The sequence below is a fragment of the Liolophura sinensis genome, chromosome 6 (genome assembly GCF_032854445.1).
Source record: "Liolophura sinensis isolate JHLJ2023 chromosome 6, CUHK_Ljap_v2, whole genome shotgun sequence".
NCBI lineage: Eukaryota > Metazoa > Mollusca > Polyplacophora > Chitonida > Chitonidae > Liolophura > Liolophura sinensis.
The window spans coordinates 41,563,107-41,624,054 of NC_088300.1; the positions used below are offsets into that span (position 1 = coordinate 41,563,107).

Genomic DNA, 60,948 nt, shown 5'->3' on the forward strand with positions numbered 1-60,948 from the left:
CATCTTTTGACACTTGTTCAATTCGCCACGTAACCGAAAAAATATGTCTGCATCAATACAAAAGTATTTTTTTTTTTACTTTTATCAACTATATATGGCCCTGTGGATACCATAATTAATTGGCCTGCGTGTGGAACCTTCATTACAGATAGGGCTAAAGTACGCGCAGCAATGCATACCAGAATTATGCGCTTCCTGAAGATAATCTAACGGAACCACTCAGCTTATATAGTTCCCACCTTCCAAGATACTTATAGACGATTTTTTTCCAGCTTCTGTAAGATGTACAACGGGTGCAAACGTACATAAGCCTATATTTATATATTATCCATGTAGCGCCTCCCACCTCGCGCGCGCACCACCCCCCCCCCCCCCACCCCCAACTATGCCGACAGCACCACGTCTAGTTGAAATAACTTAGATAACATTTTTCTACTTGTTTGTGCTTTACCGCATTCGTGAGATCGTTTAAGAAACGTGAAGAAACTAACCATTAGAGAATATTTGTCTATAATTCCCAACACCGACTACCAACCCCCGGCGCCGACTTATGAACTTCCTTTCCAATGCATGACAAATATGTTCTTAGCAATTGGTGTAGCTCATCACATGAGATGAGTGCCCACGAAGCATGAGGCAGGCCTCCACAGACACGCCCGGGGAGAGGGCTGACTGATAATACTACACTAACGTCTATTTTTAACCCGGGATGAGGATACACGGCGTCTAAGACACACTACAAGCCATCTCTCCGGAAAGATGGCTTCCCAACAACAAAAAGTTGTTCGCTTGAACACTGGGGCTTCTATGCCAATCGTAGGACTGGGAACATTTCAGGTATGTTAAACAATGCTTGTTCCACTGATTCTAATTTAATATGCCTTCGGTATTTCCACAAATCGGGTCCACATCTACGAATTTACGATGCGAAAGTCCACTGGAACTTTGTAACTTTAGACTCGACTACGTTAAGATGCACCATATAAAGTCATGGGATCAGATAAGGGGAGACAACTTTAAGCACTTGAAATTTAATTTTTCTCCTTTAAATCACATTTTTTTTCATTGATTTCCATCTTCGTTGAACTGATTTAATGCCAAATTAGCAATCTATAAGGTGCTGTGGCACCATGCAAATACTGTTTTTGAATTTGTAAATGGAACGGAAAGTTGAAATAATCCCATATTTGATTGGAATTTGGATTAAAGTAAGCTCACATCCTTAATTACCCCCCCTTGAGTGTGCCTGATTTGTGGAATTTGGCAACTTTTGTCTGTTCTGGTGTTTACTTCGTTCGTTTGAAATTCAAGACCTGAGAATGTTTGTAAAATGACTCAAGAGTTTATTGTTTAATGAACAATAATCCTTCTCAACATAATCAGGGCCCGTACCTATCAAGTAACTCAAGACTTATGTTATAATGTACATTATTACGTACATTGTTCTACAGTCAAGAATCAGTGTGCAAATTTTAACCTTTCAAGAACAAAAACATTTTATTTGTAGTTGTGTTTGATTTAAGTCTTAATATGTTTGACAAATATGGACTCAGGTTTGTAATCAACTACCTAACTAAAGATAGGCGAACTGACGTATTCCTAGGCCACAACAAACGTTTGTCAACATTACGCCAGTCTCTCTACCGATATAAAAGTGCCTCACCATCTTTATAATCAGTAGTAAAGAATATAACAATATCTCATTTTCTAGGTGAAGGGTGAAAATGCGTGTAAATTGATAGAGGCTGCCATTGATGCAGGTTACCGTCACATCGACACAGCCCAGACGTACGAGAATGAGAAGAAAATAGGCGAAGCAATCCAGAAGAAAATAGACAAGGGTGTTGTGAAGAGAGAGGATTTGTTTATCTCAACTAAAGTATGTACACTAAATATCACTGCATGTATGTCAGTTATACATGTGGTTCTGTGTGTAAATGATTGATTGTACAGGCACCTGAGCAGACCCATTACTGGCCTTGTTCCATTATTCGCTCGTACACAAAGATGAATGTGGGCAGTAGCAGTTAGTGTTCTGGGTGTGGTTATTATAAAGAGAGTATAGTTTTGTTGTTTTTATGACAACAGAGAGAAATCAAGGAATGTAGACATGACAGTTTCTTCAAAGTAGCCCTATCATTACCTGGTAATATGAAACCATTCATGCCACATCTTTAATACTACAAGATAGAAAGGTTATACATGTACCCTAGTTCTTCTAAAATTTGGGACAGGTATTAGTAGTGATGAAAGTAGAATATTACATTTACAAGCCTTTTGAAAAGTAAAGATATGAGTATGTTGTTCATTAGATGGTCTAACCGTGTGAGAAAAAAGAAACTCAGTATTCCTGCTAGAAGTACATATATATTGACTAAAATGAGGAGGCCAGGTGTCCCAAATTTTAGAAGATGTAGGATATGTATGTCTTTTGGTGTGAGTTATTTTAATGCATAGACAGATGGCGGTATAATTTATGCCTGTTGACATGTGACAAGATCAGAATTTTCAGTCATTTCTTTTGAAGAATGATCAATCAACAATTAAGTGTCCTGTTTGCCTTTCAGCTACCAGCAGCCTGCCTGGGTAAAGATGCAGTCAAACCCTGCCTGCTCAAATCTCTCAAGGAACTCAACTTGAAATATGTAGACCTATACCTCATTCACATGCCTTTTGGTTTAAAGGTAAATGACTTCATTTTTAAAACTTGATTCTTCTAGTGTTCAGTACATCATTACCTACAATGTTTATTATCTGGATGAAATAAGTAAAATAATATTTCTAACAAAAATTTTTTCAGACACCATTAGTGAGTTCATACTGGCTTCCTCTTTGGTTGAACCTGAGGAGGTCAGCCAACTACCTGCAGATGGGCTTGGGTTTCCGGCGGGCTCTGCCCACTTTCCTTCCAACACAATGCTGGTCGCCATCAAATAAAAGTGAAATATTCTTGAATATGGCCTGAAGCACCAATCATATGAATAAATAAGTTTGAGCAGTAATGTATGTAATCTATTTATGTTTGTTGTAATGCAACAACTTACGCTCAGTGAACATGTTGTTTGTCTTTATATTCTCAGAACAAAGGGGATGGTACACTTTTCCCGACAACAATGGATGGAAAGTTGCTTCTTCAGATTTATGACATCACTGAAACGTGGAAGGTGTGTGTATGGATAAATAGAGGATATTGCACAGTGAAGGTTGAATGCCATAAATATTTTTAGAGTGAGAGGTGAAAATGGAAACCCACAAGACCTTCACTGTGCAATATTCTATTTATTATTTATATTTTGACAAATATCATGATTTTGTGTATTTGAACAAGTTTAAGCAATGTTTTTAGCTGTAGGCCATTGCAGACTTGTGTATATAGCATGACGTCGCACATGACATCTTGTATGATGTCGTGTTTTGTTGCATGATGTAAGAAATGTTAAAGTTGACTGAACTTGTATTATGACATCATTCTGCTTTATGGAACCTCATAAAACAAAATGTTTCACCTTTATATAAATAATAATCAAATTAATTAAATAAGTCTTAGGACCATTTTTTAAAGCTTATGGCTAATAAGTTTTGGTTTTAAGTATTTTTGACACAATTTTTGAAAGAATCAACAAGATTAGGCATGTTGAGTTTTTGCTGTGGGTTTTGATGTAATGACTTATTCATGCTCTATCCATATACAGTATTTATCTATATATTTGTAGGCCATGGAACAGTTAGTTGACCAAGGTCTCACAAAGGCAATAGGAGTCTGTAATTTCAGTCGATATCAAGTCTCCTCTCTCCTCATGATTCCTGATATCAAACACAAGCCTGCTGTCCTTCAGGTGAGTTTCATTCTGATATCCTCTCACATAATGTCTGATATCAAACAGGGAAAGGTCTCCTTCAGCTAGGTGAGTGTCATTCTGATATCCCTAAACAGTATCAGATATCAAAAACAAACTTTCTGTGTTTCAGGTGAGTTTCATACTGATGAAATGAATCATCTCATACATGATTTCTGATATCAAACACAATGCTTCTATCCTCAAATGAGTTTCATTCTGATATCCTCTTGCCTGATGTCTGAAATCAAACATAATCTTATGTACTTCAGGTCAGTTTCATTGTGATATCACCCATCAGCAACAAACAACAAAATCATCTGATACAATATTTGATATCAAGCATAACCCCACTGTTTTGGAGGCGAGTTTCATTCTAATATCCTCTCACATGAAATCTGAAGACTTTATGGTTTTGAAGTCTATTTTCAACACATGTGAAAATGTTAACATTACAATGAAATTATATTTTTTTATAATTTTTTTTTTGCCTTATTAAACTCTCCTTTTCATTTACTTGATTCGTAAGGCATCAGATATTCAGTAATCTATGATACTTTTGGAATGTTTTAAAATTGTTTCTGAATGTTTACCTCCAAGGTTGAAATGCACCCTTACTTGCCCCAGGAGAGGCTTGTCGAGTACTGTGGTGAGAATGGCATAGTGGTCACAGCTTACAGTCCTCTGGGATCCCCCAAACCCAAGTAGGTCGCCTTCAAGGTTCATGCGTCTCATCCAACCAACCCATTATTCTAATGATATGTATGCTAAATATTTTCTTAGAAAATTAGGTAAAATATTTTTGGGGGGATTTTGACTGACAAAAGATGACTAGATGTATTTATGAAATATTTGCCACTCTCATTTAAAGATTATGACCATTATTCAAACTCCATTTTCAATATGAATTTGCAACATCAACACCAAGATGTGTAGAAAGGTAAACTAACCAAGTGACTCTGCATTTTATTGGACGACCTAAAGTTTTAACAACAGTGTGTTAAATCTGCAGTCTATGTGAAATGCACCCACTTTTCTCAGCCCTCAGTGTAATCCACCAGTATTAATTTTTCCCTCTTATATTTGATACAGAAATGCAAGATCTGTAAAAGTACATTGTTTTTCCTTTTTCCACACTAATCACATTAATTATGTATGAGGTACAATTGTTAACATCTGGCTGTTTTCTGTTGATTAGTGGAAATCGTCCCATGTTAATAGAAGAAGCTCTGGTCAAAGGTATTGCTCACAAGTACAAGAAAACTGCAGCTCAGGTGAATATTTGGTGTTAAATAAATATCAGATCTCTTTCACAGTTGCTCAGTTGGTTAGCGCGCTAGCGCAGCGTAATGACCCAGGAGTCTCTCACCAATTCGGTCGCTGTGAGTTCAAGTCCAGCTCATGCTGGCTTTCTCTCCGGCCGTATCTGGGAAGGCCTGTCAGCTACCTGCGGATGGTCGTGGGTTTCCCCCGGGTTCTGCCCGGTTTCCACCCACCATAATGCTGGTTGCCGTCGTATAAGTGAAATATTCTTGAGTACGGCGTAAAACACCAATCAAAAAAAAAAAAAAAAAAAAAAAATCTTTCACAGTTTGCTTGAAGTTTATTTTTGAAAAGGTAAGAAAAGTGAAAGGGTTGAAATACAGTCATTTTCAGTAACTGTAGACCAGTCATGTCAAATATATTGCAGTTAACATCACTATATCAACACCACACTATATCTTCTATTACCTAAATCTGGGTAAGCCATGGGGCTAAGGGGCATATCATTTGGCACAATTTAAGCATCTACATGAACAGTTAGAATAAAACACTAACTGAGGTAAATTGAAAAAAAGGCTGAAATTCACCAATTACTTGTGACCATTTGTCAACTGTATGTATCACACTGTTTTTGGTTTTACTCTTTATGCTGGAGTTGTTTCTATTTAATACACTGGTGTATGGAGATCCACAGCAGGAAATCATAGGGTGGATTTAAGAGAGTTGGGGACAAATATACTTGTATGTGAGCTCGCTTTTAAAATATTCGTCCCCTGATTATTATTTGTTGTATTTTGTAGGTGGTCTTAAGGTGGAACATTCAGAGAGGGGTAACAGTAATACCCAAAACTGTACAGCCCGAGAGGATGAAGCAGAATATAGATGTATGTAGGATACATACACATAGTATGTAGGACACATGTAGTATGTAGGACACACATAGTATGTAGGACACACATAGTATGTAGGATACATACACATAGTATGTAGGACACACATAGTATGTAGGATACCCATAGTATGTAGAACACACATAGTATGTAGGATACATGTAGGATACATGTAGGATACACATAGTATGTAGAACACACGTAGTATGTAGGACACACGTAGTATGTAGGACACACGTAGTATGTAGGACACACGTAGTATGTAGGACACACGTAGTATGTAGGACACGTAGTATGTAGGATACATGCAGTGCAGTATAGTACCATGCAATTTAACTGTAAACAATAACTGATTTGTTGGAAGCAACAACATGTACCTTGGAAATGCATAAAAGCATAAATCTACCTTCAAGAAAAAGACCTCTAAAAATCAAAGCAGGCATCACTAAACAAACCTCTTAAAACTATGCACAAATATACTTTCATTTATTTTCTTACATTTTTATGAAAAGAGTTAAGTGCTCACGCTTAAAGAGGTGCTCAAACATTTGAATTCTAAGGTTGGCTTTATGGACCATACAGTGAGAGGTTAGCATCTCTGACATCACAGGAAATTTATCCCACTCTAATCACGACACTGAATGTTGGAATAACTCTGTTTATCTATGAGTAAAAGATTACTGAAATAATGTTCCCAAAAATTCCTTCCTTCCAGTGAACATCAGGAAAACAAGGTCAGAATTCCTAGATACCATTAGTATGGCTCACAAAGCCCACTACAGTATTCAAATATTTGAATGCCTTTCAACACTCTAAAAAATCTAAAAAAATAAATGAATGTATTTTCATGCATAGTTTATAGTTTTCTGTATGTTGAACCTTACTTCATATTTTAGCTTTCTTTTACTTTTATATATTATTTACACTTTAATTATAAGCCTAATGATGTGGTTTATGCAGTAAACGAATCCCCAAAGTCAAAGCTACGCTATTGTTACCTCAGTGTTATACTGTTGCTGTTCCAGGGTGACATTTTGTTTATAAGTATTGCATTCCATTATTGCATTCATTGTTTAAGCACTTTTGCTATTATCATGTCCACTATACAACCACCCCCATTATCACACCTACAATACACCAACCGCATTATCACTCCCAGAATACACCAACCGCATTATCACATACACAATACAGCCACCCCATTTTTCACATTCACAGTATAGCCACCACATTATTAGATCTACCCCATTACGATGTCCACAATACAACCTATCTATTATCTCTTCAGCAGTATTGCCAACCCTGTATCTCATCCACAATAGATCCATTTTAGTATCAAATCCACAATACATCCTCTCTGATATCTCATGCACATCCCTGGCACAGTCACCCCAATATCACATCCACAATAAAGCCACACCAATATCACATCCACAATACAGTCACACCAATATCACATCCCCAGCAGAGCCATCCCAATATCACATACACAATACAGTCACCCCAATATCACATCCATAATACAGTCACTCCAATATCACATCCATAGCACAATCACCCCAATATCACATCCACAATACAGCCACCTCAATATCATATCCATAGCACAGCCACCCCAATATTGCATCCAAAATACAGCCACACGGATATCATGTCCACAATACAGCAATCCCAATATCACATCCACAATACAGACATCTCAATACCACATTCATAGCACAACCATCCCAATATCACCTCTGCAATACAGCCACACCAATATCACATCCCTAGCAAAGCCATCCCAATATCACATACATAATACAACCACCCCAATATCATTCACAATACAGTCACACCAATATCACATCCCCAGCACAGCCATCCCAATATCACATACACAATAGTCACCCCAAATATCACATCCATAATAGTCACTCCAATACCACATCCATAGCACAATCACCCCAATATCACAGACCACAATACAGCCACCTCAATATCATATCCATAGCACAGCCACCCCAATATCGCATCCAAAATACAGCCACACGAATATCACATCCACAATACAGCAATCCCAATATCACATCCACAATACAGCCATCTCAGTACCACATTCATAGCACAACCATCCCAATATCACCTCTGCAATACAGCCACACCAATATCACATCCCTAGCACAGCCATCCCAATATCACATACATAATACAGCCACCCCAATATCACATCCACAATACAACCACCTCAGTACCACATTCAAAGCACAACCACCCCAATATCACATCAGCAATACAGCCAAACTAATATCACTTCCCTAGCACAGCCATCCCACTATCACATACACAGTACAACCACACCAATATCACATCCACAATACAGCCACCCCAATATCACATCCACAATACAGCCACCTCAATACCACATCCACAATACAACCACTCCAATATCATATCCACAATACAGCAACCCCAAAATCACATACACAATACAGCCACCTCAATATCACATCCTTAGCACAGCCAACCAAATATCATATCCACAATACAACCACTACAATATTACATCCACAATACAGCCACCTCAGTGTCACATTCACAATACAACTTCTCCAGTATCACAACCACAATACAGCAACCCCAATGTCACATCCACAATACAGGCACCTCAATATCATACCAATAGCATAGCCACCCAGATACCATATCCTCAATACAACTACTCCAATATTTCACAATACAGCCACCTCAATATCACATCCTTAGCACAGCCAACCAAATATCACATCCACAATACAACCACTCCAATATTACATCTACAATACAGCCACCTCAGTATCACATTCACAATACAACTTCTCCAGTATCACATACACAATATAGCAACCCCAATGTCACATCCATAATACAGCCACAGCAATATGACATCCATAGCAAACCACCCCAATATGACACAATATATCCAAAAATACAACAGAAATGTTTAGTTTATTAGTGGTTAGTATTCAAGGGCAGAATTAACACTCATGCCCTTATTGTTCAAGGACTCACAGTGGCGTAAGCCAATGTCCACCTGAAAATTTAGATGGACTTGTTGTGGGATTAGTGAAATTATACCTTAAATTCACCCTTACTGCACTATTATTACCTACTTTGTACATTTTCATGATATTCATCCAGACAAACTCTTACTCACCAGCTGAAGGGGTTACCCAGGTAACAGTTGCTCGTTTAGTCTGACCACATCATGTATTCCCCCAGACAAAGCCCATAAACTCCTGGATGACCCATCCTACAGCATTGTTCAACACATCCAGAAAGACTGATTGACGCTTTGAAATTATCCCATGCATTCTCAATTTGAGCGAGGTTCATGACAATATTAATCAAGACAACAAAAGACCAATGCAGGCAAATACATGTACAATATCTTTTGAGGCAATGGGATGAATGAAAGTATGAAGGAAAGGATGAATGAATGAATGAATGACCCCACTGGCAAATTCAACCATATTTTCTTTATGAAGACATCAGAAGCAGACATATATCTGGACAAGGATTCTCTCTGATAACATTATGACATTATTATAAGATGTCTCAAGATGACACTAGGGTTTACGTTGTTTAAATAATACAAGGGTTCTGTATTACAACATTAGTGTGCCAAGACAACACCAGGACCCATCCTGATACATGTAACACAAAGATCCATCCAAACACATGCACTGCAAGGATCCACTGAGACAACACTTAGGTCCTCCTTTCCAATCACTGTATCCAGAAAACACAAGTGACAACAAATCTCCAGGTAATTTATCCATTGCGGATCTCACACAGCCACACCAATGTTTCCTAATAAGTACTTTCTTATTCAGGTATTTGACTTCACCCTGGCACCTGAAGATGTGGATGCCATCACAGAAACCTTAGGAAAAAAGAAAGTGCGATTTTACGAGTTCAGTTGGTAAGTGACTTAAAGGGATTCAGAAAAGACGCTGATTGACTGACAGTGGAGATAGGGTTTCATGGGATAAGCCTTACAGCTGTGGTCAGGCTGGAATAAGTCTGTCACACCTACAATTCAGCTGAGACTAGGCACACTCTAGACTTGCCTACATGTATCTCTCACACCAGTCAATCCCAAACGATTCTGTAACCCTTTAATGTAAGTATTTATACATCTCAAATTTATATCTGAAGCCAGTAACATGTAACACACTTATGTTTGTTTGATATAAAATGTGCTTTACATGAATGTTTGATACAAAATGTGCTTCACATGAATATTTGATACAAAATGTGCTTCACATGAACATTTGATACAAAATGTGCTTTACATGACCATTTGATACAAAATGTGCTTTACATGAATGTTTGTTACAAAATGTGCTTAGAAATACACAGGACAACCATCAAGTTTCTGATGAAAAGTTAATTATTTTCTGTTATTATTTACAGGGCCAAAAACCACCCAGAATATCAGCTGGAGTAACATTTCAAACCTCACTGGAAGTTGATACAAATTTTAATTTGAAATATGAATACATTGTCATCATTAAATCTGTCAGTCTGTATCTTTCCAAGATGTCAAGACATATGTCTTGTACATGTAATTTGTTCTCTTTTCTTAATTTACAATTTTATTTATTAAGACATTTAGTGCCTTTTGAGCACTCTTTTTAAAATATGTCTTATGGATAAAACTCAGTTTCCATTATTCATAATTTACCTGCTACTAGACAGTGTTGGTAAATAGTTACATTTGTATTTGCGCATTTACAACTCCACATGAGTGAGAACTGTGAAACATGAAAAATCTGTTAGGAAACAATCAATAAAAAAAAAAAAAACAGGCATGATTTTGAAAATTTCAGTGGAAACCAGGATTTGACCAGTTGAATCCCAACTGGCACAAGATAACACAGCAGCTGCAGCACGTGTGCACATGGCCAAATTGTTACCATGGGAACTCTGTTTATTTAACAGTCAGACAATAATAAACGGCATTCACAATTTAGACTTCTTCCACAGCACCACCAAGCAATATTGGACGGGAGGCAATGCTTACCTTACGTGTAGCTGATATATGTAGAACTATTCTGGTATGGTATGAATCATGTTACACTTGAAAACTGATTTCAGCTAAAGTTTCACTTGTAACAATAGTTTCAGAAGCACATCAAACCCTTAAAATGATAGCTTTGGTGCCAACACTAACATTTTCTGATAATTATTTATTTGATTGGTGTTTTAACCTGCACTCAAGAATATTTTACTTATACGAAGGCACCAGCCAGCATTTTGGCGGGAGGAAACCAGACAGAGCCTGGGGGAAACCCACCACCATTGCAGGTTTGCTGGCAAACCTTCCCGCGTACGGCTGGAGAGGAAGCCAGCATGAGCTGCACTTAAACTCGCAGTGACTACACTGGTGAAAGGCTCCTGGGTTGAGCCTACCAGCTTGGCCTCAGAGGCCCCAATTTTATGGTAAGAAAGAGCACAATTTTCACAAAAACTCTCAAATAGCCCTTTAAGGTGTACGAATCATTCAGAATAAATATCACGTGAAACTCAGTATCCCAGTTCTGATGTATATTAAGTTGGATTCCTAGAAATGTATGTACTTGTGTAAATATGTTGCAGTGATCCTGCACAGCATTGTACGGTATCCTTTGGTTTATTCCTGTACAAATTTTATGATCTATTTGTTGCTAACAAAGCTTTCGCCAGCTATCAATTGCTTTACTGTAAATATTGTTTATCGATGTTGTGAGAGTCTTTGTATTTTTACATTCAGTTTTAAAGGTAATCCAATTTGCATGCACATATGATGTACTGATTACATAAGCCATTCAGACAACTGGTTGCGCATTAAATTGAATATCAATTCCATTTTTATGAAAATGTCAGATCTCCTCTTTCACATTGGAAAAGATTTGTAAAAAGATGCTTGTGCTCAAAGTAAAAATTTTTTAACTGTGCACTATTTTTGTTGTTGCCTGAGGTACATATACATGTGTTTTTATTACTGCATCCATGTGAGCAATGGGCTTAGAACACCCCCAAAATGCTGCATGGTTCAAGCACTACGTTTGAAGATAAAAATTTGTCAAAATTTTCAACATTACTGTGTTTGATTCTTCTTTGAAAGACGACAGTGTGGTGTGGTTGGTGAGGTATTACTATAAGCATGCGTTTTGAAGACAGTGTGGTGTGGTTGGTAAGGTTTTACTACAATCATGCGGTTTGAAGACGACAGTTTGGTGTGGTTGGTAAGGTTTTACCATAATCATGCGTTTTGAAGACAGTGTGGTGTGGTTGGTATGGTTTTACCACAATCACGCGGTTTGAAGACGACAGTGTGGTGTGTTTGGTAAGGTTTTACCATAATCATGCGGTTTGAACGACGACAGTGTGGTGTGGTTGGTGAGGTTTTACCACAATCATGCATTTTGAACCTCTTCTTGTAATCTCTTTCATTACATGTAATATTTTACTCAAGCCTTTTTTACTTTAGTTAATACAACATCCATATCTGTTCTTTACAGAAAATTAAGAACCATTACTTGTACATGTGTAGTACACTCTTTCTGATGTCCCGTTCACATGTGCTGAGCTGCGACACTCCAGCATTTCCAGCAGATTCACATTGGTCCATAATAATCATTGTAATTATCATTCATTCAGCACGGAATTTGTAGGTTCCATTGTTCTCACTGTTCCCGGGGCCTTGGTGAGTTGAGCGTCTGTTAAAGATCACGCATGTTCATCGATAACTTCCTAGGTTTCAATGGTTTACTCTGGTTTTCTCCTCCCATACAACTGACAACCATTGTATGTTAAAAAATCTTGGTGGCATTAAACATCAATCAAATGATATCACACACTGTAAGAGACAAACACAAATGTCTTTTGCATAAAACTTGAACATGTGGTAATGACATTTTTAATGACTTTTATATAAATGATCTTGGAAGTTTGTGATCTGGTAGAGTTTACTTTCAGAAAAGGACTGATTTGAAAACGACATGATAAAAATGCCTCTTGCCACACTTTACACACACACTTTAATCATAAAGAGGGATTTCCTTAAAATTCATCACAGTCATAAATTCATACGAACATACACCATGAATTACCATGTAACAGTATTGGTATAATCTCCTATATCATTTATAGTGAATATCTTTTTTCAGGCAATATACAGAATAAATAAAATCTGTTTAACTTGCTCCAGGGAATAGAAAATTGTGTGAATGACTAGGCTGTAGAAAACATCATCACCCTTTTTTTGGAGGTTTGGTTAAAAGGCAAGGAATAAAATTTCTTCTCTCAAAAGTATTGTTCATGGATACATTCAAAGTCGAATATATATGGTGTAGTGAAATAATGGACATAATGGATAAGAAAAAGCCAGAAACAATGTATATTATTAAAACCATAACCCATAATACATAGTGTGGTAACTACCAGATATATACAGATTACAAATATAGAACTCTCAAAATTTATAATTTATGAATAACAGCAGATTTCCTTACGTACTGATTTGGTGTATTATTTATGGAATGTGACAGACACTAAGTTTTGGGGTCAGGGGCAGAAAACTCTCCGCCAGCAGCCAGCCCACTACTGTGGGTATCGGACCGGAGGGAGGGAGGGTCTCTTCCTCACTTTGCAGGTGGGCTGGGCTTGTCTCCTACGCCCCCTGCTAGCTCGTAAACCTTGACGCTAACTTCATACCCCAGCATATCAGCATCAGCCTGAAAGAGAAAGTGAGAGAGAGTAAAACAAAGTAAGTGAACACTCATAAAACCACGGTGTTTCCCTGGGGTTTTCCCTGGGACAAGAATAAAAGTAAAACACATGGCGGTTATCAGATTGAGAAATTAAGGCAATGTTTATTTGGCTCTGTAGTTCAAAATGCTTAGGTATATGTGAATGAAGGAAACATATAGTTCAGCACACATACTGGGTAAAGGAATGAACACTTTTCTTTTCTAAGGTACATGTATCTCTTCCTGCAGACAAGTCCTTGACCACAAAAACTGGCTTAATCAGCCAAATCTATTTGAAGAAAATGTCTGTACCTGTGTCTCAGCCTCAGCATACACTCGGACCACATCCTCTGTTCCTGACGGTCTGATACAGTGAAAGAGAAACATAAAATAAGGTAAATACATCTGGTGTTCACTGGAACAAGCACCAGAGAGAGAGAGAGAGAGAGAGAGATGACCTAATACACATGACCTTATATACATGACCTTATATACATGTCAGCAATAGGTGCTGTACTATGTTTTATTTTCTCGTGGTAACTTTAACAAAGTTAGGATTTTTTTTCAGTGAATTAATGATTAGGGTTTTATGTTGCATTGTTCATATAAATCCATGCCATGAACGACGAATATCGCCTGCTTATGGATTCCTGCCTTGATTCAATGCTTACCTGACAAAGGAGCGCCCAGAGGGGTACTTCTCTACCAGACTGTCCACTGCCTCCTGTAGTCCGGGAGGCGAGTCTGCCTTCCTCTCAGCGTCACTCGTCTTTATCACAGTACGGTCCTTCACCTAGAGCACAGGAGGAATGCCAGGCATTTATCTGCGTCCCACATCGCCGAATATGTGACTCCCACACACATGTACGTGTTATAAATTTCACAAATAACAACAAAACATTTGTCTCACACACACACGTACCTCACATAATATCAAACCTCACAATCACATAAGCCCTTTTGGTCAAACATATCCTTCACACAAACCTCACAAAATGTTAGACATCCCATTAATCAAATATTTCACTCAAATATATCATATGACTAAACTTACATTCATGAAATAATATAAAACACCTTGATGTGAACTAGATCAGTGATGTCATGACTGCAGCTTTAACTTGCATTCATTACAGAGAAGATACTAGCTACCTAACTAGACGTAGGTTTTGAGATTTTAAACTGTAGCCACAAAATATAAACAACAGGGCTGACTTACCTTCACTTTGAGCTGTCTGTTTGGTAAGTCTGTGTAAGCTTTATCCCAATCCTCTAGGCTCCAATCTCTTACACATAAAACAATCTCCACTAGCAACAGATCTGATATCGCATCCCCTACTGTCTGAAAAAGTGCAAACAGCTAATTGTGTGAATCCACTGAGATCTTCTTTTCACAGTCAAAAAACTTCACTGTTTCTGACCATAAGAAAATCAAGGGTTCAAAAATTTTGAATGGCATCTAAAATAGTCATGTGTATGAATGAGATCACAATGACCAACAACTTTATACAGCCCTGTCTTGCACACATACAAGTCATTTATTTATTTGATTGGTGTTTTACACCATACTCAAGAATATTTCACTTATATGGCAGCGACCAGCAATATGGTGGGAGGAAACCAGGCGGAGCCCGAAGACAACCCACAACCATCCGCAGGTTGCTGACAGACCTTCCCATGTACAGCCTTAAGTCATTGAGTATACATGCAAGCATCAGCAGAAATACCTACCTGGTTGATGACGTCTATCACAGTGCTGAGATTCCGAGCACCTTTTCTCTCACTCTCTGGTCGACTAAACAGAAAATTACGCACCACCTGTATATATCAGTAAAATGTACATGCCCAAAAAAAAAAAAAAATGTCACAAGCTGAAAGCTGAAAGTGAACATAAAGCCTGCCATTAAAGCTGAATTAATTAATACAGTGGTGTTTCAGAGATGTTCTAAAAATATTTAAGAAGTTCTACACTACTTATCAACAAAATACATAGCAAACAATCGCCTTTCCCTAGCCACTCATTTGGAGATGCCATTTTGCCATGTTAAAATCATCTAGAATGATGCCACAAAACCAAGGAGCTCTCCCGTAATATCGGTATTGAATAATGTGACAATGAGAAAATACAAACAAAAACGCCTGATATCCAACCAAAGAGTATCAGCTCTGTTCCGTAATCAGAGGGCTGATGTTTCTTTTAGTTTGGCGCTCAGTTAGGGCGATGTTTATGGACACAACCATTGTGTTTTAGCCATCCTACTCGCCCTCGTCTTGAATGGGTGTAAGATTTTGGCTTAGCTGGTTGTACCGACTTCAGGGAGCTTACCGAACGCAGCAGTACCTTCCAATTGATAACAGACTCCTTCATTCAGATTTTGGGAAGATATTTTTGTAAAAAATCTGACTTTGCTAACAAAATAATGAGATATTTTTCTACAAGCAATAACTCTCCAGAGGGGGTTTTCTTACCAGCTCACCCTGACAAGTTACTGCAGTATCCTGCCCAACATATAGTCATTGTGGCCTGGGCAGCAGTTCCCAGTTCCCTTCTCATAAAATGCATCAGTTTAACACTTACACTAACCGAAAAAATACAATATGAGAAACCACACTGACAATCGAGAGCTAATAGGTTTTTTGGCGAGACAGCCAATTATCACGTGACGGTTTCAGCACAAGAGATTGGCCAAGTTCATAAGGGCTTCTACAACATGGCTACCCGCAGTGAATTGTCCCTCAGTGTCATATCCCAATGCTGAACTTCATTTTCTCTGCTTTCGAAACTTCATAGAATTTTTTTACATATTTTTCTGTGATAACTGTGTCCTATATAATTTTTTTCTATGCATATACAGTGGCAGACTTTTTGTTCACCTAATCTTTACAGTATTTGTTTCAGGAATGAACTATACAAGACATAAAATTCTTCAACAGATCTAATAATCTAATTATCTAATCTAATAATCTACTTATATTTTTAATTGGTGTGCTCATGAATTGTTCACTGATATAACATGAATTGTTCACTGATATATCATGAATTGTTCACTGATATAACATGAATTGTTCACTGATATAACAGCGGTCTGGTTTATGAATAGCCTGTTTAGAAAAATTCTTCACCAGCGTACCTTTCATCAGAAGCAGCCTTTTTCACCTGATTCATGGCGTCATCACTAAACACTACCTGAAAATGAGAAATGTAAGCTTGATAGACACACAAGATTTCACTACACCTACAGAATATGCCCAGTATCACCAAAATTTACCAACATAATGCATTCATTTTACATCATCATACACACTACGGAAACTACAAGTTATCCAGGGTGACATGTTCAGTATTAATCTTACCATGCCATGTCCGTTTGCCTCGAAATACAACCAACATCATACTCTAAAGCTTTGCAGTGCAAATGTTTGACTCCTGTAGGAACACAGGCAACAGGAATTTTAATCTTACCGTGCCATGTCCGTTTGCCTCGAAATACACCCCAACATCGTACTCTAAAGCTTTGTGGTGTAAATGTTTGACTCCTGTAGGAACACAGGCAACAGGAATTTTCTGAAACATCAACACAGATACTTGTCTTTGGAATGATTTTAAAGCTAGAACACATGGGGAATTTTTATCTTATTGACATTTATGCTATTTCATTATTTATTTATAGTTAACGGGTTTTGTTTTACATTCCACAGTGAGGAATATTCCACTATGTAAGAGCGGTCAGATGTATGAGTGCAGGAAAACCACCACCCTTTGGCAGGTACCTTATTAACCTCCTTACATGACGAATCTATATTAAGATATTAAGTCAGACTTTCAACAGTCTGCTTTACAAGGCTCAAAACATGACCACATGCCCTGGTCATGTGGAAATTAGAAAGTGGTCCTATTTCACTTATTTTAAAAAGTCAGGGATACGTTTATCCTATAAACCATGCTTGAAACCTTGTTAACAGCTTCATCCAAGAATCAAGGAAGGTTTGTGACATGAAATCTTTCTCTGCTGACAATTCTTTATGTGGATGAACTATCACAAGCCAGATTTGTGATTTTTCAGACACAGGCCCCAATGTGACTGCAGCTTCAAATCAAACTCCAGCTAGTCTTCAAATTGGGAGGTTTGTCAAGTACACAGCAAGATGCGGTGTTTGTTTCTAATAAATGTCACAATTTATTTATTTATTTATTTGATTGGTGTTTTACACCGTACTCAAGCATATTTCACTTATACGACGGCGGCCAGCATTATGGCGGCAGGAAACCAGGCAGAGCCCCGGGGGAAACCCACGACCCATCCGCAGGTTGCAGACCTTCCCATGTACGGCCGGAGAGGAAGCCAGCATGAGCTCGACTTAAACTCACAGCGACCGCATTGGTGAGAGACTCCTGGGTCATTACGCTGAGCTAGCGCGCTAACCAACTGAGCCACGGAGGCCCCTTAAATGTTACAAGGATAAAGACGTAAATCCATGACAACAAAACAATGCAGGTCTAATGAGCTTACCAGCTGTTGTCTGATGTACTTGGTTGAGCTGCCATTAGCGTAGGCAGTTTGAACCAGGCCCAGTTTCAGCTTGAGGCCACTCTGTGTTACCAGGTTTGTCAAATACCCAGCCACCTGAGGGGAAAGAACAAGATTATTTGGTTTACATATATACATGTATATATGACAGAATATGCCTAGGTATTTAAGGCAGTACCAACCTTACATCTACACATGAAGCAATTTAAATCACAGCATATTTATTCCAATAAAAAGGAGTTTTACCATGACTGAATCCTAAATTATCACCAGTGTAAATATTTAAATAAAACTTACCAATGTTGCTATTTTATCACCATCAAGGAGATGAAATTTTCCATCTGTATAGAAAAAAGTTGCAAACAATGAATAATAATTAAGAACGTTTAATACAGTTAATAACAACTCTGAAAAGAAATATGTATTGGAAGAAAAAATGTGAAGTCACCTTGAAGTACTATTCATGTATTTTTAAGACGTGTTTATTGCTTTTTTGTGACACTTATGAATATTCTGGTTTCATGCAGAAGTTGTGGCTCATTCAAATAAACGTTCATCATTTCATAATCAGACACTCCAGCCTGCACATGTAGCCTTTATTCAAACTAAGCCACAGAAAAACATTTAAATTACTTGTTTGTACTGAAAAATTACGCAAATATAATATATTTAAGTTAAATGAAGTCAAGAGAAGATGCTTATGATCAGTTACCTTTGTCAAAGAAGTAGAAGACAATTCTATCAGCATCTCCATCAAAAGACACCAGTTTTACCCCAGCATCTGCGTTACAGCCTGTTACAGAGAAAACATGGCCTGTGTTAGCATGCCTAATCACTCTCACATCAATCACATGCCTTTGATGGTCAGTGGATACATGTATGTAACTAGGCAAAGATGGATAAAGTCCCGATTTATTAAACATTTATTAAGAAATAAGACAAAATTATGACCAAATATGGTATTTCTTACCAATTGGCCCCTTCTGTTGAACTTTAACATAGTCTGCTCCACACTGATTAGAAAAAAAGAAGTATGGGAAACACATTAATTGAATCGTCATAGTTCAGTAGCAATAAGAAGTAACTGATCTTCTATCTTGCTTTCCTTGGCAAAATATTGTACAAGAAGTTTTCTTACATATATTAAATTAGAATAATTATGTCCTCTTCACCTGCTAGTGAGTTGAAAACTGATTTTAAAAAGCCAGCCTCAATGCTGAAATATCTATAGTGCCGCCTCAATGAAATGCAATGCTGAGGACACCAGAAATGACACCACACAGTACACTGACACCGTCTCATGACTTCTAAAGCATGCTCAGTGCAAAGTGAAGTACTAAGAATTACAAAAACTGACACTTTAAAGCCTTAGGCTGCACCAGGGCCTTGATCTCATGCTTACGAGGAAAACATCCTAAGAACATGTTCAAGAGCATTTTTCTAGATACATGAGAGTTAATATACCTGTAGATTTAGCTTGCCACTTGATCCATCGTTGTATACTGTTATCTTTAATGTCTCCCCAATGTATTTCTGCATCTCTTTAAGCTTCACAGCCCCCACACCATTGGCAGCATCCACTACAGTGACAGGGGAGTACTTGGTCCCTAGAGGAAGCCTGTATACAAAATGTAACCCACAACAGCTCAGGACTACAGGCATGGAGAATTTTCTGGAGGATCTCTTCTAGCCCCAACGGAATTAAAAAGCAGCAACTAGTCTTAATAAAAGTAGTTCATATTATATATAAAACCCATATATCAAGACCTGAAGTGCAAAACATTACCTTCTAGTTGTTTACTAGGAATATCACGAAAAAAAAAAAAAATGAAGACAAAACCAGGCGTCATAACCAGGTTATTGTAACTATTTACAACAACTTTTGGTCAGCAGGCTGGGGATATGCACATCTTTATACTTGAGGAATGAAGGCTAGTGGACTAGCTGTTAAAATACTATGAGATTGTCCTTAACCCTTCATTATATCAGTTTCAAACCTACACATACATGTACTAAGAGACTGTTAAGAGTCAAATATAGTACTGTACACGAAATATTGCTTTGTAGGCACAAATTACGAATGTAGTCACAAAAAGTGATGCATATCTCATGAGGATGAAATATGCACAAACTACAATGGCAGTCTATTTTCAAACATCTGGTGATCCTATTATCAAAATAAACTCATTAACACTTGAAGTCACAGCAGCTCTTGATACAACTCACGTTTTTATGGAGCAGTTTAAATGCTGAGGAGAGTTTCTGGTAATAGCCTTCCTCTGTATCAGTTCCGTATGAGCCTTCGGTGTTTTTACATGTAACCATGTAATGCAGCTGTGGTGTTGTCAAAAGGCCTGCAACATGATTAGTTTGTTCATCTACTGTGTTTGCTACCAGGTCTTAGTTATAGGTTATAGAAAGAATGCAAGATGACGTGGACGAGTTCTATTTTTGTGTGGCGGACAAATATTCCACATCAGCCTGTATTCATTCTATATTATTTATTATACACTGAACATCGATCAATTCAACCAGGGAGCAATATTTGGTAGCTAAAAATGAAATTTTCACACAAAAAATGAAGGCAGCAAAACTTGTAATATTTTTATGAATGGCACAAAAATTTGTACAGGACAGAAAAGATATGGTGTCACTGTATGACGCCATGGTGACATCACTTTTGTCATGACCATGTGTAATAGGAGTTACATGGGGCATGTTTGCCACAATCTTGAATGATAGGCAAATGTGGAAGGTGTGTAATAATGTAAATTTTTTTTTTCCACATAACTATTGGCACTTGTTGGTTACAAATGGTATCACTTATGACATTTGGCAAGTGATAAACACCACCATATCTGCATATAAGGCAAAATTATTATTCAAATTTTATAAAACGTTGTGTACGTTAGAGTCTTGTAGTATTTATTAGCAGGTTGCAGATCCATATCAAGTCATGTCCTCAACAAGACGTAAATTTTATGCATAATGTTTAAAAGCAAGAAAAAAAAAACAGAAAAGTTAAAATACAATTTCCCTTAATTTCTTCAATGTACACTTCCTCAATAAACAAATTACCATAGTCCTTTGCATTTGTCTTCAGAGCTGAAACACCATCCATGACAGCCTGAGATAATGATGAGCTACTAGGTCTGAAACAGGGTGGGGTGAAAATGATTAACTCTACATGTAATTGTGTGAACAATGTGACGCCATTTTGGCTATAATGGCAGCTTAAAGGCTAGAGTGAGCAGATCTCTTCCTTTGTATTTCAATATTGTTTTCTTCTGGTATACAAATAGTATCAAAGGAATTATTTTTGTGGTATCTTTCAGTAAGTTACAGCGGAATTCTATTCTAAGTCTAAAGTCGTGATAATCAATACTAACAATCAGGATATATTCAGACAATAAACAAACATTATAAACACTTACCGGGTATCCTTTGCCACATATATATATCCTTCCACAGACATGTCAATGTTTTCCTTTTGTATAAGAGTCCGTAGAGACTCTGCCAAGCCATCATCCCTGTTATAATACATCATATAAAACATATATATAACACATCACAGACATCTTATGTACTACCAGTATAACTATCTGACTTTATAAAGTCAATGAATTAGACATGAATGTTTCAGGTTATTATTACAAATATGTTTGCTGGGGAAAACCAGATCAACCCTCCAAAAAACAGCCCTACATTGAAATCTTTATTGGGTTTTGATAATTTTAAAAATTTATCTCTCAATGTTAATTTCTTTAAAATCTCAACCTTTTCCATCAACAAGAATAATACAAGCAAGAATTCCTTACCATACAAATGATATTGTTCCAGATAGGGTTGGGTTATGCAAAACACAGAATGTTTAAAGGATGGACTCAGCAAGCATTTCAAATTAATCTATTCAAGAAGATCTCAAAAAATCTGCCTATTTAACAGCAAAAGATTCCACTCAGCATAAAATTATGCTACAATTCCTATCAAGGAATGAGAAAACCAATCATGGACCAAACTTACGGTACATTAGCAATGTGAGTGGCATGTACTTCCCAAGAGGCCTCTAACATTTCCCCATGGGGGTCTATCAGTTTGACTCCATTATCTTCCTCTGGGTTGTGAGAAGCTGTGATCATCACACCAATGGTGGCTGAAGAAAACAAATACACCAAGACTGAGTTTAACTTAATTCATGTGTTTTAATAATGTTTTTACTTTTAATCACATTTCAAATTGGACATACAATCTTTTGTGTTCCATACAGGTAAAATACCATCAATAATAAATTACATTATGTATTTGTTGTCAGTATGCGCTCAACCGAAATATACATATATCACACATATGTAAATGTGTATCCAGGGTTCAACATCAGAATACTGGTACTTTAATGGGCTACAGAATCCATTCTGATTGGTTGGTGTGAGAGATAGGCATTTCCAGGCTGTATAATAATAATATCTTTATTTATCAAAGGTAGCTCGGTCAAGCTATAATGAAACTGTTCTTCACCAAGGCCTTCACAGACAAAACAATATATAGGAAGCATGTACTTCAGAGTCCCAGCAAAATATACATCAATATACATAAAACAATATAAAGCATCGTGTAGGTTGAAAAGCGACGGTTCATACATTCATACATACAAAAACCAACAACACAACCAATAGTGCTGTCCCCACAACTGTCCCAACCAGCAAGAGAATTAGGGTAGTGGGAGACGGCCCACTGTTTGGTCTGAATAATGCACATGTGTGCAAGAGTGTTACAGGGACTGAGCCTTACGAAAAGGTTTTCTATCATAACACATCTAAGTATAAAACATAAAAAAATAAAAAACATAAAAAAATAGAAAAACAAGAACATATCTCTTTAGGTTTTGACATATCAAATTTAGATTCCGAACAAGTAAAGTTAAGAGAGATGGGATATTATCTAGATGGTTGATACAGTGAAAGCATACATGCATACATGTACATTTCAGTTGTTGTCTGAAGATAACTAATTTTAAGCAGCATGACTGAAAGCTTGATATGGAAGGGGTTTCTTTTACGTGTATTGGGAGGCAGTTCCATAGTTTGATGCCGACATGTAAGACTTCCTGTCATGCCTAAGCTGTGCCTATATGTGTAAAATTTTCTGTCATGCCTAAGCTGACATTTAGGTACTGGTATGGCAGATTTATTAAAGCATGACCAAGGCAGCAGAATTTGACCCATGAAATCAGTCAGCCAGTCAGCATGGATTCTGTATCCCTTTACTGTGTCAAGCTGGCGTGTTTAGTGACCACAGCGTGACACGTCTTTCAATGGCCAAAGCTTTACATGCCAAGAGACCAGTTACATGTATCACCTCACCTTTCCTTTCTTTTGACCGCAGGACTGCCAGCAATCCCATTCTGTACATAACATGGTCAAGATTCTCAGCTCTGCAATGAAGCAAAACAAACAGTTGTAAACAGAGTGAAAGATTGACGCCAGGCACAAAGCATTCTGTACATGACTGTGTCCATAGGTTTGACCTAAACATCACAGTTACACAGCCTAGCGTCACTATTATCCAAATTCCTCAATCTTTTTGCCTATAAAACAAAGCGTTAATTTCAGTGAGATTTACACACCTTTTTAATTTGTTTTCAGAGACAAAACTACATTGTACAGGTTAACAAATTTCAGGATTTCACAAAAAGTATAATTTTATCAATCTACACCCAATAATGTTCTCAGAATATGCAGGAATGAACACCATGCAAACATGCAAAAAGGTTGAAGAGTTTCAGAAATTATTACACACTCTCTAAAGAGCTTTTTGCCCCTGCAATACTGGTGAAGTATATAACTATTCTCGTATTCATTCATTCATTCTCTGAACAGCTTCAGTCAAAAAACTAACCTATCATCCCCCTCCCGTCTCTAACTGTATCACGACCCCTAGATCAAAACTTACTCAAGAATCAACCTGCCAGTCAAAACTCACGATAAGCTTAAGTAAATATTAGACTCTGGTTTGTTATTTACACTTCCTGCTCAATATTGATGCATGGAGGTCCTTATCTGACATCAGCATGTACATGTACATCCTCCGATAGGTGGGCAGGTATAACACAGACGTCAGACATGTGAACACAGGCCAGATACAGGTTGATCATACATGTAAGAGTAACAGAAGTATATATATTTAACACATATTTATACAATACTGTAATTCTTCAACCTTTTAGCATGTTTGCAAGGTGTTTATTCAAGCATATTCTGCAGGCATTATTCCACTCAGACTAATAAAATTATACTTTTGACGAAGCCCTGAGGCTGGCAACTCAATTTATGTAGTTTTATTTCCAAAATCACATTAAAAAGGTGCATGAATCACACTGACAGTTCCTCTTTCACATGTGAAAAGGTATCTTCTGACTGCTTAAACTGGACTAAGTACAAAAAAACTACAATTTCACTTTATACACAGGTGTACCAGTATAAGAAAAAATGTTTCTTTTGGGACATTTTGTAATTCAATTATTTTCGTATTTACATGTTCTCATTTAATCAAACGGGCATCACTCTCTATGTTAAATTAACCAGACAAACCATGTCATTTCGAAAAATATATTCAATTAAAGTTCATTACCTCTACCAATGGAGGTTTTCATAATCTTTTCTCAGTGCAGTGTGGATTTACACCTAGCCATAGATGTGTGGCCAGATGACTTATACAATTATACCATAACCTTCCAAGGCCACAATTAAGGACTTGTGGGATATATTAGACAGGTAAAGCAGTGTTACTATAGGTATAGTCAGTGATTAAACAGTAAAAAGAGAAAAGCGGTAACATCTCATAAACAATGTCACAAATAATAAACACAAATGGGGCTGTTGGAATGCTGTGAATTTTCTGAAAATTTACATATCAAGTCTTGCATATTCCATAACACACAGTAGTTATGACGGGGTATATATTCTGAACCCAAAGTACCTTGTTTCATTGTAGAAATGTATGCAGCTGACTGGTTCATTGGCAATTCTAAGAGGTTAACCCCACATGGCTATTTCAACTCTTCTCTTTATACTGGGCTGGTGGGGTATCATAGTCTCAGTGGCAGCATGGTATATTCTCTCAATAAAGGCACACCAGCCCCATATTCACATACGCATGCACCACCCAGACCCTTAACTGTGGTGAAGACGAAATGACTGCTGCTTTAGCAAAGAGTGTAAGGTGAATTTGGTCTCCTATGGCTTAGCCCCGAAAGACTCCTAAGCGATGTTGAGCAGCTAGGCGCATGTCCTGCTTCAAAGTGGGGCAGTGGAAGCCTTCGTAGCTATAATAAATCTATTAAATGGTGGCGGTGCAGTGGGTGCAGAAAGCAGACCTTTAGGTTGGTGTCTTTCATTTGTGCGAGACTTGTTCTATAACAAAGATAATCAGTCTGGACCTTCATTGTACAAAATTAACATTGTGTGCGTCGAGACTCCAATGACGCTGGGCCAGTATAAATAAAAGAGATGCAGTCTTTCAGACTTGTCGCTATGTTACGCCAACCCAGTATAACACAGAGGAGTTCATATAGCTTAAATATATTTAAATGAAAATAGCCCAAAATCATTATTTTTCAGATTTCTTTCTTGCTCCATTTTACTGAACACTGTTAAAGCTAAATTTATTATTCGATTAAGGTGGACATTGCGTGTGGATACCCGACAAGCCACATCAGACGTCTGGTGCATAAGACAACTTTCTTTTTCCAATACTGGCACAAGCCGACGTGGACAGGCGAGTCTTGGCCTTTCATACAAGCATTCATTTACGAACTATACCTCATCGCAGATAATACTACCTGGTTCGAAATCCTGCTGTTCCATACTGGATAACTTTGTCCACTTTTCGTGGATGTTTCTCTTGGGCAATCTTTTGAGCAAGATCCGTGATCGACTCCATGCCGCTGTGGTGCAAACCAACCTCCGCGCACTTTACCACACTAAATACGACTTCTTACGCAGAAGAGTTCTCAGCAGCAGACGACGCAGCCCTCTTCCGTGTTCAGTCAGTATTGATCCTGTATTCAATTGTCGCCTGAATTCGTAACTCCAGCTTGACAGATTTCGGCTTGCTTTCAGCATTATTTCGGTTACTTCACAGCGCCTACTTTTAGCTCTACGGTTTCAATATTTTTTAATCATAATGTAATCCGTGCATTCCTACAATACTCCTCCAATTTTTGGGACACCTATTCTGCTCTTCCCAGCAAAAGCACGCGTCATTGCCACAGAAAGAGTTCTCTTTTCTCACTCAGTCACAGCATCTAAACATGTACATACCTTTACTTGAAAAAACAAACAAAAAGAGTAAGAAATGTCATTTTTCGATCAGCACTACAAATACCCGTCCTAAAATTAGAATTGCGGTACGTCTCTCACCTACTACCATTGTGCACAAATACCCTGGACTGAAAGGTCCACTCGTCTGTCATGGATCTTAAAAATATGTATCCTGCATCAGCTGTCAATGAGTGTACTGGGAAGCACTGTATAGAAGACCATCTTTATGCTTTTCACTATGCCCTTCATACTTGGTAAGTTAATCAAGCCTTTAATGACTTATCTCTTGTTGAGATCATATTCATCGAACGTCTAAAGACTTATGTCCGAAATTCAATCACAGCTTTAATTAAAATATTTTGTTATACGAGGTTTGAAACTTGTGCAATGATTTTTGAATACAGAAAAATGCACCAATCACTATTTTGAGTTCTTTTCGGTGCCAAGTTTTGTCTTACAATGCATTTGCAGTTTTTTACTTCAGTTCATGATAAGTATAAGCCTGGATCTATCACTCAGGTGTAAAATTACGAAGACCAAGCACATCCCATTTGCGTCACGAGGTTTGATGCATTTAAAGATGAGGAAAGACAAACAAAACATCCTGTATGAGTGTGGCAAAACATGCTATAATCCTGTATGTTTATTTCACAAATTATATACATGACCTAGGCTTAATAGCCTTTTACTCCATATAACATGGGTAAAATGTCCCATAACACGTAACAAATTATCATCAGTTTTCAGTTTACGTAATTTCGACAGAAATTTACTACCAAAACATGCAAAACAATTATTATTTTAGAAGACATAGTTAACATTTACATTCCATAAAAATTAAATGATGTGACTTCTAAATGGATGCTATTTCAGTCCTAGCATACATGATCACCATGAAACTGGATCCACTGGGTCACTGTTGTGACATGCTCAGGCATAGAGACAAAACAGATCACTTAACAAAAAAACACAGTTGGTAAAATTATGCCACTGCTTCCATTATGATTGTCCATAAATTCAGTAGTACATGAAGTTTTTCAAATTTTCTCTCCACAAATTAGGATGACATTGGTTCTGTTATGACAGGTAGTAGAAGGTTAAAGGTTTCCTTCAATCTTCTCTTTCCATCATCGTCACAAATCTCTCAGCATATCAACCGAAGACAGTCCAAAACTTGACATGCCCTATAATGAATATATTTCCATTAAGTAAGTGTCTGTTACAGGCCAATCATTTTAGATTTCACAATGAAAACTCCTACCATGCAATAGAGCTCTGCATGATGGAACAGTGAATTTTGCTAGGAACTGATACACATGTATTTTTCTAAAAATGTCTCAGACTTTCTTCTGGATGACCTCTCTACGATGTACATGTAGTCTGAAATCACCATACAACTGTCCCAGGTTCTCTCTTCTATGATGATCGTTGCTGTGCACCCGCTGTTGTGGGTAATTGTGCCACCCGCTGTTTTCTTATCACTTCCATGGCCTTTGCTTTGTTCCACATCTCCATGTTAGCACTACTTAATCCAAAACTCAGAGACAACAACCTGAAAAATACATGACAAAATAGGTAACTCTGTCCAACTTTCCATCCACCATATCTGATAATAAAATAAAAACTAGCAGAGAAATAATACAAAGCAATGTTATGCAATAATGAACTGGTGAGCCTGATTAAATTAGAAACAGATCAGATGACCTGAGCAATTCATTCCCTTTCCAGTCTGCATGTTTCCAAGAATATAAGGATACAATACGACACTTCGAAAGTGCAACAAATCTGTTAATGATTCAGTAATTCTGGAGATATCACACAGTCATTAACTAATGCAATGCCAAAATACCAACAAACCAATGGACCAAAAAAACAGGTCTTAAGTGCAAAGCCTACAAGCTTGAAAACAAATTGGTAACAATGGACCTCATAGTTCTAGCAGAAGTACAGTTTGCACTTTCCAGCACAGTTGAGCAAAGACATGATGCAGTTCCTTACCTGACCAAGTTCAGCAACGCGTGAAAATCATCAACTGTCATACTCTTAGGGTCATCTTTTCTGATGTCTACAAAGTCATCCTGGATTTTCTGTACAATATAAAATACAATTATCTAAATTATTAGTTAAATTAGTTAAATTTCAAAAAATATGACGGCAATGAAGTTGTGTTTTCAACATATATATGCAATGAACTGGCATGCACTTAGGTGACACATAACATGTCAGCCAATATAACAGTTAATATCTCTGGGTAATACCTTTTGTATATCCTCGCCCATGTTATAATCTGTATATTTCATAACAGTGATGTACACTCGTAGCTTGTGCAGGTTCTCTGGTGTCAGAACACTGTCCAGCTCTGTGTAGTATGTCCTCATATCCTCTGGTAAAGTCATAGGGCACAAGGGAATATGACAGTCACTCTGCGAATCAAATGCACACTGTATGAACAGAAAGGCTGTGAGATCTCTTGAAACATGTTTAGAGTCCTTCATTTTCAATTCTGTATTTTCTGTAACAGGCTGCTGAGGTAACAGTAAATGTGAGAAATCAACTGTGATGAATGCCAAATGAATGACGGCTGTCATTTGAATGAGTGAGTGAGTGCTTGGGGTTTAACGTCGTACTCAACAATTTTTCAGTCATATGACGACGAAGGAATCATTAGGGTGCATGCACGTGTAATGTGCCTCCTTGTTGCAGGACGGATTTCCACCGCTCTTTTATTTAGTGCTGCATCACTGAGACGACTTACCGAAGGCAAGTAAGCCGCCCCGCCCGAGCCATTATACTGATACGGGTCAACCAGTCGTTGCACTATCCCCTTCATGCTGAACGCCAAGCGAGGAAGTTACAACTTCCTCTTTTAAAGTCTTAGGTGTGACTCGACCAAGGATTGATCCTGGATCTACCGGTCCCGAAGCGGACGCTCTACCAACTGTGCTATCCGGGCCGGTCGGCTGTCATTTGAAGTCAGTTGTTCACATTGGTATACTGTATTTAATACTCAGGAAACAGTTGTATGAAGACACAATATCAACGAAGTGCATGTAACATCAACAATCTGGCAAATACATTTTTTAAAAAAGTCTAGTTCTTTAAATTAGGATGCAAGCATAACTCACAGGTAGTAACGATTTCCCCTCAGACAAGGTAAGCACAGGTACACTGGCGGGGAAGTCCTGTTTGTGATAACAGAAATCATACTCTACTTTCTGCCACACAATCAGGTTACCAAGGGCTGTGACGTTCTGTACACCTGGAAATAGAATCAATTTACAGATGAATAAGTGTAAATAAAGCATTTAATTCCAGCCTATGAATGTCTTTTTTTTTTTTAACAAAACCTATGGTGATGAAGTCAATTTCTCCTGTGTCGAATAATCCTGAATATATATATATATATATATATACTATAGAAGAGACATGACAAACTCAACTTGTTGATTTAGCTCACTAGTTTCATAGTATCGTGAAGGATCTTCAGAGCTTTTTTTATTTCAACGTATCTTGCAACAGCTATATATACATGCAGGTTCTTTTATTTCTCTGGTTTGAGCTTTATTCACCAAAAATTTATATGTATATGTATATATATATATATATATATATATATATATATATATCTTATTTGATCAAGGGTTTAACACTGTTCTCGCGGAAATCTTTCTTTATTCAAGGTTCGTAAACACGTTACTATACAGCATCAGAGCTTGTTTTGCTTAGACAATCAAGTATATACCAGGCCTAGCTAATTGGCCTGCAGAGAATCCAGGTCTCGATGATTTGGCCCAGGTATTAGGTCAGGAGGTTTGACAGGTCAAACCCGCTGCCCTACACTATGATATATAAGTGGAGATTTGGATACTGTAGAACAAAGCATTGATTATACCCGGCCGGAGAGGAAGCCAACATGAGCTGGACTTGAACTCCCAGCGACCGCATGATGGTATTTGAGGTGACAAAAGCACTAGGATCGCCTGTCGTAATTAGTTATTTGCCTGTAAAGATTTGGCCATTTAAGACACAGAATACCTGTACTTACCTGTGTTGTCTAGATGTCCTGCTTCCAGACAAGTTTCATCCACCATCAGGTGTGTGTCGGCACTCAGCTGTAGCATGCCACTCTTCACACGGTTAGCAGAGTAATCCTTCTCCGGGGAGAACTTGGCCTGGTTCATGACGGACAGGGTCATAGGTAACTGATGAGACTGAAAAACAACATGAACAAGTGTTCACTTCCATGGATGAGTATTACAATACATCATTCATTTTATTCATTTCATTTGTGTTTAAAGGGATACAGAATCAAAGCTGACTGGTTGACAGTGGACTCTGGGTTTCCTGGGTTCAACAATGCAGCCTTGGTTCACTTTAACGCGCCATGCTTAAAATTCAGCACTGCGTGGTGGTGGTGTGTGTTACCCACACACGAAAATCAAATCTATTTATATGATATATATAAGGAAAATGGCTATCTAGTTACCATGACAACTGCAAAAATGGACAAATGTGAGTTGTGACACATCGTTATCTGTGTATCTACCAAAAATTAAAACTGTAGAAAACTGTTGGAGTTATAACACATCGTCATCTGTGTATGTATCCACCAAAAATAGCTAAAACAATACGCTCCGCCTAATGGCGGATGCGTATGAAAAAGGGGCTAAGGTACCCCAGAGGGAAACTAAGGACATGTTTGGTGTGTTAGTTTGGGTAATTAAGAGGAAAATTTTGCATGTTCTACACCAAGATAATGAGCTAATTAAGGGTATAGCATGTTTAGCTGGTGTATAATCTTTGATGAGTTCTGTATATTTACTGTGACGGTTTGCTTATTGCAGACTTGAACAAATGTCACATATATGTATACCGATGCCCTAAAATATTCGTGACAGGAGCAATCTTGAATTCATCGCGTTCGACAGCTGTTCTAGACCTGCAGGGATCATGAGATGATGCAGATTTTCAAGTTGTCATGCTGTAATTTTAATAAAGGGGTGCTTGTTCACGAATTTCTCACTGTAAGTGGTCTTGGGATTCCACATCCGCTTTCTTCGTTCACACCACCACCAGGCATTTCATGGCCAGCCACTTTGCCATGCAAAAGCATGCTGACAATGGTTGACACAGAAAGACAGAATAAACAGGTCACCATTTGGAAACCCTTTGCGTGCGACACTTAAGCTATATTAACTCTCAACTTGGGGGTTTCCTACTAAATCCTCGCTGTAATGTGAATGCTAAAATAGTGGATAGGTATTTTCTACATGTTTGGCATACAAAATATGTCAAAATTGTACAAGTAGGCAGGTCTGGGCTATGTATGGGCAGGACTTAAACAAAAACTGAGGTGATCCAATATGATATAAAAGACTGAAATGTTCATTGTAAAGCAATACAGAAGTAAAGATGATGTAAGAAACAATCATTTATGTGTATGAAATTATAAACATTTACATGGTACAAGATCATCTTTGTGATCACCTGAGCTCAATTTGATTTGATTTATTTATTTGATTGGTGTTTTACACCGTACTCAAGAGTATTTCACTTATACGACAGCGGCCAGCATTATGGTGGGAGGAAACCGGGCACAGCCCCGGGGAATCCCACGACCATCCGCAGGTTGCTGGCAGACCTTCCCTCGTACGGCCGGAGAGGAAGCCAGCATGAGCTGGTCTTGAACTCACAGCGACTGCATTGGTGAGAGACTCCATTGCGCTGCGCTAGCACGCTAACCGACTGAGTCACGGAGGCCCTGAGCTCAATTTGAGGTCATGTTTATTTTGAGAATGAATGTCTGAATATTTTGACCCCTTGATCTAACCACAATTTGACATCTGTGACTCAGTTTCAAGTTTTCTCCTATCTTCCCACGTTTATTTGGTCAGAAAAGGGTGTCTTACAGACACTGAAACGCCCCCTGGCTAAACCTATAACAACCAATTTAGAGCGTGAATCAACACCCCTTGTATCCCAATAAGGATCAACAGACAAATATCAACCAACTATCCACAACCTGCTGTTTTCCAATGATTTGCTTACAGAATATAACGCAGCATCTAGGTGTTCTTCTATTGACTAGGGTCTTCTTAGGGAAATGGAGACTACTTCTCATGTGTCTTACTCCGGTGCCCATACAGCTTTTGCTTTGAACCCTTCCCTTCTACACTTTAAATCACATCGAAATCCTCACCACTGACCTTAGTGACTAGATTAGACAGTAGGTGATAAAACAGCTTTGGGTAAGCTCTCTGTTCCTTAGGAACTCCTGATAAATTGATGCTAAATTTACCAAGAGGCATCACATCTGCTCTGGCATACCTACAAAAGTAACAAATTGGTCTTCTTTATTACTCTGATTTCTCAAACTTTTCACACATGAAAGAACAACTTAGAGTACAATTTATGCACGTTTTTAATTTGATTTTAATGACAGAACTATACTGCTTGAATAAACCCCTTGTAAATATGCAGAAAGTTTGAAGAATTACAGTTATCATTGTACAACATAATTACACATGAACAGTATCTTGTGCAACCGGTTAACATCTCCAAGGTTTCGCATTACCTCTGCCCAAAATACTGCAAGTTGCGCCAAAATTCATCACATAAAAGAATGTGAATGTTTTGTTTATTTTAATGAAATTTATTTAACATAACAATACAGTGTAACATGAATTATTTTACAGGTTCATTATGCATAGAGACGTTAATCTGGCTGAAAATATGAGGAAAATGAATTAAGAGCATTCTTAAGTCCTGATTTCTATTTCAATCCTAAACTTTTATGTGGAGAAGATAATGTCAGATGTCTTACACTGATGCCAGGAGGTGACACAGCATGTACTCTGCAGCTAAGGCGTCTCCCAGTAAGGCATGCTGTAAGACAGACAGGAGTTGAGATCTCAATGCTGCAGCTTTTGATATCACATCATCCTTCACTGAAAACAGAGAAAGCTCGCAATTCATACATGTATTCCGCATTATTGCAAGAATACACAAAAAATATTCTCTTTTTATCAAAACTCGTTATTTAACTTTGATCGCCTGTAGGAGACGCACGAATGCAAAACTTCAATACTGAAGTCATGAAGTTGATATGCACACTGCAATTCAATAACGGAATATCCCCCTTGTGTTAATGTTCTGCACATATGTGCAGAACTTGAGCTCAATACATGCAGTACTTTTTAAAATACCACCACCCATGACATTTTGTTTAACACTGCTTCCCTGTTATTTGACGCCAATGCAAATGCTCAGGGCATGACATGAGCTAACAAACAACAAAAAAACTTGTCTACAACAATATCTATACAGTACTCAAAAAGTTACTTAACATTTGACATTTTTTAAATAATATGTGCTTTTGTGAAATTCTATGATACTATTTCACCAGAGTTTCTTACACGAAGGTCAACTTCCCAGTAATCTCTGATGAATATATCACACTTTACTTGCTACTTCTTTTCAATGGAAAAATTCACGAACAGATTATCTTTTCGGATACAACATCACTATGCATAGCCCGACTCACAACTCACATTTTTGCTTATCTTCTGCATGGTCTTCTATCAATGGGTTGTTGTGTTGCAGCCTTTTGGTGAGTATAACATGAAGCCTGGGTACAAGTGAGGGGGGAGGAGCATGAGCTGCTCTCTCTTCTGTTGACATCTCAGCTACAGCTACCATTTCAGTCTCATCGCTGAAACAGACGGACAAATTAACCTGTTAAAGAATTCATTCATATTTTGTTTTCTTTCATTCATTTTATTCACCAAAGAGTAAATTATGAATGGGTAAAAGAATCAATACCCAAGCTTTCAAGCCAAATTACGAATACTTCCGCTGCATGTACATCACAACAAGACATTTTGAACCTTGTCATGTCGTTATAATCTAAAGACCGATCCATGCTGACAAAATAAGGTAAATATCATGAAGCAGCATGAAGTTAACATCAAAACTACGGCCACAAAGCACGGAAACACTACACAGTGTAAAACAGGGGTAGAAACGATACAATAATTAATCCACATCCGTATTCTGGGAATCTACAGAACTACACAGATGCAATGCCGTAAAAATTATATCTTGCAGTATCTTTGATCTCCGAAACAATTCAGTAATAATATGAGTTCAAACTCAAAAGTTATCCTAAAAATGTCTGCCAACATACTGAATTTTCACGACACTAGCTCATGTAACTGTTAAGACACAAATCATTTCTATATACAACTTTTCTGTCACCAGGTCAGTAAATAGCCTGCTATCAAGAAGTGTTACCTGTTGTCAAAGTATGCTAAGGCGGGTTCCACAGACAAAATTCCAAAAAACTCTACACAGTCATTCACCTTAAAGGTCTCCTCATTGTCATAAACCTGAAACAACATTTATGTGGAATATCATATTTTCACAAGAAAAAAAAAAGACAGCAGACCCAATGGGACATTGTTTTGAGATTCATCTCAAACTTGTCTAGTTTGAGGTGGCATGTATTTATAAAAATAGGTGCAAATTCAACAAAGAGCAACCAAAAATAGTTCACAGGCATTTTAACACATACCAGTTGTATTTATTTTTCCCATATTGCTATACATGTAGGTGATATCAGAAACCCTCAATTAAAACTCACCTTAACAAGACATGCTGGGCCAGTTTCTCCTTTTAGTGGGAAGTTCAGATCTATGCCACCTGCAACTGATGACCCTATAACAGAATTATTGATTGGTGTTTTACGCTCTACGTAAGAATATTTCACTTATATGGCGGCGGCCAGGAAGGGAGGAAATCTGGTTCGGCGGGAGGAAATCTGGTTCGACAGGAGGAAACCTGGTTCAGGGAAACCCAAGGCCAACAACAGAATTAACACATGCACATCTGCATTTAATTAAAACTAAGACCACCACTACAAACCTTTATTCCACTCATAAGGCCACTATTAAAAATATGTTTGTTGGGCATAACCTGATTCTGACCCTCCAAGAGAAAGGAGCTCTTGGGAGGATTTTCACATGAGCTGTTTTATTAAGTAATTTCCAGTAGTTTTAAGTCCACTATTTTCATTAGCCAGCATAAAAAGTTAAGAATTTCCCACTGACTGAACCTATATTTTCAGACAGAAATTTTTAACTAAGGTGCCACAGTCTGCCTTGAAAAGTGTAAAATGAAGACAATAAATTCAAATATTATATAGCCTCTCGAGATGTCAACAATCTTCTTCTTCACAGAGTAGCCACAAAGTACATACCTGCCTGTTGGGTCGTCCTTGTTCGCTTAGCATCACTGGAGTCGTTCTGCTCCGTGTCCATTGTTCCAGCAGTGTTTTCAGGTAAAGGTGAAGACGTTTCCATATTTGCTGCTCCATTGCCACAGGTGTTCCCTTTCTCCACTTCTCTGCTCCGCTTACAGTGATTGGTTGAGTGTGAGGGGGATGCAGAGACTTTGGTCTGACCAGATTCTGAGTATGATTGGACAGAGTTAAGGAGACAACATAGACAACTATTTCCAGATTAAAAAATCAACACAAACTTGAGAAACATGAAATACACGACAGTCTTAACTGTTTATAAGGGGGCCTCAATGACTAGCATGCCAGCGAGGCACAGTGAACCAGGATAGGGATATTGCAATTTTACCATAAAAAGATCTGAAGGTCAAACTGCTAAATACTGTATGTAACAAAAATGTAATACTGATAAGGAATAAAGTGGACTTGAACCAGAGATCTAGTGTGCGTTAGTTTTCCAAAAAAAAAGAAGAAAAAAATAAATTCGCCACGTACTGTGGACTAGCATAGAGACTAGGAGGCTTTGATCTTCTGTTGATAGAGGAGGACAAAAGACAAAAAGAATACATGTTGAGAAGCTGTTGACCCTTCCCACAGTAAACTGCAGTCAATGGTTTCATGCAGTGTAGCATAAAGCTACTGTGTTATTTACATAAGACGCTTTTATCAAATTTTTGTTGGTATTTTGGTCATAACATGAAAACAATACAAAGTACAAAAATAATTCTTGCAGATCTGTATGTCAAGGAGCACCAGAGAGTGTGTTTGTTAAATGATTTTAAGCAGTTTTAAAAATGGACCTATTTTTTGAGACAAGTTCATTGGTCAGTTTTGGCCTTATTTGCATATCAAACTCAAATTTTTTACAATGTAGGTAGGGCATTCCACCAAAAACTGTAGACGAAAAGTTCATCTTGATATGTTTAGCCATTTTGGAGAAGATTTTTTTAGCGTATCAATAAAATTTAAAATGGTCGCTAAATCATGTGACTGGTAAAAACAACATGATGTTCCTTATTAAGACTCCAAAGTTTGGTTTTTCTACCTTTACCAGTTTTGAAGATATTGCAATTTTCCGACTTGACCAAGAATAATAATAATCCAAACAATTTCAAGAGGTGTCCCTCTAGGATACTAGCGTGGACCCTTAATGAATTCCTTTATAAGCATTTTTCAACACAAAACCTATTTCAGTTATGGATTGGGAGAAGGAACAAGGAAAGGATATAGTTTTAACCCATTCTGACTCCCCAGGGATGGGTATACAGTACAAAGTCTGTCTGTCCAGGGTCACTGTCTGAGGGCTCGCCAACCGCAATACCTGCTTAGGCTGAAGTGACATGCAAAAGAACAAAACAAACTGTTGACCGAAGGAAACACAGCTTATAATTCCTTGTGTAAAAGACTTTTCTTGGAGATGGTAAACTTCACTTTCTGGACAACATTCAAATGTCAAAACAGGACACAGTCCTACTGTACTCACTGAAAGGTGTTGGGTGACCTTTGCTGACATTAATTTACTTGTCTTCACAATGCTCCAGAGCCACAAATGACAAATCATTACTTTAGCAACTTACAGTTCACAAACGTTAACCTCCTCAGTTTTCTCCATCATTCGTCTACTCTATTAGAAATAATTTTTTGAGAGACTTTTTTTCAGATACGCATTTTATATTAAATGTATTCCAAAACAGTCGCCTAGCATTTTTTACAGGACACACGACACAGCAGGACTACCTCTAGCGATAAAAAGAGTTCAATATCTCCCCTATTTACTTATGATATATATTGTTTGTTTTTGTACTGAGCTAACATCATTCAGTGGTAACAGCAGATGGCAGGCTTACCCCACACTGAGCAATGTCTCCATATTTACCACACTTTAGACTGGTTTTCCCAGACTCTAGGTCTGCCACTTCATACACACCCAGGTAAAACTCTGGGTCAAACATGTCTTGTACCATGCATCTGAACCGGACAACACTGTTAGCTCTTAGCTCATGGAGAGGGCTGTCATTCAGGCTAGGTACCTGGAACATGTCAACACAATAATGTCAAGAACAACTGTATAAAAAAAAAAGTTACCTAGCAACGCAACTCACTACAAAACAGTACGTCTAATTCAAACATCCTTTTAATTAAATAATTTCAAATTTTAACCAGGAAAACAAATTTTAAAAGTTAATAAATTGCTCTCTTTTTAAAATGTTTCAATTGAAGTTATTTATCCATTCATTCACTGAGCCAGCACTGTCAGTTACGAGCAATTCAGGGCCTCTTCAGGAAATTTTCTGGCACACCTATCTAAATTAACTGCAGTTAGCAGAAGGAAATATTCAATAGGATGACAAAAAGATGAAGGCTATAACAAAATACACTTGTGATAGAGATGAAAAAAAAAAATGCTTGTTAACATCTTAGTGAAAGTCAGACTTTGATTATCGATACAGATATGGCATACCAAGACACTGAAAAATGCTTTAAATTTACAAGAACCAAAATGAAAAACCACCTTTATGTATATGTTTGATTCTTGTGCCCAGCCACAACTTACATTTCTTGCCTTGCAACATACCACTAATTTGATTATTGAACTGGACTGAGACAAAATATCAAATTCAGTCAAGTTGCTTCATTTGAACTTCGGCCCACATACATACCCAAGATACAGCTTTGCCTGATTTCAGTCTCTCAGTAAAATAATCACTGACATATTGAGAATACTGGTTGCCATGTTTCTCTGAAAAACAGAGGTACAATATTTATACTCAAGAAGTCTCAAGTCAAGAACTGAACTGATTGCAATTCTCAGAATATATCAGCTAAGGAATGTCTGAGAGTGGGTGTTTAACGAAAACAGGCATCGACTCAAACAAGACTGGCTAGACCACTGAACTGTTGATATTCTGAAGTGTGATGAATAATTTTCTGTGTTCATATTGGTGAAACTTTCACTTCAATCCAGACATATACATTTACATCCCAAGATGTTAACTTGGCCCTTCATGCCACTTTCCGTTGCTGAAACTTGCAGGCCTGATCTTAAACCATCAGATCACTCCAATCTGCCTTCCTTGAAGAAGTCCAAGAGCTTATAAGCATAATTTACACTTCTGAAATGCCTAACACACATTTACATTAAAAATAGGCCTACCAAATAAGTATTAAAAATTAAGATACACATTTCATGTTGATAGGCCTAATCATTTGCAAATTGAGTATGGGGGATAGCTCTGTTTGGGTTAAACTGTGCAAAATGTACTATACTCTTACCTGAAAAGCTATCATGGAGGACAAGTGGAAAAACTGTTTATTCCAAACTAAAATCCATGTTAGCTTGAGAAGAATAGTTCTTTCTCAAATAAAAATGCTTCCTTACACCTACAGCATGTTTCATTTCTGCATGGCTTATAGTTTAAGATAAACTGTTTTCTCCGATTAGCCTTGGCCAGTACTCTTAAGACATAGGCCTGCAATCCTCTGCCAATCTGGACAAGTACTGTACTGCCAGAAAAAATATATTTATCTGGATCAATGTAGTCCTATATAATATGACAATTTTAAACAATGACAATGCCAAATACAATATTTTTAATGCATGTTTCCATATGACTGATATTACCACATGTACTTTCGAATCAGGAAAATGTGATTTACATTTTGGCACAGGGTGCATTCATTATGTGGCACACCTAGTCCATCTCCATGAACTCTGCGTGCTATTTAAAATTCTGACATTCATTGTAACACGGAGTCCATCGCCGACTCTCAAACAATTCGCTGCACATCTGCACACTCCAACTCGCTGGAGCCGATCTCAATGAGGTTCGTGCTCACGGCACCCAAACTTACCCGCACTAAAAATAGAAGATATTGTTTTACACCTTTTTAACTGAATTAAGAAGGTTGAATTTGTCCTTGCTGACGGCAACTGAAATACAATAGTTTTCTTGATGATTTCAATGCCAAAACTCATATGCATTATAAATCCAGAAGTAGGTCACATGAGACTTCAAAAAGACACTCGATTCCGCTACAGTTCTAGCACTCAATGTGATCAGCATGCAGCCAGTTATTTATTTCCATAGGCGCAGATGGTAAATTGTGGGGATAGAATTAGACATTCTACCATATAAAATTACACATAAATGAGCAGAGGAGGTGAGTTAGACTGCGATAACTTAGGAGACGGGAGTTTGATATTTTTTGAGAGGCGTTGACAGACTCAGTGTTACGATGAATGTCAGAATATTAAGACAACTCACTGAATCAATCTAGATGGACTAGTGGTGCACCCCTAACCACGTACATCTTTCAAAATGACGTTTCCTTTTCTGACATCTGTTGTATGATTTCAGCTCACAGCCCTGGTAGGTCATTCTGCTATATGTTTTGAAATTATCAATTTACAAACCACCCAACAATAATCTGTCTATGACACCTGAAAGATGGATTAATAAACTGATAAAGAAATTGAATTAAACATTTTTCTTGTCCTGTACGTCAAACAACCTCACAGACAAGAAAACATTACTTTCAACTCCTTATTCCATCTGTAGACATTTAACTCTACGTTAAATTGGTGTGGATGCTGGCCGCAGGATTTTTCAACATCCATATAGGCCTAATATAGCCAATGGTCTGCTACGTAGCCGAAGTGGTGCATGCAAAAAAGACATAAACATTACAACCAGATCACAGCCAGAAATTCACGAAGCTTAAAGACACACTGTGGTTTCCATATATGCCATTACCATATAAATTTTGGATAATATCCAACGGGCTATTCAACCAATCTTCTAATCCAGGCATTTTCTCGACTGACTCCGAAATACAACACACACTTCTTCGACTATCACCACACACAATTAACTCGCGTGGACTTCACATTTGGCGGGAAATGTGCTCTCGTGCCATCGAGATTTATCTATTGACGGTTGTTATTTGTAAATGTCTTTGAAATAATTAATAAAAGAACTCAATAGATTTTATTTTGACATTAACGGTTTATAAAGTTTGTTCATTGTTTCATCAATAAAATGTTTGAGCCGCGTCGTGACGCTACTTCCGGCACAACACTCGACGTGGAGAAGTGAAAATGTCAGACAGGGGAAAGAAAGATCAGACGCCTCCTCCGTTGCTGCTGATGCCAGCAAGTGGAGGGCTCACTCTAAATGCATCAGCTCCAAACGTTTTGATGCCGGTTGTACAAGCGGAGGCATCGCTATTTGAGCCAGGTAAACTCTTGAAAGAGAAAGCAGCGACCTCACTGAAGCCGGCAACAAGTCGTAAATGACGTGTAAAATATTAGGCTTATACTACACGTGTGTAGTCTGACAGATGCCTCTCCCCGCCACAGGCGTTAGTCTGTTAATATTTCAGAAATTTCGCTGACCTATTCTACCTGCTGTTTACTACCTGTGATATGTTGAGTGAATAATGAAAGCCAAACGGAATCATGTAAACATGTAGTGTAGTGCTCATGTAGGCCGGCCCCTCTTGTGCATTTAAAGGGCACACTGATACAGCACAGCCTGATCCTACCTGATGTTATAGGTCTTACGAGAGTTCCGCATGGTGGTGCTTGCACATAAGTCAAAAGTTGGGGGAATAACGTTGGTGGTTTACAGATGGCAAATGCTTCGTATGATCGAAACGAACTGTTGACACATTAGTCACAGCTTCGAGTTGCCATCCAGCACACCAGAATCGCTAAGCCCTCAGTTCAGCTATTTTTCTTCTGATTAATGGAAATACTGGAAATACTTTACTCTATGGTTATTAAAAAAACAACTAAGAATAACTGTAATTTCAAAGACAGCTTATGCTGCTGAATGCTTCAAATGCATAATAATAAGGTATATGTTGAATTCTGTGCCAGTATCTGTCTGCATTGCTTGGACAAGAGTTACCTTACTTCTTGACTTATGCGGCATTTACATTTAGAAACATCAAACTGAAAGAATGTTTACATTCTTTCTGAGATGTAAAACAAGTTGTGTATGCATATAAATATTTTCAAGCTGCTTGATTGCTAGCAGGTGGCAGGGTAGGGTTTATCAGATACTCAGCTTTTCTGATTTGTATCACTTGAATTTTAAAGGCTTGTGAGGTGGGCAAGGGGTGGGTGGGGTGTGCAAACATTTCTTTTTGCCTTTTTTAATGAATTTAGTAATAATATATGTTTCATGAATTTTCATTTTTCCACAGAAGATGAAGGAGAAGTGGATAGTTTCCTGGGACAGTCCCCTCCTATGCAACAGTCAACAGGCCAACCCTCAACATATAATTATTTCCAGCAGTCAGCTGGTAATGACCCATTTGCTCAGGTGGGGCAATCAGCAGACCCCTTCAAACACCCAGCATCAGTATCTACTCACTCCTTTACTGAACAGCCAGCCACTGGATCAGCACAGATACCTGTCACAGGGACAGGTAAAGTTTGACTATTGCTTGAATTAGCGTTTTCTTTGTTGTTTGACTATTGCTTGAATTAGCGTTTTCTTTGTTGTGTCCCTGTTGTGAATGAAAAAATCAGCAGAACATGGCATGTCTTACAAGCAAAAAGGTAGTTTGGAGAAAGTTGTAGAAATGTGAACTGAAGCAGAATAGTATCAAGGTCAGGAGCAGAGAAATCTGAACCAAATAAGCCTGACATTATATTCACACTTCAAAATTTTCAACCTGTATTCAAGAAAAGGATTAGGAAGAAGGTATCCTGCTTATCACATTTTTGTCAGGTTAGATTTAATGTTTTTTTTTTTGAGGTATATGTAAGACAGACACTGTATGTAAAATATTTGTACCCTTAATATTTTGTACTGTAATTATGGATAGTAGAAACATCCAGATATATCAGCATCAGCACAAAAATGTGTACATCTACTAGCAACAAACATTGCCATGAATATCTTCAAACATGTTTGTTTTCATTACCCAGGGGGTCCTCCTAGTGTACCTGGTCCTCCAACTACAGGTATGCATATGTTTTTTACTAGAAAGGTTTATATTAATTTGGGCTTGTTCACATTCTGACGTATTCCTATCACAAGTATGTGTGAAGGAATATGAATTCAGTGTTAAAGGAAGCTGTTCAGTTAATGGTGATGAAATAATATATAAATATATGATATTTTGTAAAAAAGGAAATTTGTATGGATTGAAATGTGTTCCAAGTTGCTCTGGACAGTACACTCATTTTAGTTCAGTTTAGTTTTAGCATCTCTTGTCAGTGATGGAAATAGTTCATTTATGACCACTGAGATTACAGGATGCATTAAACTTAACTAATGTATGGTGTTGATTTTAAAAACAGATGGTGGTATATCATTTGTAGGAAGAGATACACGGAGCAGTAAGGCTTGAAGAGTGGAATTTTAATGCAAAAAAGGAGGGAAAATCTTCAAGCGACGTGTGTTTTATGATATCTACAGAATATTGTTTCTTTCAGGTTCTGGGACAAATATGTATCGTCAACAGGGCCAGAAACTAAGATATGCTCAACCTCCGCCTGGCACGTATGCCAGTACACAGCAAAGTTTTCAGTCACCCCCAGGCCCCGGCCAGTACTTCCAGCCTCAGATGGGGCCTCCGTCAGCAATGGGGCCACCCACTGCGGTAGTACCACCCACTTCCATAGGCCCTGGTTCATTTGGCGCTTCAGCTCCTCCCCCATTGGGCACTGAGCTTCCCCCGCCACGCCGAGAGTCTGGCACTGGCTCAGGCATGTACCACCCAGTCCAACATCACTGGTGCTACAGCAAACAAGTGGAGAATAAGGAAATCTGGTTTCCCTTCACTCTGATGGACTCTATACGACTTGAAGAAGCCTTTCAGTCACGTAAATATATTTACTTAAAGTAACCGGACTACCCTAAATGACCAAAAATTTCATCCATGACTTAGTTGCTCATTCTCCCAGATTCTGGGAGTTTTATTGAATTTACAGAGGTGCTTTGAGAGATTTTTGGAAGGTAAGATAATGTCCTCCTCATGTCTGGTGACATTTATTTGCCTCCAAAATGCTTATTTGTGGTCATATTTTTAGGTCATTTTGGGTAAGTGACATTTATTTGCCTCCAAAATGCTCATTTGTGGTCATATTTTTAGGTCATTTTGGGTAAGTGCTGTGATGTAGGTTGTCCTGTTTTTGCCAGTTGTCTGTTTTTTTGTTTTTTTTTCCCATGTTGAAACAGTCAAGTTTTACAAAAATAAGTGTTGTAGTGGGTTGATAGTCATATTAGATTCTGTCTGCAATTCCCATTTAGTACATCTCTGGGCAGGTGGAACTAACTTTTTGGTTTAAATGTAGTTCAGTATGAGCCAAAAACTTTGGAGTTAAGATTACTGTACAATGTACATGTATGTGCTTAAAATTCCATCACATTTTCTCGTTTTTGAAAGGTTGGAAGGTTATTCGTGGTCAGTGTAAAAGATGTGAGAGCTTGGGATGTCAGGAGAAAGTATATTTTGCCTATTAAATTAGCTGTTTTCAAGGTTGGTCACTTGATATTTGTAAATGGTAATATTTTGTTTAAAAATAATAAATTCCAGTTTTTGTTTAAATTATTATGTTCTGGAGGAGTGATTTCTGGAGTTTTCATTTCTTAGTAAAGAAGCTCTGGCTGACCTTTACGTTGCATCTCTTTTTAGAACAAGACAATATTGTGGCCACTGACGGAGGTCGTTATGATGTAAACTTAGCCACGCGTCAGAGGATGGCTATATACTGGGAGGAACTGCCAACAGCTGTGATGCGATGTTCCTGGTTCTACAAGAGAGAGGGAGACAGCAAATATGTGCCCTACTCAGAAGAGTTTGCAGGAAGACTTGAGGTGAATTTCTGGTGACAAATCCAAAATAGGCAAACTGTACATCTGTGCCTTGGAGCCTCTGTGGAAGAGGTGGTTAGCACTGCATCACTGCGCAATGGCCCAGAAGCCTCTTACCAATGCTGTCGCTATGAGTTCAAGTCAAGCTCATGCTGGCTCCCTCTCTAGCCGTATGTTGTAAGGACTGACAGCAACCTGCCAGTGGTCATGGGTTTCCCCCAGGCTCCTTTTCCTCCCACCATAATGCAGGCCGCCAACGTGTCAGTGAAATATTCTTGAGTATGTTGTAGATCTATGCCTGGAACAACAACACACCAGAGAAACTTACATGCAGTTGCGTTGGCATACACAAGTTATTTATCCATAATTTGGAAATGTTTTGAGGTGGTCACTTGCTGGCTTAGAGGTGGTATGGCTCTGGCATCAGGGGTTCACAGAAGTTCATGTTTATGAACCGAACCACAGAATTGTTTTCTTTTTGAGGAGCTAAATGGGCTTAAAATTACAGTCAAATTAGTGAAAACGCTGACAAATATATGCATTGCACTTAGAATTGGCTTTCACTGAAAGTATTGACAAGAACTGATGAAGAACATCTCCCCAGTTACTTCACGATTTATTTAAATATGCATTGTTTAAACTTTGAAGGTAAGTGAATGACTTCCTTGGAAATTAATTGCTCCAACGAAAATCGGCTCACTCAGTTGTCGAGCATTAACTTAATCTCTTGTATCCCTGATTGCTTATGAGTTGGTCAAATGCACTGGAGAATAATTACTTTACTTTTGTTTCTTCTTGACCCAAATGAATCAAAGTGTATGCTGAAAATTGTCAGTTTGGCCAAAGTGAAATGGAAATTGGGCCAATGAGAATAAAAATGGTGTTGGCTATGTGTGCTAAACAAAGCTACCTGTGAGACTTCTCGATTGTACATTTCACAAATTGATCATACTAAAACTTCTCTCAACAGCAGTTGAGTCCATTTCTACAAATGTTGTTGATAATGTTCAGCTAGAATATTGAGTTAGGTTAATATCGCCAGAAAGTTATGTTGTGAAAGATGCCTCAAGAGAAAGGTATATTATGAAAGATGCTTCAAAATGAGGTGGATACATAACCAGTGTTTTGCAACATCACAACATGTAAACAATGACAGCTGTGATTCAAGGGCTGCCTTCCAAAACAAATTCAATTTTTGACCTTGTAAAGATTTAGTTTTTGACACCCAGATTGAGCATAGTTATTTTGGTCGACATTGAATTTATTTCTGCCACTAAATTCAGTTGTAAAGTTTAAAAACTCAGTTTTACAATGGAATACCAGTTTATAAAATCAACATGTTGTTATATGTCAGTGTAATGATACTGTATTGTAATGATACTCTATTTGGTCAGTGTAATGATTTTGTTGTTGTGGTATGATCTATCCAGGAGGAGTATAAAAACGCTCTCATGAACAATGTATGGCATAAGAGGCTGGAGTTCCCTGATGGAGAGACAATAGTGATGCACAACCCCAATGTGATAGTACACTTCCAGCCATCCTCCCAACCTGATGAGTGGGGCAATGTTCAGGTAAATGTGAGTGTTTTTTTTGCACTGAATGCTACTGCCTCTAAGCTTGGAATTTCATATGCGATCACATGCTGAACGGTCACATGCTGAACTAATAAATTTGATGCAGTTTCATGCAAAAACAATTGTGTAGTAGTTTTGATTATTCATTTTGGTTCATGGGATCACATGAATAATTATGTTGTTGGGTTATATGGGTTACTTGCCATAATAACAACTATCCATCATACAACCTAAAGGTTTTCCATTTTCGGCATTTATCAGGGTGGATTATTGTTTATTTGCTTAATATGCAAGGGCCTGTGCACTTTATATCTGTACAACATATGTTGCCATAGTAGTTAAAGGCTTACTTAGCTAAGTTAGCTTCATGAAATCGGCCCCTGCTCTGTAGTAGATGCTTTTGATCATGTTTTTTCGTCTTAATCTATAAATCAACATAACTATGTTGACTATATAGCTGTATAATACATAAGACTTGTATCACCTATGAAGAGTGCCTATTGCAATCAGAAAGTGAGGTGTTAAAAGTGTTCATGGTCTTAAGTTTAAGTGGTGAAATTAAAATGTCGCAATTCCAAACTTATGCGCTCCATTTTATTTACCTTACATAATGTTTGCGTAATGTGCTAGACGAGTAAGGTAAGAATATTTCCATGTGGTCTTCAATCTCTGCTGTAATAAATTCTGCTGTGTCAAAGCAGGAATATCCAGTTTCATGTTCATGTGTGCAGTGCTTACTGAAACTGGTTCTGTACATTTGGAATGTGTATATTAAAGGGGAAATCACTCCTGCTGAAAAGTTTGGCCAGCTTGCATGATACATGTACAGGGATGAGAATTTTCAGCTGATCAGCTAATTTTATGGGATATGAGGATTTCAAAAGTATCAAAATTTTGACCAAATTGGACCAAAGTATTCATTTGACTAATGGGGGTCAGCTACATGTAATAAAAGAAATTTCAGCTGATATTCATGGTACAGATTCTCTTCCCCGAGATGTACATGTACATCTATTCCCCATTGCTGTCAGCTTTTACATATTTACTCTCCCAAATTATTCCGCCCAACGTCTTATCTTTGCTCTGTTTATTTCCACTCAGAGTGTGTACACTTTGCCGGTGAGTCAAGTCTGGGCTACACTGTAGTGCTGGTGTTGTGCAATGGCTGAGATCAGTATCAGTTATGTTATTTCAGTTTCTAAAGCTTGGTGTAATCTTCCGTTCTTTTCATTGTCAGGTCACAAATTTGTTCTGTGTTCTTTTTGCCTCTTCACGGAAAATGGGACTGTGCATCGTTTTAATTTGTTGATATGGATAAACTATTAGGTGCATTGTATGAAAGAAATATCTGTGAACAATGCACCTAAATGCACACTCATTTTCTGACATTAGATAATTTTGAATTTGGAAAGAATTGACCATTACTGGTATATGATCTCTGTTGGAGTGCTGATCTAAATATGACCAGTACCTTTGGTGTTGGCCAATGCTTCAAATGCTTTTGCATGTAGCTTTGGTAAAACAAATAAGTTGAATAAGTTTACAAATTATTAAATATAAATCATGACTACATGCGGCTGGTTGTTAAAATGTTGTGTATTTTAGTACTTTTGCTTGTTTATTATAGAATATGTTTAGATTGTTAACAGTCTAGATAAATTTGATAAAACATTAAAGAAACAGTTTGACCATCAAATGTTAATTAAGAAATAACAAGTTTCTTAATTTTGAAACAGTATTGTCAAAGTGGCATTAAACCATAATCATTCATTCATTCTTAATTTTGAAGGTATTTTATAACTGTTTTACCATGAGCTTTCCTGCAAGCTTAGTGAAGCCAATCTTATGCAACTGTGCCTGCTTGTATCGTTACCTAAAGATGCCCTACTTTGGCTTGCTTGACATTTTATTTTAGACTGATATTTAATTCACAATACAAAAAAAAACCCTTTTGCATGCTGTAAAGATAAGTAGAAAATATTAATGATTTTTTTTTTTTTGTGTTAAATTTTCATATTTCTTTTCCAGCCTGATATTATTGTTTTTGTTACTTTGTTCATTAAAGTGAAGTGCCATTAAGCAATAAAATGCTTGTTATTACACTATTATTGGTATTCATAATGTTTGTGTAGTATGTTGATTTCCATCAACAGATGACAGTTGCACAACACTGAGCAGCATGCACCATACACATGCACTTGCGGATTAGATGCTTTTTAACTCTAGAGGCATGCAGCGCATTGCCGACAAAACATTTACCTGATTATATTGGTACACAGGGCCATCACCTAACCCGTACTCACTGTGTGCTGGTTGTACATGTGACGCCTAGCCTGAACTCTGTTCTCCTTACTTCTAGGGCGACCAGATGAGGCCACGAGTTGTGAAGAGAGGGGTGGATGATTTTGCTACAATACAGGATGGTAGGCTTTTTAGGACTCCCCGTATGTGGTGCAATCATTCATTGCGCCAGAACCATATACAAGCATAAAATATTGATAGATTCAGCAAGTGGTTCATTTAACTCGATATTGGCAAGAAAATAATTATACCGTCTTTAGGCAGTAGCTGTGAACCAGCAGAGAAATTTAATATTTCAAAACTGGACGACATTATAAGAGGAAAGACAACTGTACGTGTGTGTGGGTAAAGTATCCCCAGTAATGTTTAGAAAGCATACCTTCTGATTTTTTTGATGTTATACAGCCAGTGTATTAGGAAGCAAAAAAACATTCATCAAGAAAATTTAAGCTGCAGCCATGTTGTCTGTTTTAACCAATCAGGCACAAGTTTTTTCTTTAAGCTGAGACTGCACCTGTTTCCTCTTTGGTGTCATGCAAACTTAATTTTGCCTTTCTGCCACATAGACTGACTAGCACAGAGTTTGAGTGACTTGTTTTTCTGGTTTCTCTAATATTGTGTATTCCAATACCTTGTAAGAATTCCACATTAGAAGTAGATTTATGGAGTTCCATGTACCAAGCTATTTATGTTTCCACCCATCATCCAAAATACCCTATTTCTTCTAAAATTTGGGACACCTGGTCTTCTTATTTTAGCCAATATATATGTAATTCTAGCAGGAATATTGAGTTCCTTTTTTCTTGCATGGTTAGACCAATTAATGAACAACATAACCATATCTTTACTTTTCCAAAAAGGCTGGTAAAGAAATGTAACACCAGTAATATTCGTCCCAAATTTTGTTAGAATTAGGGTAACTAAAGTTTTAATTTCTGCTGTCTTTTCTTTTAATTAGAATTTACCAAATAAACATTTACCAAATCCCTGAAGCTGTAACTAATTATACTTGTGTCTGTTTACCTGATACAGGTGAACCTCCCACGATTGATCATCTGGTGTTTGTGGTACATGGTATAGGCCCTGGCTGTGATATGAGGTTCAGGAGTATTGTTGAATGTGGTAGGTACATGTATGTTTAGTGCTTTACCTGATACAGGTGAGCCATCCACGATTGATCACCAGGTGTTCATGATACATGATGTAGGCCCTGGCTGTGATATGAGGTTCAGGAGTATTGTTGAATGTGGTAGGTACATGTATGTTTAGTGCTTTACCTGATATAGGTGAGCCTCCCACGATTGATCACCGGGTGTTTATGATACATGATATATGCGCTTGGCTGTGATATGAGGTTCAGGAGTATTGTTGAATGTGGTAGGTACATGTATGTTTAGTGCTTTACCTGATATAGATGAGCCTCCCATGATTGATCACCGGGTGTTTATGATACATGATATATGCGCTTGGCTGTGATATGAGGTTCAGGAGTATTGTTGAATGTGGTAGGTACATGTATGTTTAGTGCTTTACCTGATATAGGTGAGCCCCCACAATTGATCACCGGGTGTTCATGATACATGATGTATGCCCTGGCTGTGATATGAGGTTGAGGAGTATTGTTGAATGTGGTAGATACATGTATGTTTAGTGCTTTACCTGATACAGGTGAGCCACCACGATTGATCACCAGGTGTTCATGATACATGATGTATGCCCTGGCTGTGATATGAGGTTGAGGAGTATTGTTGAATGTGGTAGATACATGTATGTTTAGTGCTTTACCTGATACAGGTGAGCCATCCACGATTGATCACCAGGTGTTTGTGGTACATGATGTAGGCCTTGGCTGTGATATGAGGTTGAGGAGTATTGTTGAATGTGGTAGATACATGTATGTTTAGTGCTTTACCTGATACAGGTGAGCCATCCACGATTGATCACCAGGTGTTCATGATACATGATGTATGCCCTGGCTGTGATATGAGGTTGAGGAGTATTGTTGAATGTGGTAGATACATGTATGTTTAGTGCTTTACCTGATACAGGTGAGCCATCCACGATTGATCACCAGGTGTTTGTGGTACATGATGTAGGCCTTGGCTGTGACATGAGGTTCAGGAGTATTGTTGAATGTGGTAGATACATGTATGTTTAGTGCTTTACCTGATACAGGTGAGCCTCCCACAATTGATCACCAGGTGTTTGTGGTACATGTTGTAGGCCTTGGCTGTGATATGAGGTTCAGGAGTATTGTTAAATGTGTTATTACTGGTACGTGGATTCAGGTACTTGTACATGGATCCTGCAGCTGTCAGTAACATGACAGTAGAACAGAGAAAAGCTGTTATGTAAGATTTCGCAAATTGAGCTGTAGAAGTAAAAAGCAAAGCTGTAGCTCTTGCTTATTGTTGTGTGTTTATTAAATTTGTGGACCTGTAGGGAACTGAATGCCGATGGTTCGCTTTAAATTCTCAGCACATGCAGTTTATGATTATCTTACTACTGTTATTACATGTATATTTTTCTCCCAGAATAAGAGTTCATATGTATCTGTTTCAATCTTAGGTTTATGATACAATCTGTTTAAGATCGCTCAGATCAAGACAGTTTCAAAATTAACTAAGGTCACACCACAACAAACTAGAAGAGATTTGCTACATTTTGTTTTTGTTTTCACTTTATCTGTAGATAATTTAGCATTTGTTTGATATAAACTTGGTCAGTTGGAGCACAACCACGACTGTTATTTTCAGGTTTCCTCTGACCGCATGTATTGCATTGTTTCAGTTGATGACTTCAGAGCACTCTCTCTAACACTGCTCACCACACACTTTGCTCAGTACATGAGTGAAGGTAGGATTGGCCGGGTGGAGTTCCTACCTGTTCATTGGCACAAAGCTCTACATGGTGATGCCACAGGAGTTGACCAGTACGTCTCTACTCTCATCAATATATCAGGAATGTACACAGCTGTGCAGGAAAATAATTAAATACTGGAGATTGATTTACAAATATAAGGCAGTATTCAGTGCAGTATGATGGGATAAAGGAATAGAAAGAGCCCTTAATTTTATTGTATATCCGCATAGCTGAATTTAAGTGAATAATGAAAGAATGTTTTGAAGGTTTGTGAAGATGGGTTTCAGTGCCCTAAATTGAGACCTTAAAACACCTATAATATTGTGTCCGAATACTCCGGTTTAACTTATATTTTGTCTTTAAGTGAAGATTTTGCTGTAAAAAAAGCACATCTGTAAGTCATGTTTTTGAATGTATTTTTCTCTACAGAAGGCTGAAAGCTATAACCCTTCCAAGTACGGGTAAATTGAGGCACTTTGTGAATGACACCTTACTCGACATACTCTTCTACACCAGCCCCACATACTGCCAGGTAGGTAATGTCAATCAAACTGTCATAAAACTGGAGGTTTCAGTGCTGCAAAATTGGCAAGTTTCTTTTTGCTTCACACCATTCCATCAAGATCACTAGATGATTTTTTCTTCTTTATTCAAGGGACCTACGTGGCTCAGTTGGTTAGCGCGCTTACCAATGCGGTCGCTGTGAGTTCAAGTCCAGCTCATGCTGGCTTAATCTCCGGTCGTACGTGGGAAGGTCTGTCAGCAACCTGTGGATGGTTGTGGGTTTCCACCGGGTCCTGCCCTGTTTCCTCCCACCATAATGCTGGCCGCCGTCGTATAAGTGAAATATTCTTAGTACGGCGTAAAACACCAATCAAATAAATAAATAAATAAATCTTTATTCAAGACAAGCTCCAGCTGGATGCACCAGTTGTGTTCATCAAATTTCTATCAGGATCTGATTGTTTCTCACAAGCCAATTATATTACTTGTAATATGTACCATTACCTTTCAGTTTTAGCGGAAAACTTCAGATTGGTATGCTTTAATAACTTTTTAAAAAACTTTACAGGGTAGGGGAGGTGACAGAATGAATGGAGCACATTTTAGTTCTATGATGTAATTAGATTATTTATAAGAGGCACTCATTCTAATTGTTTGATGTGTGCATGTTGTGTTTTCAGACAATTTCTGATACTGTTGGCAAGGAGATGAACCGTCTATTGCTACTTTTTCGAGAGAGGAATCCAACCTTCAAGGGGACTGTGTCAGTGTCTGGCCACAGCCTGGGTATGTATATTGCTTACTCTGTGATGACACACATTGTGAGTATTGTCTGCAAAGAAAGAGTGGATGTAGAGAAGATACAAATTGTGAAACAAAATTCAATGTCTTTGATCTAAAACATTTCCCAAGTATAAAATATTTACTAAATTGTTTGTCTCAAAATAACTTTTTTTGACTTGATTGCAACACCAGTTAATCATATAAAAACCATTTTCATGTTGAAAATTAGGTACTCGTCAGCCTATTAATCGCTGAAAAATGCTGTTTGTTGTGATATACAGGAGTACAAAGTGGGGAACTATTAAATTTTTTTTTTCTCTTCTGACATGTAGAAAAGGTTTATTTCATGGCCATTTACTGAAATTTGTAAGTGTGTCTATGCTTAGGCCTGATTGGTTGGCTACTCTTAAATGAATTTGGTTGATTCGCCATCGAGAATCCTGTACTTTGTTGAGGATTGAGGGAAATCGTACCATAAATGCTTGTTTAAAGTGCCACTTCTAAAGAATCTAAGTTGAATAATAGTAGTTAACACCTACAAGTGAAAAGTCCTCGAAAAAAAACATGTTCAGCAGTTTCTCTAACGTTTTCTGGATATGAAGACCAATCAGGCTTACATGACATGGAGTAAGGCGGTTATGCTGGAAGGATGTGTGAGCATGTGAAAGTATCCATCATTCGTGGTTGTACAGCAGCAGTGGGTGTAGCCAAGTATTGCATTAAGTCACACCAAGCAAATTTGGAAATGACAAAAAACTTATGTTATTGTACTGTCCATCGAAACTGAAGACAGCGGTTTTAATTTTTTCAGAATTTAGGATAGCCATTCAGACTATCTCAGTTTTTATCGTTTATCGTTATCGTTGTTTGTTGCAGGTTCTTGTATTCTGTTTGACCTGCTTCAGCATCAGAAGGATGAGAAAGCTACACTGTTACCAGAACCCATTCCTCCCCCTCAGGATGTGCCGAAAACAGATTCTACTACAGAGGTCAGTGTTCACAATTATTTATACCAGGATTCAGCATCTTCTGGTGCATCCAGTTTACCTCATCTCATGTTCTTAAGGTCTTTCTCTGGCTATTTCTTGAGCACAAAGGGATTTAATGGCTTTAGTTATCAATTTAAAAAGCATAAACTTGATTGAATAACATTGTGAAATAAATGATATTATCAATGCGTACACTTTAACACTTCACATTTAGCCTTAACACATGCTGTATGGATTGGTACACCCTGTATCCTTGCTCTGTTATCAAGTTTATTGTTGATAAATTCACTGTTTCTTTGTTGGGTGAAAAAAATGTAATCTTTGTTTAAGGGGAAGTATAGAACACCATGTTTTGTGCCTTGCTGGATGTTTTGCCCACTTTCATACATTGTGGTATAAGCTTAGAAAAAGTTAGTCCTTGATTTATACGTACTATATTTGTGTTGATATTCACAGGTGGCAGCTCAGAGTTTTGATGAGCCTTTAGAACCTGAGATGACATTAGAGGAGCTGTTAGAGAAAGTGGGATTACAGGATAAATTTCAACTATTCCAGGATGAACAAATTGACATGGAATCATTGGTAAATTCAAATTTTAAAACATTGCTCACATCTTACATTAGAAAAGTTACTCTCTTTCTTCTATACATGGACTTTACAGCGAACAATTTGTGCACGCCAATCAAGTAAGTCAATAAATAAATGATATTAAAAAATAATATATACTGATTGCTGAGTGAAGACGTTTTCATGTTTCTTAACTATTATAGTACTAAATTTCTCACTCCCCTTTCCTGATGAATTTTTCTCACCTTCAATTTATATCAAAAGCATTTTATAGGAAAGTTTTAAACAAGATGAAATTGAGTGTGTGTTCTTTTGTTCTGTAGGTCATGTGTAGTGACTCAGATCTGAAAGACTTGGGCTTACCTATGGGCCCCAGGAAAAAACTCACTGGTATTCTGAGAGAAGAACAACAGAAAAAGGTAGGTGAAGTAAGGTTGGGATAAGATTTCTGTGCTTTGTGCTGATCAGTAAATTAGTTAAAATTTGGCTGTTCAGCGTCCAAACAGATTCATACAGGGTAGGTGTATTTATTTGGCTGAAAGACTGCAAGAGATATAGATAGTTAGTCTTCGGTAACACGGTACATCACATATTTCTGTTGGAAATATATACATGGGTGTGTATTTGGATGCTGTTAAGCTGTGTCTAACCTCAAAGCTCAAACCCTGGTCATATTACTGCTTATTAAGTATGGGTAGTTGTGATTCTTTTTTTGCATAAGATTTGCTAGAGATTATGACATTCTAACTGTAAGTTATGTTTGAAACAACCTTTTAGAAGCTACTTATGAACTGAGCCTACCATTGCCTGATTATTGTTCACAGGCATGGCGGAAGGAAGTGGCAGAGAGGAAGCTGGCTGAGGAGAAAAGGAGACAGGAGGAGGAGGAGGCCAGAAGGAAAGCGCAAGAGGAGGCTTTTGCTCAGCAACAGTCTTCTGAGGATCAGTTACTAGAGAGGTGAGCACAATGGTACAGAAGTGGTAATCAGATCCTTGAGAATTAGACAAAATGGTACAGAAGTTGTAATCTGACAATTTTCATTCTACTAGTGATCAAGTATTTGAGAGATAGTACAGTAGTACAGAAGTGAAGCAAATCGACCATTTCTGCGGAAGTGCAAAAATTTGAATTCTAAAACAGTGAACAGTAACTGCTGCTAATGAAATTAAGCCAGGTGTTCTCCACCAACAATCAAAACAGCATATTCTTTGGCAAAATGTCATTTTCTGAAAATGGGTCTGACTTATTTATTTCCAGTCCTGAGACCTTTCTATCGTTACGTGTAGTATGTGCATGAAAAAAATAAATAAATGAAATCATGAAATTTTTTGTCTATATTTTTCAGCACATCACGAACATCAAGTGTCTCAGTGGAGTATCTCTATGGCACCGCGGGCACTGGCCAGCCATTTGTGTTATATCCTAAACTGTCTTTCTCACCAGCAGCATTCTTTGCCTTGGGATCTCCCATTGGAGTGTTTCTAGCTATACGAGGCATAGCTGAAATTGGAGAGGAATTTAGACTGCCAACTTGCCCAAGATTGTTAAATATATTTCATCCTGTAAGTGAGAGATTTATATGTTTTCTGTGATTTCTTGGTTAAAATAAATTCAGACAAATGTTGTGAGTTTCTTTGTAATTTTTCATCTTTGAAGTGAAAAATTTTGTTTGTAATTACAAAGGAATGTTTAGCCTGGCACTAATAGCAACAATATACAAGATAAAAATTGAAGTTTTTTTAAAACTATCTATATTTTTAGTGTTCTGCCATTCAGAAAGTGGGTGGAGGTTTCTGAATAAATGTGTGGTAGAATATGGAAAGTCTCCTGTTTAATCTCAGTAAACCTCTCTCTTGTTTTTTTCATGGCCGTCGTTACAGTTTGATCCTGTGGTGAGTGTCTTGTTTTATTCTGTCGTCGTAGTTTATTGTAATTTTAGTGCTGGAGGAGTTGTTATGTCTTCACTCTTTCACAAAGTATGTGAAATCTCTATTTAAGGTTCATCCCAAGTTATTACAACCTGCATGGCATTTTTTTCTTTCTCACATGTACAGTTTGCTTGGAAATGTAGCACTTTTTTGTTGATATTGGTAATTGTAAATCCTGAAGATGCTTCCAATCACTTTTCAGACTCAAGTTGTTGATCCATTGATTTTTCAGGCCTACAGATTAGAGCCTCTGGTAAACCCTTCCTCCTCTACAGTTAAGCCAGTGCTGATGCCTCATCACAAAGGCAGAAAGAGACTTCACCTGGGTTAGTGCAGACAGAAATGCTGCCCTGCTTGTCCTAGATTAGATAGTTACAGTTTACAAACAAGTGTGTTATTGAATTGTTGAAAATCCTCAAGAAAAATTTGAGTAAATTCAACCACTATCAAAGTGCATGGTAAAGCGTTGGAGGAATATCAGGTTATTTTATCATTTCTGTGAAGTTCATATTTGTTTTATTTTACATTTGATTGGTGTTTTACACCGTGTTTGCATGTGTGTATCCCTATCTCTACATTAAATTTCCATCTTCAAACTCGTATGAGTTGTATTTTCAAAAAAGCATCTACAGTTGTATTTGATCAAATTTTTGGCAGATTTAGTATGGTGCCTTACTTCTGGCACGCCAGGTTTCCTCCACCCTAATAAATAACTACTGTATCTCACCTAAAGTTTGGTATGTACCTATGCACTGTCAAAGGCACATAAAGGGTCTTAATATAATGCTTTTGATGCCAACATCTATTTTTTTCTGATAAGAAATTAATCAAACTTCACAAAAAATGCGTAGGTGGCACTGTCAGGTGGATGAATCAATCAGAATCATCAAAATGTTTCAACTTTAGGTGAATTACAGTGTATTATGATAAAAGTTATCCCGCACTAATGATGTGGTTAAACCTCAAGATGAGTTTCGTTAGTTTTGACGATAAAACATTAAGCGGCCATTTCTGCTTCTGTTACCTTTTTCAGAACTTCGTGAAAGTTTGACTCGAGTCGGAGCTGACCTAAAGCAGCGTATTGTGGAGAGCGTGAAGAGCACCTGGCACACCATCCACGAGTTTGCAATGGCCCATCGTGGTGCTGAGAAGAACGTTGAGGAAGAGGTGGACAATGTGCTGAAGGAAATGGCCAAGGCTGAGGAGGAAAAGGCAGAGACGGCTTGTAAGATGTGGCCAATGTCCGTCTACACTTGCAGTATTTGTTACTAATCTAGGGGTTACCATATTGCCCTGAGGATGAAATTTCGTAGTTAGTATACATGTAGTGAAAACTTGAAGACCAATATCAAGGAAAAAACACAGATGTGTGATCAGTTATGTTTTAATCGATTGACTGTGTATATATGGTCTATGTTATAATCCATGTGTGGTATGATGGCCACTCAACTTCTGCTTTACTGAACAATATGCTTAGGAGTTGCCATTTTGCTGCACATGTGTCTTGCTCAATCTGTAGTGCCACACCACGTTGACTTTATTTGAGTTATAATATACATGGCCAATTAATGAAAGTTGTTCATACATGTATGTGATGAATACTATTTGAAGTACACATTTTCCTCTCAGTGCTCTTCATTTTTGTAAATTTGTGTTATCTCCGGTTGGCTACATCTGTAATACATTCATGATTCTACAAACAGGTGTATAGATTAAAATCAAACTTTGAGCTTAAAACTAGTGTGCTAAAGATGTACTTTGTTCTTCTTGCTCTGTTTGCAGCTATAGCTTCCAGCCATGATGAAGACATCAGTATGGGAGTTTTAAACGAGGGCAAGAGAATTGACTATGTCCTACAGGAGAAGCCCATTGAGAGTTTTAATGATTACCTATTTGCCCTTGCAAGTCATGCGTGCTATTGGTGAGCAAGATACTCATTCAGTGAATAAAACCCATAGTAAAATTATTCTTCTATGGAAGCTTGCTAATTAGGGGTTCATGGCTGGCAGCCCTATTGTAATTGTTTGGATTACTCATTATTATTACGGTTATTATTATTCCTCGGGATTTTGTCGTTGAGTTGCAGAAAAATTCGTAAGACATAAAAAGCTGAAATTTTAAGACATGAGAGGCCTAGGCCTATACCTGTGCGCCATAACTTTTGGTGACGATGGGTCACGTGACGTGGTGGCCATATTGGATTTTGTCCAAAAACCCGACCCTTCTTTAAAAAACATCTTCTGGAGAACAGCTGGACCAATTTGCTTAAAATTTTACTGAATGTTGTCCATTGGTGTACCATTTTAGCTTGCAAAGCTCAATTTAGTTAAATCTTTTTTAAATTTTTTTTGTAAATGATGCATTTTTAGTGTGTTTACAGTGTAAATATGCAAATTAGGATACTTTTGAAAAAAATTTGATACCATATATCCCATAGAGAGCCCAATAAAGTTTGAGAAAGAAATTAGAATCCAGTCGCTATCTTGAAAAAGGCAAAATATGAACATGTAATAAAAATTTCTGATTTCAGTGAGCAAGGAATTTAGTCACAAGTTATTTAGCATGCTGAACATGAATATGTGCTTCGCTTATTCCTAGGTGAAATAGTTTTCTGTATAATGAAGGAAAACCATCCCCAGATGTGCCCCATTTAAATAACATGGGCCATGTTAAAGGTATTATTTATCTGTTTTTGTGAGTGTTTGATCAATTGACTTGATATTTTGCAGTGAAATTCCCCCATACCTGAAGTTGTGCAATGGCCCATTCCGGTTTTTCCTTGTCACATGGTTTGGCAGCCATATTGCATTTTATATGAAATCGTTTTAAATATCTTCTCAAGACCCACTGTTTGGGTTGGCCTGAAATTCAATATGCAGGTAGCTCATTGGTAGTGACAATAAGTTTTTTTGAAAAAATTTTTGACTTTCGTCACGACTATTTTTTAAATTTCAATTTTTGTATTTTTTGTCCATCTTTGTAACTTTTGAGATTTAGTGCTAAAACTAAATTTAGTTACGCAAATTTAATGACCCGTAATTCGAGAACTATGGGAGCTACAGATGTGAAACTTGCACCAAATTACAGCCCAAGACATGTTCTTTCTGCAGAATGGAGACGGATTTGAGCTATGATCAATAGTTTTCTTGCTAAATTTATGTAAACGAAGTAACCAATTCGAGAGATACAAATTGGAGCCCATTGATTTAACCTAGAGACATATATCGAGCATATGTTCTTTTGAACAATAAATGTTGATATAAACTTTTTGCATGGCCAGTCAGTGTAGGTTTTGCATGTATTTCCAAGATTTTGCTTTGTTTTACACAAACCGTGCTTTCTTTGCTCTATGCTAACCAGGCCTTGGTGATTGACAGATATCTACATATATACTGGTCCAAGTGTTCGCTCTTTGACAAGGGCTGAGCTATTAGAAAAAAAAAAGTTATTTGTAAAGAAAAGGCATGTGGAAATTTTAAGTGACAATTGTGACTGCCTTTTGGACTTAGTTACATATATAATAGAGGGGATGGAAGGGGAGATGCTGTCAAAATTTTCCTCAAGTTGACCTAATTACTGAAGGATTTCAACACTGTCTCCCGGCTGTGTGGTATGATGCAGATGTGTCTCAGGCAGTTCAACGGCAAAGATGAATGACATCAGGAAATTGATGTTAGGCAGATCTCTCCAGACTTGTATCGGTCCTGCCGGTCAGTCATGTCAGAGTTCGATCCCAGCTTACTGAATTTGTCATGTGATTAAAATTTTCTGAATTTTAATATATTAAGTACGCGGCTTGGCGTAGTTTGATGTTCTGATCACGAATCTGGTCTGTTTTCTCTGATGCACAGTTTTGTCGCGAATTGCGATTCGGGTTGTGTGATGCAACCTTGCAGCAGTTTTGTAAGATAAGCCCCTGATACTCAGTTAGGTTTTGTGATTTTCTCAGACACCACTTTAACCTCAATGAGGAAGTACTTATAAATGAAAAATAATTAATTTTTTTATTTTCTGTTTTCACAGGGAATCTGAAGACACAGTGCTAATGGTTCTGAAGGAGATCTACGCGCCCTATGGTATCAGCCCATTCATGCCCGGCCCTGATGGCAACAAAGGGCAGCTTGTACCACCTCCACCCACAAGTTTTCCTCGCCCGCAAACAGGACCACCTCCCCCAATGCTGAGCCAGGTTCAACCACCCATGACCCAGGTCAACAGTGGCTTCTCTCAGCCACCAATGCAACCATCACGGGGGCCTCCCCATCCCCAGAACGCTACAGTAGGCCCACCACCTACTAGTGGCTTCGTGAGGACAAAACCACAATAATGGATCTAACTACACTGGGAACCCTATTGAAAACCGTGGACTGGAAAGATAGCAGAATAGATGAGAGTGGACTGGAAAGATAGCAGAATAGATGAGAGATGAATGACATGAACAGCTTGTTAGGCCTATTGTAATTCTTCAACCTGTTTGCATGATTGAAAAGTGTTTATGGAAGTATATTTTGAAGGCATTATTCTGTGTATACTGATAAAATTATTCTTTTTGTGAAGCCCTCAAATTGGCCAATCCAGCCAATGTATTTTGTCCCCAAAAATGTACATAAATTACACTGAAAAGTTGCTATTTCATACATGTATGTGAAAAGGTTGAGGAATTAGAGTATAACAATGAGCATCTTGTATCCTGTCAGTCACATGGCTGTTGAAATTG

At 37.8% G+C, this 60,948-nt stretch overlaps 4 protein-coding genes across 4 annotated transcripts; 2 read left to right on the plus strand and 2 right to left on the minus strand.

The window, feature by feature from the left end:
• The first annotated feature begins 422 nt into the window (after positions 1–422).
• LOC135467705 (aldo-keto reductase family 1 member B7-like) lies at positions 423–11,949 on the plus strand. Its single transcript, XM_064745520.1, has 10 exons — positions 423–837; positions 1,712–1,879; positions 2,568–2,684; positions 3,081–3,164; positions 3,714–3,836; positions 4,437–4,540; positions 5,035–5,110; positions 5,900–5,983; positions 9,844–9,932; positions 10,427–11,949. Exons 1-10 carry the CDS (start codon positions 760–762, stop codon positions 10,458–10,460), a joined length of 957 nt encoding a protein of 318 aa, XP_064601590.1. The 5' UTR covers positions 423–759; the 3' UTR covers positions 10,461–11,949.
• A 1,653-nt stretch (positions 11,950–13,602) lies between these two features.
• Positions 13,603–26,213, minus strand: LOC135467756 (phosphoacetylglucosamine mutase-like). The gene is made up of 18 exons (XM_064745592.1): positions 26,113–26,213; positions 23,636–23,706; positions 22,299–22,428; positions 21,710–21,805; positions 21,354–21,427; positions 20,495–20,629; positions 19,740–19,882; positions 19,246–19,288; positions 18,988–19,068; positions 18,573–18,616; positions 18,258–18,371; positions 17,210–17,311; positions 16,878–16,933; positions 15,478–15,541; positions 14,966–15,088; positions 14,418–14,539; positions 14,059–14,110; positions 13,603–13,731 (listed from the first exon to the last, which is right to left on the minus strand). The coding sequence occupies exons 1-18, from the start codon at positions 26,211–26,213 to the stop codon at positions 13,639–13,641; spliced, it is 1,644 nt and encodes a 547-aa protein (XP_064601662.1). The 3' UTR covers positions 13,603–13,638.
• A 987-nt stretch (positions 26,214–27,200) lies between these two features.
• Positions 27,201–40,771, minus strand: LOC135467714 (mini-chromosome maintenance complex-binding protein-like). The gene is made up of 15 exons (XM_064745534.1): positions 40,643–40,771; positions 38,549–38,628; positions 37,736–37,918; positions 37,117–37,218; positions 35,850–36,069; positions 35,235–35,308; positions 34,886–34,980; positions 34,144–34,304; positions 33,417–33,540; positions 32,800–32,920; positions 30,639–30,804; positions 29,719–29,852; positions 28,852–29,016; positions 28,592–28,680; positions 27,201–28,145 (listed from the first exon to the last, which is right to left on the minus strand). The coding sequence occupies exons 1-15, from the start codon at positions 40,698–40,700 to the stop codon at positions 28,010–28,012; spliced, it is 1,908 nt and encodes a 635-aa protein (XP_064601604.1). The 5' UTR covers positions 40,701–40,771; the 3' UTR covers positions 27,201–28,009.
• A 209-nt stretch (positions 40,772–40,980) lies between these two features.
• LOC135466496 (phospholipase DDHD2-like) lies at positions 40,981–60,591 on the plus strand. Its single transcript, XM_064744010.1, has 22 exons — positions 40,981–41,125; positions 42,099–42,323; positions 42,829–42,864; positions 43,339–43,728; positions 44,541–44,722; positions 46,150–46,299; positions 47,398–47,415; positions 48,656–48,719; positions 49,630–49,719; positions 51,388–51,529; positions 51,889–51,991; positions 52,644–52,749; positions 53,623–53,735; positions 54,192–54,317; positions 54,626–54,721; positions 55,127–55,260; positions 55,649–55,865; positions 56,184–56,195; positions 56,464–56,557; positions 57,265–57,456; positions 58,014–58,152; positions 60,255–60,591. The coding sequence occupies exons 1-22, from the start codon at positions 40,987–40,989 to the stop codon at positions 60,556–60,558; spliced, it is 3,072 nt and encodes a 1,023-aa protein (XP_064600080.1). The 5' UTR covers positions 40,981–40,986; the 3' UTR covers positions 60,559–60,591.
• Positions 60,592–60,948: the final 357 nt, after the last annotated feature.

Bases quoted from the DNA above. Each gene is read 5' to 3' on its own strand.
- LOC135467705 (XM_064745520.1), top strand. From the start codon at position 760: ATGGCTTCCCAACAACAAAAAGTTGTTCGCTTGAACACTGGGGCTTCT. The intron at 1,880-2,567 runs GTATGTACACTA...TTTGCCTTTCAG, and splicing joins ATTTGTTTATCTCAACTAAA to CTACCAGCAGCCTGCCTGGG. The intron at 3,165-3,713 runs GTGTGTGTATGG...ATATATTTGTAG, and splicing joins ACATCACTGAAACGTGGAAG to GCCATGGAACAGTTAGTTGA.
- LOC135467756 (XM_064745592.1), bottom strand. From the start codon at position 26,213: ATGGAGTCGATCACGGATCTTGCTCAAAAGATTGCCCAAGAGAAACAT. The intron at 21,428-21,709 runs GTAAGTGTTTAT...ACCCTGTTTCAG, and splicing joins TATGTGGCAAAGGATACCCG to ACCTAGTAGCTCATCATTAT. The intron at 13,732-14,058 runs GTACAGACATTT...TTTCTCTTTCAG, and splicing joins ATGCTGAGGCTGAGACACAG to GCTGATGCTGATATGCTGGG.
- LOC135467714 (XM_064745534.1), bottom strand. From the start codon at position 40,700: ATGCCTGGATTAGAAGATTGGTTGAATAGCCCGTTGGATATTATCCAA. The intron at 36,070-37,116 runs ATATCCTTTCCT...AACTCTGTCCAA, and splicing joins AGTCAGAATGGGTTAAAACT to TCATACTCAGAATCTGGTCA. The intron at 28,146-28,591 runs GTAAGGAACTGC...TGTATTTTTCAG, and splicing joins GCGTTGCTGAACTTGGTCAG to GTTGTTGTCTCTGAGTTTTG.
- LOC135466496 (XM_064744010.1), top strand. From the start codon at position 40,987: ATGTCAGACAGGGGAAAGAAAGATCAGACGCCTCCTCCGTTGCTGCTG. The intron at 42,324-42,828 runs GTAAAGTTTGAC...TTCATTACCCAG, and splicing joins GATACCTGTCACAGGGACAG to GGGGTCCTCCTAGTGTACCT. The intron at 54,318-54,625 runs GTAAATTCAAAT...TTTGTTCTGTAG, and splicing joins AAATTGACATGGAATCATTG to GTCATGTGTAGTGACTCAGA.